The following is a 72,089-nucleotide window of genomic DNA, read 5'->3' as shown; positions in this document are numbered from 1 at the left end:
GGGCCATGCTGAATAAAGTGTCAAAACCAGAAATGCAGGACAGGCCATGGAGAAACGGGAGCCTGGCTACGCTGATGGGCGGGATGTAAATTGCCAACAGCCACTCTGGAGAAGTGCACGGTGTGTCCTGAAACATCTAAAAAACTGAGCTTAGGGAGCATAGGGCACATCCACTCATGGGCGTATAAATTGGGAAAACTAAAAATCAGCAAGACACAGGCACCCCAAAGTTTAGGGCTGCTCTGTTGACAAGAATCTCCACTTCGTTACACCTTAAATATCCAAGGAAAGAGAAAAATGGATAAAGAAGTTGTGGTCCTTATGTACAATGGAATATCACTCAGCCATGAAATCAACGTCATAAGGCTAGTAGCAGCATGATGATTGGATTTAGGTACGACGATTCTAAGTGAAATAAGTCACACAGAAAAAGACACTTATCATAAGATATGACTTATAGAGGGAATGTAAAAACCGCTACCCTTGAACTGAATTACAAAACAGAATAGAGTCACACGTTTAGAAAACACACTATGGCTGCTTAACGGGAAAGGTGAGGTGGGGTGATGCATACAACAAGGGTTTCAAATTATCTCAGATACCGTTCCATAAACCCAATATGTAATAGACAAGCCCTACTCCTTCCTCAATGAATTGGACTCAACACCCCCAATTCACCGCCCAAGAATATATCTGACTAGTAAGAATCTTGAAACCTATGCATTGATATCTCTCTGTAAGTGAGTCAAGTGGGTGTAAAGCGGCAAAATCACAGCAGTGAAAAGCAGGTAAACCCCATTATAAAAATCAATTACTTTTAAAAACCCGTGAAACAAAGACAGTGAAACAGAGAGAAATTCTTACAAAATTCGTTCAGCGGCTGTAATGCCACCTGGATTGACCATATCTAGACCCACAGCTGATTGAGACATAAGGGTGGACACTCTTGGGGCTGAGAGGTTTGGTGAGGTTGGGTGAGCAAACGCAGACCCTATAAAGTAATACTGCGTGGTACCCATCCCATGGGTCCCAAATCTTCAGGTTCAAGGGCATCTTTCTACATCGAAAACATTCATGAGAAACCCAGAAGATGGTACACCGTGTGATCGGGAAAGGTTTCTAAAACGCACTTCATTTCTCATCTCCTTGTGCTTGGGTTCGCCATTCCAGCCGCTTTACTAGCAATCTCCCTCCTTGGAGAATCAGCACCTTTAACCTCCTGTTCCGTACAGCTTGCAATTTGTCCTGAGGATGAACGGGAAGAGGGGGAACCAATGAGGGACTAGCTCTAGGTGTTGGGACAGGCAGAGGTCACTCTATTTTCCCCTCAGGAAGAAGAATTAACCACAGGCTCAGCCTGCCGCCTGGGACCAGAATAGGGCCTGAAGCAATCCTGCGCTCTTGCGGCCAGCTCCCAAGAAAGCGAGTTGAAAAATGGAGCTCAGGGGCACTGCAATTCACAAACCTGCAGACTTATAAATGATGACTCTCGTCCACAAATATATTGATGGAAGGCAACGAAGAGGATTTGAAAGCAAGGCAGAATTGCAGGAAACAGATTTCAGGAGGGAGATTCGAATCGCCTTTAAAGCACAGGAAAAGCGGCAAAACCTCGACAATGATGCCCTTGGCCAAAAAGGGCGTATGCGTTTTTTCCTGAATATATTCAGGAAAAAACGCATACGCCCTTTTTGGCCAACCAAGCAACCTGGAAAGGCAAATCAGCGCTACAAAGAAGTCTCGCTTCCCATCGGTCAAAAGGGCCATGCTGAATAAAGTGTCAAAACCAGAAATGCAGGACAGGCCATGGAGAAACGGGAGCCTGGCTACGCTGATGGGCGGGATGTAAATTGCCAACAGCCACTCTGGAGAAGTGCACGGTGTGTCCTGAAACATCTAAAAAACTCAGCTTAGGGAGCATAGGGCACATCCACTCATGGGCGTATAAATTGGGAAAACTAAAAATCAGCAAGACACAGGCACCCCAAAGTTTAGGGCTGCTCTGTTGACAAGAATCTCCACTTCGTTACACCTTAAATATCCCAGGAAAGAGAAAAATGGATAAAGAAGTTGTGGTCCTTATGTACAATGGAATATCACTCAGCCATGAAATCAACGTCATAAGGCTAGTAGCAGCATGATGATTGGATTTAGGTACGACGATTCTAAGTGAAATAAGTCACACAGAAAAAGACACTTATCATAAGATATGACTTATAGAGGGAATGTAAAAACCGCTACCCTTGAACTGAATTACAAAACAGAATAGAGTCACACGTTTAGAAAACACACTATGGCTGCTTAACGGGAAAGGTGAGGTGGGGTGATGCATACAACAAGGGTTTCAAATTATCTCAGATACCGTTCCATAAACCCAATATGTAATAGACAAGCCCTACTCCTTCCTCAATGAATTGGACTCAACACCCCCAATTCACCGCCCAAGAATATATCTGACTAGTAAGAATCTTGAAACCTATGCATTGATATCTCTCTGTAAGTGAGTCAAGTGGGTGTAAAGCGGCAAAATCACAGCAGTGCAAAGCAGGTAAACCCCATTATAAAAATCAATTACTTTTAAAAACCCGTGAAACAAAGACAGTGAAAGAGAAAGAAATTCTTACAAAATTCGTTCAGCGGCTGTAATGCCACCTGGATTGACCATATCTAGACCCACAGCTGATTGAGACATAAGGGTGGACACTCTTGGGGCTGAGAGGTTTGGTGAGGTTGGGTGAGCAAACGCAGACCCTTTAAAGTAATACTGCGTGGTACCCATTCCATGGGTCCCAAATCTCCAGGTTCAAGGGCATCTTCCTACATCGAAAACATGCATGAGAAACCCAGAAGATGGTACACCGTGTGATCAGGAAAGGTTTCTAAAACGCACCTCATTTCTCATCTCCTTGTGCTCGGGTTCGCCATTCCAGCCGCTTTACTAGCAATCTCCCTCCTTGGAGAATCAGCACCTTTAACTTCCTGTTCCGTACAGGTTGCAATTTGTCCTGAGGATGAACGGGAAGAGGGGGAACCAATGAGAGACTAGCTCTAGGTGTTGGGACAGGCACAGGTCACTCTATTTTCCCCTCAGGAAGAAGAATTAACCACAGGCTCAGCCTGCCGCCTGGGACCAGAATAGGGCCTGAAGCAATCCTGCGCTCTTGCGGCCAGCTCCCAAGAAAGCGAGTTGAAAAATGGAGCTCAGGGGCACTGCAATTCACAAACCTGCAGATTTATAAATGATGACTCTCGTCCACAAATATATTGATGGAAGGCAACGAAGAGGATTTGAAAGCAAGGCAGAATTGCAGGAAACAGATTTCAGGAGGGAGATTCGAATCGCCTTTAAAGCACAGGAAAAGCGGCAAAACCTCGACAATGATGCCCTTGGCCAAAAAGGGCGTATGCGTTTTTTCCTGAATATATTCAGGAAAAAACGCATACGCCCTTTTTGGCCAACCAAGCAACCTGGAAAGGCAAATCAGCGCTACAAAGAAGTCTCACTTCCCATCGGTCAAAAGGGCCATGCTGAATAAAGTGTCAAAACCAGAAATGCAGGACAGGCCATGGAGAAACGGGAGCCTGGCTACGCTGATGGGCGGGATGTAAATTGCCAACAGCCACTCTGGAGAAGTGCACGGTGTGTCCTGAAACATCTAAAAAACTCAGCTTAGGGAGCATAGGGCACATCCACTCATGGGCGTATAAATTGGGAAAACTAAAAATCAGCAAGACACAGGCACCCCAAAGTTTAGGGCTGCTCTGTTGACAAGAATCTCCACTTCGTTACACCTTAAATATCCCAGGAAAGAGAAAAATGGATAAAGAAGTTGTGGTCCTTATGTACAATGGAATATCACTCAGCCATGAAATCAACGTCATAAGGCTAGTAGCAGCATGATGATTGGATTTAGGTACGACGATTCTAAGTGAAATAAGTCACACAGAAAAAGACACTTATCATAAGATATGACTTATAGAGGGAATGTAAAAACCGCTACCCTTGAACTGAATTACAAAACAGAATAGAGTCACACGTTTAGAAAAAACACTATGGCTGCTTAACGGGAAAGGTGAGGTGGGGTGATGCATACAACAAGGGTTTCAAATTATCTCAGATACCGTTCCATAAACCCAATATGTAATAGACAAGCCCTACTCCTTCCTCAATGAATTGGACTCAACACCCCCAATTCACCGCCCAAGAATATATCTGACTAGTAAGAATCTTGAAACCTATGCATTGATATCTCTCTGTAAGTGAGTCAAGTGGGTGTAAAGCGGCAAAATCACAGCAGTGAAAAGCAGGTAAACCCCATTATAAAAATCAATTACTTTTAAAAACCCGTGAAACAAAGACAGTGAAAGAGAGAGAAATTCTTACAAAATTCGTTCAGCGGCTGTAATGCCACCTGGATTGACCATATCTAGACCCACAGCTGATTGAGACATAAGGGTGGACACTCTTGGGGCTGAGAGGTTTGGTGAGGTTGGGTGAGCAAACGCAGACCCTTTAAAGTAATACTGCGTGGTACCCATCCCATGGGTCCCAAATCTCCAGGTTCAAGGGCATCTTCCTACATCGAAAACATGCATGAGAAACCCAGAAGATGGTACACCGTGTGATCGGGAAAGGTTTCTAAAACGCACCTCATTTCTCATCTCCTTGTGCTCGGGTTCGCCATTCCAACCGCTTTACTAGCAATCTCCCTCCTTGGAGAATCAGCAGCTTTAACCTCCTGTTCCGTACAGCTTGCAATTTGTCCTGAGGATGAAAGGGAAGAGGGGGAACCAATGAGAGACAAGCTCTAGGTGTTGGGACAGGCAGAGGTCACTCTATTTTCCCATCAGGAAGAAGAATTAACCACAGGCTCAGCCTGCCGCCTGGGACCAGAATAGGGCCTGAAGCAATCCTGCGCTTTTGCTGCCAGCGCCCAAGAAAGCGAGTTGAAAAATGGAGCTCAGGGGCACTGCAATTCACAAACCTGCAGACTTATAAATGATGACTCTCATCCACAAATATATTGAGGGAAGGCAACGAAGAGGATTTGAAAGCAAGGCAGAATTGCAGGAAACAGATTTCAGGAGGGAGATTTGAATCGCCTTTAAAGCACAGGAAAAGCGGCAAAACCTCGACAATGATGCCCTTGGCCAAAAAGGGCGTATGCGTTTTTTGCTGAATATATTCAGGAAAAAACGCATACGCCCTTTTTGGCCAACCAAGCAACCTGGAAAGGCAAATCAGCGCTACAAAGAAGTCTCGCTTCCCATCGGTCAAAAGGGCCATGCTGAATAAAGTGTCAAAACCAGAAATGCAGGACAGGCCATGGAGAAACGGGAGCCTGGCTACGCTGATGGGCGGGATGTAAATTGCCAACAGCCACTCTGGAGAAGTGCACGGTGTGTCCTGAAACATCTAAAAAACTCAGCTTAGGGAGCATAGGGCACATCCACTCATGGGCGTATAAATTGGGAAAACTAAAAATCAGCAAGACACAGGCACCCCAAAGTTTAGGGCTGCTCTGTTGACAAGAAACTCCACTTCATTACACCTTAAATATCCCAGGAAAGAGAAAAATGGATAAAGAAGTTGTGGACCTTATGTACAATGGAATATCACTCAGCCATGAAATCAACGTCATAAGGCTAGTAGCAGCATGATGATTGGATTTAGGTACGACGATTCTAAGTGAAATAAGTCACACAGAAAAAGACACTTATCATAAGATATGACTTATAGAGGGAATGTAAAAACCGCTACCCTTGAACTGAATTACAAAACAGAATAGAGTCACACGTTTAGAAAACACACTATGGCTGCTTAACGGGAAAGGTGAGGTGGGGTGATGCATACAACAAGGGTTTCAAATTATCTCAGATACCGTTCCATAAACCCAATATGTAATAGACAAGCCCTACTCCTTCCTCAATGAATTGGACTCAACACCCCCAATTCACCGCCCAAGAATATATCTGACTAGTAAGAATCTTGAAACCTATGCATTGATATCTCTCTGTAAGTGAGTCAAGTGGGTGTAAAGCGGCAAAATCACAGCAGTGAAAAGCAGGTAAACCCCATTATAAAAATCAATTACTTTTAAAAACCCGTGAAACAAAGACAGTGAAACAGAGAGAAATTCTTACAAAATTCGTTCAGCGGCTGTAATGCCACCTGGATTGGCCATATCTAGACCCACAGCTGATTGAGACATAAGGGTGGACACTCTTGGGGCTGAGAGGTTTGGTGAGGTTGGGTGAGCAAACGCAGACCCTATAAAGTAATACTGCGTGGTACCCATCCCATGGGTCCCAAATCTTCAGGTTCAAGGGCATCTTTCTACATCGAAAACATTCATGAGAAACCCAGAAGATGGTACACCGTGTGATCGGGAAAGGTTTCTAAAACGCACTTCATTTCTCATCTCCTTGTGCTTGGGTTCGCCATTCCAGCCGCTTTACTAGCAATCTCCCTCCTTGGAGAATCAGCACCTTTAACCTCCTGTTCCGTACAGCTTGCAATTTGTCCTGAGGATGAACGGGAAGAGGGGGAACCAATGAGGGACTAGCTCTAGGTGTTGGGACAGGCAGAGGTCACTCTATTTTCCCCTCAGGAAGAAGAATTAACCACAGGCTCAGCCTGCCGCCTGGGACCAGAATAGGGCCTGAAGCAATCCTGCGCTCTTGCGGCCAGCTCCCAAGAAAGCGAGTTGAAAAATGGAGCTCAGGGGCACTGCAATTCACAAACCTGCAGACTTATAAATGATGACTCTCGTCCACAAATATATTGATGGAAGGCAACGAAGAGGATTTGAAAGCAAGGCAGAATTGCAGGAAACAGATTTCAGGAGGGAGATTCGAATCGCCTTTAAAGCACAGGAAAAGCGGCAAAACCTCGACAATGATGCCCTTGGCCAAAAAGGGCGTATGCGTTTTTTCCTGAATATATTCAGGAAAAAACGCATACGCCCTTTTTGGCCAACCAAGCAACCTGGAAAGGCAAATCAGCGCTACAAAGAAGTCTCGCTTCCCATCGGTCAAAAGGGCCATGCTGAATAAAGTGTCAAAACCAGAAATGCAGGACAGGCCATGGAGAAACGGGAGCCTGGCTATGCTGATGGGCGGGATGTAAATTGCCAACAGCCACTCTGGAGAAGTGCACGGTGTGTCCTGAAACATCTAAAAAACTCAGCTTAGGGAGCATAGGGCACATCCACTCATGGGCGTATAAATTGGGAAAACTAAAAATCAGCAAGACACAGGCACCCCAAAGTTTAGGGCTGCTCTGTTGACAAGAATCTCCACTTCGTTACACCTTAAATATCCCAGGAAAGAGAAAAATGGATAAAGAAGTTGTGGTCCTTATGTACAATGGAATATCACTCAGCCATGAAATCAACGTCATAAGGCTAGTAGCAGCATGATGATTGGATTTAGGTACGACGATTCTAAGGGAAATAAGTCACACAGAAAAAGACACTTATCATAAGATATGACTTATAGAGGGAATGTAAAAACCGCTACCCTTGAACTGAATTACAAAACAGAATAGAGTCACACGTTTAGAAAACACACTATGGCTGCTTAACGGGAAAGGTGAGGTGGGGTGATGCATACAACAAGGGTTTCAAATTATCTCAGATACCGTTCCATAAACCCAATATGTAATAGACAAGCCCTACTCCTTCCTCAATGAATTGGACTCAACACCCCCAATTCACCGCCGAAGAATATATCTGACTAGTAAGAATCTTGAAACCTATGCATTGATATCTCTCTGTAAGTGAGTCAAGTGGGTGTAAAGCGGCAAAATCACAGCAGTGCAAAGCAGGTAAACCCCATTATAAAAATCAATTACTTTTAAAAACCCGTGAAACAAAGACAGTGAAAGAGAAAGAAATTCTTACAAAATTCGTTCAGCGGCTGTAATGCCACCTGGATTGACCATATCTAGACCCACAGCTGATTGAGACATAAGGGTGGACACTCTTGGGGCTGAGAGGTTTGGTGAGGTTGGGTGAGCAAACGCAGACCCTTTAAAGTAATACTGCGTGGTACCCATTCCATGGGTCCCAAATCTCCAGGTTCAAGGGCATCTTCCTACATCGAAAACATGCATGAGAAACCCAGAAGATGGTACACCGTGTGATCAGGAAAGGTTTCTAAAACGCACCTCATTTCTCATCTCCTTGTGCTCGGGTTCGCCATTCCAGCCGCTTTACTAGCAATCTCCCTCCTTGGAGAATCAGCACCTTTAACTTCCTGTTCCGTACAGGTTGCAATTTGTCCTGAGGATGAACGGGAAGAGGGGGAACCAATGAGAGACTAGCTCTAGGTGTTGGGACAGGCACAGGTCACTCTATTTTCCCCTCAGGAAGAAGAATTAACCACAGGCTCAGCCTGCCGCCTGGGACCAGAATAGGGCCTGAAGCAATCCTGCGCTCTTGCGGCCAGCTCCCAAGAAAGCGAGTTGAAAAATGGAGCTCAGGGGCACTGCAATTCACAAACCTGCAGACTTATAAATGATGACTCTCGTCCACAAATATATTGATGGAAGGCAACGAAGAGGATTTGAAAGCAAGGCAGAATTGCAGGAAACAGATTTCAGGAGGGAGATTCGAATCGCCTTTAAAGCACAGGAAAAGCGGCAAAACCTCGACAATGATGCCCTTGGCCAAAAAGGGCGTATGCGTTTTTTCCTGAATATATTCAGGAAAAAACGCATACGCCCTTTTTGGCCAACCAAGCAACCTGGAAAGGCAAATCAGCGCTACAAAGAAGTCTCGCTTCCCATCGGTCAAAAGGGCCATGCTGAATAAAGTGTCAAAACCAGAAATGCAGGACAGGCCATGGAGAAACGGGAGCCTGGCTACGCTGATGGGCGGGATGTAAATTGCCAACAGCCACTCTGGAGAAGTGCACGGTGTGTCCTGAAACATCTAAAAAACTCAGCTTAGGGAGCATAGGGCACATCCACTCATGGGCGTATAAATTGGGAAAACTAAAAATCAGCAAGACACAGGCACCCCAAAGTTTAGGGCTGCTCTGTTGACAAGAATCTCCACTTCGTTACACCTTAAATATCCCAGGAAAGAGAAAAATGGATAAAGAAGTTGTGGTCCTTATGTACAATGGAATATCACTCAGCCATGAAATCAACGTCATAAGGCTAGTAGCAGCATGATGATTGGATTTAGGTACGACGATTCTAAGTGAAATAAGTCACACAGAAAAAGACACTTATCATAAGATATGACTTATAGAGGGAATGTAAAAACCGCTACCCTTGAACTGAATTACAAAACAGAATAGAGTCACACGTTTAGAAAAAACACTATGGCTGCTTAACGGGAAAGGTGAGGTGGGGTGATGCATACAACAAGGGTTTCAAATTATCTCAGATACCGTTCCATAAACCCAATATGTAATAGACAAGCCCTACTCCTTCCTCAATGAATTGGACTCAACACCCCCAATTCACCGCCCAAGAATATATCTGACTAGTAAGAATCTTGAAACCTATGCATTGATATCTCTCTGTAAGTGAGTCAAGTGGGTGTAAAGCGGCAAAATCACAGCAGTGAAAAGCAGGTAAACCCCATTATAAAAATCAATTACTTTTAAAAACCCGTGAAACAAAGACAGTGAAAGAGAGAGAAATTCTTACAAAATTCGTTCAGCGGCTGTAATGCCACCTGGATTGACCATATCTAGACCCACAGCTGATTGAGACATAAGGGTGGACACTCTTGGGGCTGAGAGGTTTGGTGAGGTTGGGTGAGCAAACGCAGACCCTTTAAAGTAATACTGCGTGGTACCCATCCCATGGGTCCCAAATCTCCAGGTTCAAGGGCATCTTCCTACATCGAAAACATGCATGAGAAACCCAGAAGATGGTACACCGTGTGATCGGGAAAGGTTTCTAAAACGCACCTCATTTCTCATCTCCTTGTGCTCGGGTTCGCCATTCCAACCGCTTTACTAGCAATCTCCCTCCTTGGAGAATCAGCAGCTTTAACCTCCTGTTCCGTACAGCTTGCAATTTGTCCTGAGGATGAAAGGGAAGAGGGGGAACCAATGAGAGACAAGCTCTAGGTGTTGGGACAGGCAGAGGTCACTCTATTTTCCCATCAGGAAGAAGAATTAACCACAGGCTCAGCCTGCCGCCTGGGACCAGAATAGGGCCTGAAGCAATCCTGCGCTTTTGCTGCCAGCGCCCAAGAAAGCGAGTTGAAAAATGGAGCTCAGGGGCACTGCAATTCACAAACCTGCAGACTTATAAATGATGACTCTCATCCACAAATATATTGAGGGAAGGCAACGAAGAGGATTTGAAAGCAAGGCAGAATTGCAGGAAACAGATTTCAGGAGGGAGATTTGAATCGCCTTTAAAGCACAGGAAAAGCGGCAAAACCTCGACAATGATGCCCTTGGCCAAAAAGGGCGTATGCGTTTTTTGCTGAATATATTCAGGAAAAAACGCATACGCCCTTTTTGGCCAACCAAGCAACCTGGAAAGGCAAATCAGCGCTACAAAGAAGTCTCGCTTCCCATCGGTCAAAAGGGCCATGCTGAATAAAGTGTCAAAACCAGAAATGCAGGACAGGCCATGGAGAAACGGGAGCCTGGCTACGCTGATGGGCGGGATGTAAATTGCCAACAGCCACTCTGGAGAAGTGCACGGTGTGTCCTGAAACATCTAAAAAACTCAGCTTAGGGAGCATAGGGCACATCCACTCATGGGCGTATAAATTGGGAAAACTAAAAATCAGCAAGACACAGGCACCCCAAAGTTTAGGGCTGCTCTGTTGACAAGAAACTCCACTTCATTACACCTTAAATATCCCAGGAAAGAGAAAAATGGATAAAGAAGTTGTGGACCTTATGTACAATGGAATATCACTCAGCCATGAAATCAACGTCATAAGGCTAGTAGCAGCATGATGATTGGATTTAGGTACGACGATTCTAAGTGAAATAAGTCACACAGAAAAAGACACTTATCATAAGATATGACTTATAGAGGGAATGTAAAAACCGCTACCCTTGAAATGAATTACAAAACAGAATAGAGTCACACGTTTAGAAAACAAACTATGGCTGCTTAACGGGAAAGGTGAGGTGGGGTGATGCATACAACAAGGATTTCAAATTATCTCAGATACCGTTCCATAAACCCAATATGTAATAGACAAGCCCTACTCCTTCCTCAATGAATTGGACTCAACACCCCCAATTCACCGCCCAAGAATATATCTGACTAGTAAGAATCTTGAAACCTATGCATTGATATCTCTCTGTAAGTGAGTCAAGTGGGTGTAAAGCGGCAAAATCACAGCAGTGAAAAGCAGGTAAACCCCATTATAAAAATCAATTACTTTTAAAAACCCGTGAAACAAAGACAGTGAAAGAGAGAGAAATTCTTACAAAATTCGTTCAGCGGCTGTAATGCCACCTGGATTGACCATATCTAGACCCACAGCTGATTGAGACATAAGGGTGGACACTCTTGGGGCTGAGAGGTTTGGTGAGGGTGGGTGAGCAAACGCAGACCCTTTAAAGTAATACTGCGTGGTACCCATTCCATGGGTCCCAAATCTCCAGGTTCAAGGGCATCTTCCTACATCGAAAACATGCATGAGAAACCCAGAAGATGGTACACCGTGTGATCGGGAAAGGTTTCTAAAACGCACCTCATTTCTCATCTCCTTGTGCTCGGGTTCGCCATTCCAACCGCTTTACTAGCAATCTCCCTCCTTGGAGAATCAGCACCTTTAACCTCCTGTTCCGTACAGCTTGCAATTTGTCCTGAGGATGAAAGGGAAGAGGGGGAACCAATGAGAGACAAGCTCTAGGTGTTGGGACAGGCAGAGGTCACTCTATTTTCCCATCAGGAAGAAGAATTAACCACAGGCTCAGCCTGCCGCCTGGGACCAGAATAGGGCCTGAAGCAATCCTGCGCTTTTGCGGCCAGCGCCCAAGAAAGCGAGTTGAAAAATGGAGCTCAGGGGCACTGCAATTCACAAACCTGCAGACTTATAAATGATGACTCTCGTCCACAAATATATTGAGGGAAGGCAACGAAGAGGATTTGAAAGCAAGGCAGAATTGCAGGAAACAGATTTCAGGAGGGAGATTTGAATCGCCTTTAAAGCACAGGAAAAGCGGCAAAACCTCGACAATGATGCCCTTGGCCAAAAAGGGCGTATGCGTTTTTTGCTGAATATATTCAGGAAAAAATGCATACGCCCTTTTTGGCCAACCAAGCAACCTGGAAAGGCAAATCAGCGCTACAAAGAAGTCTCGCTTCCCATCGGTCAAAAGGGCCATGCTGAATAAAGTGTCAAAACCAGAAATGCAGGACAGGCCATGGAGAAACGGGAGCCTGGCTACGCTGATGGGCGGGATGTAAATTGCCAACAGCCACTGTGGAGAAGTGCACGGTGTGTCCTGAAACATCTAAAAAACTGAGCTTAGGGAGCATAGGGCACATCCACTCATGGGCGTATAAATTGGGAAAACTAAAAATCAGCAAGACACAGGCACCCCAAAGTTTAGGGCTGCTCTGTTGACAAGAATCTCCACTTCGTTACACCTTAAATATCCCAGGAAAGAGAAAAATGGATAAAGAAGTTGTGGTCCTTATGTACAATGGAATATCACTCAGCCATGAAATCAACGTCATAAGGCTAGTAGCAGCATGATGAGTGGATTTAGGTACGAAGATTCTAAGTGAAATAAGTCACACAGAAAAAGACACTTATCATAAGATATGACTTATAGAGGGAATGTAAAAACCGCTACCCTTGAACTGAATTACAAAACAGAATAGAGTCACACGTTTAGAAAACACACTATGGCTGCTTAATGGGAAAGGTGAGGTGGGGTGATGCATACAACAAGGGTTTTATAATTAGCTCAGATACCGTTCCATAAACCCAATATGTAATAGACAAGCCCTACTACTTCCTCAATGAATTGGACTCAACACCCCCTATTCACCGCCCAAGAATATATCTGACTAGTAAGAATCTTGAAACCTATGCATTGATATCTCTCTGTAAGTGAGTCAAGTGGGTGTAAAGCGGCAAAATCACAGCAGTGAAAAGCAGGTAAACCCCATTATAAAAATCAATTACTTTTAAAAACCCGTGAAAGAAAGACAGTGAAAGAGAGAGAAATTCTTACAAAATTCGTTCAGGGGCTGTGATGCCACCTGGATTGACCATATCTAGACCCACAGCTGATTGAGACATAAGGGTGGACACTCTTGGGGCTGAGAGGTTTGGTGAGGTTGGGTGAGCAAACGCAGACCCTATAAAGTAATACTGCGTGGTACCCATCCCATGGGTCCCAAATCTCCAGGTTCAAGGGCATCTTTCTACATCGAAAACATTCATGAGAAACCCAGAAGATGGTACACCGTGTGATCGGGAAAGGTTTCTAAAACGCACTTCATTTCTCATCTCCTTGTGCTTGGGTTCGCCATTCCAGCCGCTTTACTAGCAATCTCCCTCCTTGGAGAATCAGCACCTTTAACCTCCTGTTCCGTACAGCTTGCAATTTGTCCTGAGGATGAACGGGAAGAGGGGGAACCAATGAGGGACTAGCTATAGGTGTTGGGACAGGCAGAGGTCACTCTATTTTCCCATCAGGAAGAAGAATTAACCACAGGCTCAGCCTGCCGCCTGGGACCAGAATAGGGCCTGAAGCAATCCTGCGCTTTTGCGGCCAGCGCCCAAGAAAGCGAGTTGAAAAATGGAGCTCAGGGGCACTGCAATTCACAAACCTGCAGACTTATAAATGATGACTCTCGTCCACAAATATATTGATGGAAGGCAACGAAGAGGATTTGAAAGCAAGGCAGAATTGCAGGAAACAGATTTCAGGAGGGAGATTCGAATCGCCTTTAAAGCACAGGAAAAGCGGCAAAACCTCGACAATGATGCCCTTGGCCAAAAAGGGCGTATGCGTTTTTTCCTGAATATATTCAGGAAAAAACGCTTACGCCCTTTTTGGCCAACCAAGCAACCTGGAAAGGCAAATCAGCGCTACAAAGAAGTCTCGCTTCCCATCGGTCAAAAGGGCCATGCTGAATAAAGTGTCAAAACCAGAAATGCAGGACAGGCCATGGAGAAACGGGAGCCTGGCTACGCTGATGGGCGGGATGTAAATTGCCAACAGCCACTCTGGAGAAGTGCACGGTGTGTCCTGAAACATCTAAAAAACTGAGCTTAGGGAGCATAGGGCACATCCACTCATGGGCGTATAAATTGGGAAAACTAAAAATCAGCAAGACACAGGCACCCCAAAGTTTAGGGCTGCTCTGTTGACAAGAATCTCCACTTCGTTACACCTTAAATATCCAAGGAAAGAGAAAAATGGATAAAGAAGTTGTGGTCCTTATGTACAATGGAATATCACTCAGCCATGAAATCAACGTCATAAGGCTAGTAGCAGCATGATGATTGGATTTAGGTACGACGATTCTAAGTGAAATAAGTCACACAGAAAAAGACACTTATCATAAGATATGACTTATAGAGGGAATGTAAAAACCGCTACCCTTGAACTGAATTACAAAACAGAATAGAGTCACACGTTTAGAAAACACACTATGGCTGCTTAACGGGAAAGGTGAGGTGGGGTGATGCATACAACAAGGGTTTCAAATTATCTCAGATACCGTTCCATAAACCCAATATGTAATAGACAAGCCCTACTCCTTCCTCAATGAATTGGACTCAACACCCCCAATTCACCGCCCAAGAATATATCTGACTAGTAAGAATCTTGAAACCTATGCATTGATATCTCTCTGTAAGTGAGTCAAGTGGGTGTAAAGCGGCAAAATCACAGCAGTGAAAAGCAGGTAAACCCCATTATAAAAATCAATTACTTTTAAAAACCCCTGAAACAAAGACAGTGAAAGAGAGAGAAATTCTTACAAAATTCGTTCAGCGGCTGTAATGCCACCTGGATTGACCATATCTAGACCCACAGCTGATTGAGACATAAGGGTGGACACTCTTGGGGCTGAGAGGTTTGGTGAGGTTGGGTGAGCAAACGCAGACCCTTTAAAGTAATACTGCGTGGTACCCATCCCATGGGTCCCAAATCTCCAGGTTCAAGGGCATCTTCCTACATCGAAAACATGCATGAGAAACCCAGAAGATGGTACACCGTGTGATCGGGAAAGGTTTCTAAAACGCACCTCATTTCTCATCTCCTTGTGCTCGGGTTCGCCATTCCAGCCGCTTTACTAGCAATCTCCCTCCTTGGAGAATCAGCACCTTTAACCTCCTGTTCCGTACAGGTTGCAATTTGTCCTGAGGATGAACGGGAAGAGGGGGAACCAATGAGAGACTAGCTCTAGGTGTTGGGACAGGCACAGGTCACTCTATTTTCCCCTCAGGAAGAAGAATTAACCACAGGCTCAGCCTGCCGCCTGGGACCAGAATAGGGCCTGAAGCAATCCTGCGCTCTTGCGGCCAGCTCCCAAGAAAGCGAGTTGAAAAATGGAGCTCAGGGGCACTGCAATTCACAAACCTGCAGACTTATAAATGATGACTCTCGTCCACAAATATATTGATGGAAGGCAACGAAGAGGATTTGAAAGCAAGGCAGAATTGCAGGAAACAGATTTCAGGAGGGAGATTCGAATCGCCTTTAAAGCACAGGAAAAGCGGCAAAACCTCGACAATGATGCCCTTGGCCAAAAAGGGCGTATGCGTTTTTTCCTGAATATATTCAGGAAAAAACGCATACGCCCTTTTTGGCCAACCAAGCAACCTGGAAAGGCAAATCAGCGCTACAAAGAAGTCTCGCTTCCCATCGGTCAAAAGGGCCATGCTGAATAAAGTGTCAAAACCAGAAATGCAGGACAGGCCATGGAGAAACGGGAGCCTGGCTACGCTGATGGGCGGGATGTAAATTGCCAACAGCCACTCTGGAGAAGTGCACGGTGTGTCCTGAAACATCTAAAAAACTCAGCTTAGGGAGCATAGGGCACATCCACTCATGGGCGTATAAATTGGGAAAACTAAAAATCAGCAAGACACAGGCACCCCAAAGTTTAGGGCTGCTCTGTTGACAAGAATCTCCACTTCGTTACACCTTAAATATCCCAGGAAAGAGAAAAATGGATAAAGAAGTTGTGGTCCTTATGTACAATGGAATATCACTCAGCCATGAAATCAACGTCATAAGGCTAGTAGCAGCATGATGATTGGATTTAGGTACGACGATTCTAAGTGAAATAAGTCACACAGAAAAAGACACTTATCATAAGATATGACTTATAGAGGGAATGTAAAAACCGCTACCCTTGAACTGAATTACAAAACAGAATAGAGTCACACGTTTAGAAAACACACTATGGCTGCTTAACGGGAAAGGTGAGGTGGGGTGATGCATACAACAAGGGTTTCAAATTATCTCAGATACCGTTCCATAAACCCAATATGTAATAGACAAGCCCTACTCCTTCCTCAATGAATTCGACTCAACACCCCCAATTCACCGCCCAAGAATATATCTGACTAGTAAGAATCTTGAAACCTATGCATTGATATCTCTCTGTAAGTGAGTCAAGTGGGTGTAAAGCGGCAAAATCACAGCAGTGAAAAGCACGTAAACCCCATTATAAAAATCAATTACTTTTAAAAACCCGTGAAACAAAGACAGTGAAAGAGAGAGAAATTCTTACAAAATTCGTTCAGCGGCTGTAATGCCACCTGGATTGACCATATCTAGACCCACAGCTGATTGAGACATAAGGGTGGACACTCTTGGGGCTGAGAGGTTTGGTGAGGTTGGGTGAGCAAACGCAGACCCTTTAAAGTAATACTGCGTGGTACCCATTCCATGGGTCCCAAATCTCCAGGTTCAAGGGCATCTTCCTACATCGAAAACATGCATGAGAAACCCAGAAGATGGTACACCGTGTGATCAGGAAAGGTTTCTAAAACGCACCTCATTTCTCATCTCCTTGTGCTCGGGTTCGCCATTCCAGCCGCTTTACTAGCAATCTCCCTCCTTGGAGAATCAGCACCTTTAACCTCCTGTTCCGTACAGGTTGCAATTTGTCCTGAGGATGAACGGGAAGAGGGGGAACCAATGAGAGACTAGCTCTAGGTGTTGGGACAGGCACAGGTCACTCTATTTTCCCCTCAGGAAGAAGAATTAACCACAGGCTCAGCCTGCCGCCTGGGACCAGAATAGGGCCTGAAGCAATCCTGCGCTCTTGCGGCCAGCTCCCAAGAAAGCGAGTTGAAAAATGGAGCTCAGGGGCACTGCAATTCACAAACCTGCAGACTTATAAATGATGACTCTCGTCCACAAATATATTGATGGAAGGCAACGAAGAGGATTTGAAAGCAAGGCAGAATTGCAGGAAACAGATTTCAGGAGGGAGATTCGAATTGCCTTTAAAGCACAGGAAAAGCAGCAAAACCTCGACAATGATGCCCTTGGCCAAAAAGGGCGTATGCGTTTTTTCCTGAATATATTCAGGAAAAAACGCTTACGCCCTTTTTGGCCAACCAAGCAACCTGGAAAGGCAAATCAGCGCTACAAAGAAGTCTCGCTTCCCATCGGTCAAAAGGGCCATGCTGAATAAAGTGTCAAAACCAGAAATGCAGGACAGGCCATGGAGAAACGGGAGCCTGGCTACGCTGATGGGCGGGATGTAAATTGCCAACAGCCACTCTGGAGAAGTGCACGGTGTGTCCTGAAACATCTAAAAAACTGAGCTTAGGGAGCATAGGGCACATCCACTCATGGGCGTATAAATTGAGAAAACTAAAAATCAGCAAGACACAGGCACCCCAAAGTTTAGGGCTGCTCTGTTGACAAGAATCTCCACTTCGTTACACCTTAAATATCCCAGGAAAGAGAAAAATGGATAAAGAAGTTGTGGTCCTTATGTACAATGGAATATCACTCAGCCATGAAATCAACGTCATAAGGCTAGTAGCAGCATGATGATTGGATTTAGGTACGACGATTCTAAGTGAAATAAGTCACACAGAAAAAGACACTTATCATAAGATATGACTTATAGAGGGAATGTAAAAACCGCTACCCTTGAAATGAATTACAAAACAGAATAGAGTCACACGTTTAGAAAACACACTATGGCTGCTTAACGGGAAAGGTGAGGTGGGGTGATGCATACAACAAGGGTTTCAAATTATCTCAGATACCGTTCCATAAACCCAATATGTAATAGACAAGCCCTACTCCTTCCTCAATGAATTGGACTCAACACCCCCCATTCACCGCCCAAGAATATATCTGACTAGTAAGAATCTTAAAACCTATGCATTGATATCTCTCTGTAAGTGAGTCAAGTGGGTGTAAAGTGGCAAAATCACAGCAGTGAAAAGCAGGTAAACCCCATTATAAAAATCAATTACTTTTAAAAACCCGTGAAACAAAGACAGTGAAAGAGAGAGAAATTCTTACAAAATTCGTTCAGCGGCTGTAATGCCACCTGGATTGACCATATCTAGACCCACAGCTGATTGAGACATAAGGGTGGACACTCTTGGGGCTGAGAGGTTTGGTGAGGTTGGGTGAGCAAACGCAGACCCTTTAAAGTAATACTGCGTGGTACCCATTCCATGGGTCCCAAATCTCCAGGTTCAAGGGCATCTTCCTACATCGAAAACATGCATGAGAAACCCAGAAGATGGTACACCGTGTGATCAGGAAAGGTTTCTAAAACGCACCTCATTTCTCATCTCCTTGTGCTCGGGTTCGCCATTCCAGCCGCTTTACTAGCAATCTCCCTCCTTGGAGAATCAGCACCTTTAACCTCCTGTTCCGTACAGGTTGCAATTTGTCCTGAGGATGAACGGGAAGAGGGGGAACCAATGAGAGACTAGCTCTAGGTGTTGGGACAGGCACAGGTCACTCTATTTTCCCCTCCGGAAGAAGAATTAACTACAGGCTCAGCCTGCCGCCTGGGACCAGAATAGGGCCTGAAGCAATCCTGCGCTCTTGCGGCCAGCTCCCAAGAAAGCGAGTTGAAAAATGGAGCTCAGGGGCACTGCAATTCACAAACCTGCAGACTTATAAATGATGACTCTCGTCCACAAATATATTGATGGAAGGCAACGAAGAGGATTTGAAAGCAAGGCAGAATTGCAGGAAACAGATTTCAGGAGGGAGATTCGAATCCCCTTTAAAGCACAGGAAAAGCGGCAAAACCTCGACAATGATGCCCTTGGCCAAAAAGGGCGTATGCGTTTTTTCCTGAATATATTCAGGAAAAAACGCTTACGCCCTTTTTGGCCAACCAAGCAACCTGTAAAGGCAAATCAGCGCTACAAAGAAGTCTCGCTTCCCATCGGTCAAAAGGGCCATGCTGAATAAAGTGTCAAAACCAGAAATGCAGGACAGGCCATGGAGAAACGGGAGCCTGGCTACGCTGATGGGCGGGATGTAAATTGCCAACAGCCACTCTGGAGAAGTGCACGGTGTGTCCTGAAACATCTAAAAAACTCAGCTTAGGGAGCATAGGGCACATCCACTCATGGGCGTATAAATTGGGAAAACTAAAAATCAGCAAGACACAGGCACCCCAAAGTTTAGGGCTGCTCTGTTGACAAGAATCTCCACTTCGTTACACCTTAAATATCCCAGGAAAGAGAAAAATGGATAAAGAAGTTGTGGTCCTTATGTACAATGGAATATCACTCAGCCATGAAATCAACGTCATAAGGCTAGTAGCAGCATGATGATTGGATTTAGGTACGACGATTCTAAGTGAAATAAGTCACACAGAAAAAGACACTTATCATAAGATATGACTTATAGAGGGAATGTAAAAACCGCTACCCTTGAACTGAATTACAAAACAGAATAGAGTCACACGTTTAGAAAACACACTATGGCTGCTTAACGGGAAAGGTGAGGTGGGGTGATGCATAAAACAAGGGTTTCAAATTATCTCAGATACCGTTCCATAAACCCAATATGTAATAGACAAGCCCTACTCCTTCCTCAATGAATTGGACTCAACACCCCCAATTCACCGCCCAAGAATATATCTGACTAGTAAGAATCTTAAAACCTATGCATTGATATCTCTCTGTAAGTGAGTCAAGTGGGTGTAAAGCGGCAAAATCACAGCAGTGAAAAGCAGGTAAACCCCATTATAAAAATCAATTACTTTTAAAAACCCGTGAAACAAAGACAGTGAAAGAGAGAGAAATTCTTACAAAATTCGTTCAGCGGCTGTAATGCCACCTGGATTGACCATATCTAGACCCACAGCTGATTGAGACATAAGGGTGGACACTCTTGGGGCTGAGAGGTTTGGTGAGGTTGGGTGAGCAAACGCAGACCCTTTAAAGTAATACTGCGTGGTACCCAATCCATGGGTCCCAAATCTCCAGGTTCAAGGGCATCTTCCTACATCGAAAACATGCATGAGAAACCCAGAAGATGGTACACCGTGTGATCAGGAAAGGTTTCTAAAACGCACCTCATTTCTCATCTCCTTGTGCTCGGGTTCGCCATTCCAGCCGCTTTACTAGCAATCTCCCTCCTTGGAGAATCAGCACCTTTAACCTCCTGTTCCGTACAGGTTGCAATTTGTCCTGAGGATGAACGGGAAGAGGGGGAACCAATGAGAGACTAGCTCTAGGTGTTGGGACAGGCACAGGTCACTCTATTTTCCCGTCAGGAAGAAGAATTAACCACAGGCTCAGCCTGCCGCCTGGGACCAGAATAGGGCCTGAAGCAATCCTGCGCTCTTGCGGCCAGCTCCCAAGAAAGCGAGTTGAAAAATGGAGCTCAGGGGCACTGCAATTCACAAACCTGCAGACTTATAAATGATGACTCTCGTCCACAAATATATTGAGGGAAGGCAACGAAGAGGATTTGAAAGCAAGGCAGAATTGCAGGAAACAGATTTCAGGAGGGAGATTCGAATCGCCTTTAAAGCACAGGAAAAGCGGCAAAACCTCGACAATGATGCCCTTGGCCAAAAAGGGCGTATGCGTTTTTTCCTGAATATATTCAGGAAAAAACGCATACGCCCTTTTTGGCCAACCAAGCAACCTGGAAAGGCAAATCAGCGCTACAAAGAAGTCTCGCTTCCCATCGGTCAAAAGGGCCATGCTGAATAAAGTGTCAAAACCAGAAATGCAGGACAGGCCATGGAGAAACGGGAGCCTGGCTACGCTGATGGGCGGGATGTAAATTGCCAACAGCCACTCTGGAGAAGTGCACGGTGTGTCCTGAAACATCTAAAAAACTCAGCTTAGGGAGCATAGGGCACATCCACTCATGGGCGTATAAATTGGGAAAACTAAAAATCAGCAAGACACAGGCACCCCAAAGTTTAGGGCTGCTCTGTTGACAAGAATCTCCACTTCGTTACACCTTAAATATCCCAGGAAAGAGAAAAATGGATAAAGAAGTTGTGGTCCTTATGTACAATGGAATATCACTCAGCCATGAAATCAACGTCATAAGGCTAGTAGCAGCATGATGATTGGATTTAGGTACGACGATTCTAAGTGAAATAAGTCACACAGAAAAAGACACTTATCATAAGATATGACTTATAGAGGGAATGTAAAAACCGCTACCCTTGAACTGAATTACAAAACAGAATAGAGTCACACGTTTAGAAAACACACTATGGCTGCTTAACGGGAAAGGTGAGGTGGGGTGATGCATAAAACAAGGGTTTCAAATTATCTCAGATACCGTTCCATAAACCCAATATGTAATAGACAAGCCCTACTCCTTCCTCAATGAATTGGACTCAACACCCCCAATTCACCGCCCAATAATATATCTGACTAGTAAGAATCTTAAAACCTATGCATTGATATCTCTCTGTAAGTGAGTCAAGTGGGTGTAAAGCGGCAAAATCACAGCAGTGAAAAGCAGGTAAACCCCATTATAAAAATCAATTACTTTTAAAAACCCGTGAAACAAAGACAGTGAAAGAGAGAGAAATTCTTACAAAATTCGTTCAGCGACTGTAATGCCACCTGGATTGACCATATCTAGACCCACAGCTGATTGAGACATAAGGGTGGACACTCTTGGGGCTGAGAGGTTTGGTGAGGTTGGGTGAGCAAACGCAGACCCTTTAAAGTAATACTGCGTGGTACCCATTCCATGGGTCCCAAATCTCCAGGTTCAAGGGCATCTTCCTACATCGAAAACATGCATGAGAAACCCAGAAGATGGTACACCGTGTGATCAGGAAAGGTTTCTAAAACGCACCTCATTTCTCATCTCCTTGTGCTCGGGTTCGCCATTCCAGCCGCTTTACTAGCAATCTCCCTCCTTGGAGAATCAGCACCTTTAACCTCCTGTTCCGTACAGGTTGCAATTTGTCCTGAGGATGAACGGGAAGAGGGGGAACCAATGAGAGACTAGCTCTAGGTGTTGGGACAGGCACAGGTCACTCTATTTTCCCGTCAGGAAGAAGAATTAACCACAGGCTCAGCCTGCCGCCTGGGACCAGAATAGGGCCTGAAGCAATCCTGCGCTCTTGCGGCCAGCTCCCAAGAAAGCGAGTTGAAAAATGGAGCTCAGGGGCACTGCAATTCACAAACCTGCAGACTTATAAATGATGACTCTCGTCCACAAATATATTGAGGGAAGGCAACGAAGAGGATTTGAAAGCAAGGCAGAATTGCAGGAAACAGATTTCAGGAGGGAGATTCGAATCGCCTTTAAAGCACAGGAAAAGCGGCAAAACCTCGACAATGATGCCCTTGGCCAAAAAGGGCGTATGCGTTTTTTCCTGAATATATTCAGGAAAAAACGCATACGCCCTTTTTGGCCAACCAAGCAACCTGGAAAGGCAAATCAGCGCTACAAAGAAGTCTCGCTTCCCATCGGTCAAAAGGGCCATGCTGAATAAAGTGTCAAAACCAGAAATGCAGGACAGGCCATGGAGAAACGGGAGCCTGGCTACGCTGATGGGCGGGATGTAAATTGCCAACAGCCACTCTGGAGAAGTGCACGGTGTGTCCTGAAACATCTAAAAAACACAGCTTTGAGAGCATAGGGCACATCCACTCATGGGCGTATAAATTGGGAAAACTAAAAATCAGCAAGACACAGGCACCCCAAAGTTTAGGGCTGCTCTGTTGACAAGAATCTCCACTTCGTTACACCTTAAATATCCCAGGAAAGAGAAAAATGGATAAAGAAGTTGTGGTCCTTATGTACAATGGAATATCACTCAGCCATGAAATCAACGTCATAAGGCTAGTAGCAGCATGATGAGTGGATTTAGGTACGAAGATTCTAAGTGAAATAAGTCACACAGAAAAAGACACTTATCATAAGATATGACTTATAGAGGGAATGTAAAAACCGCTACCCTTGAACTGAATTACAAAACAGAATAGAGTCACACGTTTAGAAAACACACTATGGCTGCTTAACGGGAAAGGTGAGGTGGGGTGATGCATACAACAAGGGTTTCAAATTATCTCAGATACCGTTCCATAAACCCAATATGTAATAGACAAGCCCTACTCCTTCCTCAATGAATTGGACTCAACACCCCCAATTCACCGCCCAAGAATATATCTGACTAGTAAGAATCTTGAAACCTATGCATTGATATCTCTCTGTAAGTGAGTCAAGTGGGTGTAAAGCGGCAAAATCACAGCAGTGAAAAGCAGGTAAACCCCATTATACAAATCAATTACTTTTAAAAACCCGTGAAACAAAGACAGTGAAAGAGAGAGAAATTCTTACAAAATTCGTTCAGCGGCTGTAATGCCACCTGGATTGACCATATCTAGACCCACAGCTGATTGAAACATAAGGGTGGACACTCTTGGGGCTGAGAGGTTTGGTGAGGTTGGGTGAGCAAACGCAGACCCTTTAAAGTAATACTGCGTGGTACCCAATCCATGGGTCCCAAATCTCCAGGTTCAAGGGCATCTTCCTACATCGAAAACATGCATGAGAAACCCAGAAGATGGTACACCGTGTGATCAGGAAAGGTTTCTAAAACGCACCTCATTTCTCATCTCCTTGTGCTCGGGTTCGCCATTCCAGCCGCTTTACTAGCAATCTCCCTCCTTGGAGAATCAGCACCTTTAACCTCCTGTTCCGTACAGGTTGCAATTTGTCCTGAGGATGAACGGGAAGAGGGGGAACCAATGAGAGACTAGCTCTAGGTGTTGGGACAGGCACAGGTCACTCTATTTTCCCCTCAAGAAGAAGAATTAACCACAGGCTCAGCCTGCCGCCTGGGACCAGAATAGGGCCTGAAGCAATCCTGCGCTCTTGCGGCCAGCTCCCAAGAAAGCGAGTTGAAAAATGGAGCTCAGGGGCACTGCAATTCACAAACCTGCAGACTTATAAATGATGACTCTCGTCCACAAATATATTGAGGGAAGGCAACGAAGAGGATTTGAAAGCAAGGCAGAATTGCAGGAAACAGATTTCAGGAGGGAGATTCGAATCGCCTTTAAAGCACAGGAAAAGCGGCAAAACCTCGACAATGATGCCCTTGGCCAAAAAGGGCGTATGCGTTTTTTCCTGAATATATTCAGGAAAAAACGCATACGCCCTTTTTGGCCAACCAAGCAACCTGGAAAGGCAAATCAGCGCTACAAAGAAGTCTCGCTTCCCATCGGTCAAAAGGGCCATGCTGAATAAAGTGTCAAAACCAGAAATGCAGGACAGGCCATGGAGAAACGGGAGCCTGGCTACGCTGATGGGCGGGATGTAAATTGCCAACAGCCACTCTGGAGAAGTGCACGGTGTGTCCTGAAACATCTAAAAAACTGAGCTTAGGGAGCATAGGGCACATCCACTCATGGGCGTATAAATTGGGAAAACTAAAAATCAGCAAGACACAGGCACCCCAAAGTTTAGGGCTGCTCTGTTGACAAGAATCTCCACTTCGTTACACCTTAAATATCCCAGGAAAGAGAAAAATGGATAAAGAAGTTGTGGTCCTTATGTACAATGGAATATCACTCAGCCATGAAATCAACGTCATAAGGCTAGTAGCAGCATGATGAGTGGATTTAGGTACGAAGATTCTAAGTGAAATAAGTCACACAGAAAAAGACACTTATCATAAGATATGACTTATAGAGGGAATGTAAAAACCGCTACCCTTGAACTGAATTACAAAACAGAATAGAGTCACACGTTTAGAAAACACACTATGGCTGCTTAATGGGAAAGGTGAGGTGGGGTGATGCATACAACAAGGGTTTCAAATTAGCTCAGATACCGTTCCATAAACCCAATATGTAATAGACAAGCCCTACTCCTTCCTCAATGAATTGGACTCAACACCCCCTATTCAGCGCCCAAGAATATATCTGACTAGTAAGAATCTTGAAACCTATGCATTGATATCTCTCTGTAAGTGAGTCAAGTGGGTGTAAAGCGGCAAAATCACAGCAGTGAAAAGCAGGTAAACCCCATTATAAAAATCAATTACTTTTAAAAACCCGTGAAACAAAGACAGTGAAAGAGAGAGAAATTCTTACAAAATTCGTTCAGGGGCTGTGATGCCACCTGGATTGACAATATCTAGACCCACAGCTGATTGAGACATAAGGGTGGACACTCTTGGGGCTGAGAGGTTTGGTGAGGTTGGGTGAGCAAACGCAGACCCTTTAAAGTAATACTGCGTGGTACCCATCCCATGGGTCCCAAATCTCCAGGTTCAAGGGCATCTTCCTACATCGAAAACATTCATGAGAAACCCAGAAGATGGTACACCGTGTGATCGGGAAAGGTTTCTAAAACGCACCTCATTTCTCATCACCTTGTGCTTGGGTTCGCCATTCCAGCCGCTTTACTAGCAATCTCCCTCCTTGGAGAATCAGCACCTTTAACCTCCTGTTCCGTACAGGTTGCAATTTGTCCTGAGGATGAACGGGAAGAGGGGGAACCAATGAGAGACTAGCTCTAGGTGTTGGGACAGGCACAGGTCACTCTATTTTCCCCTCAAGAAGAAGAATTAACCACAGGCTCAGCCTGCCGCCTGGGACCAGAATAGGGCCTGAAGCAATCCTGCGCTTTTGCGGCCAGCTCCCAAGAAAGCGAGTTGAAAAATGGAGCTCAGGGACACTGCAATTCACAAACCTGCAGACTTATAAATGATGACTCTCGTCCACAAATATATTGAGGGAAGGCAACGAAGAGGATTTGAAAGCAAGGCAGAATTGCAGGAAACAGATTTCAGGAGGGAGATTCGAATCGCCTTTAAAGCACAGGAAAAGCGGCAAAACCTCGACAATGATGCCCTTGGCCAAAAAGGGCGTATGCGTTTTTTCCTGAATATATTCAGGAAAAAACGCTTACGCCCTTTTTGGCCAACCAAGCAACCTGGAAAGGCAAATCAGCGCTACAAAGAAGTCTCGCTTCCCATCGGTCAAAAGGGCCATGCTGAATAAAGTGTCAAAACCAGAAATGCAGGACAGGCCATGGAGAAACGGGAGCCTGGCTACGCTGATGGGCGGGATGTAAATTGCCAACAGCCACTCTGAAGAAGTGCACGGTGTGTCCTGAAACATCTAAAAAACTCAGCTTAGGGAGCATAGGGCACATCCACTCATGGGCGTATAAATTGGGAAAACTAAAAATCAGCAAGACACAGGCACCCCAAAGTTTAGGGCTGCTCTGTTGACAAGAATCTCCACTTCGTTACACCTTAAATATCCAAGGAAAGAGAAAAATGGATAAAGAAGTTGTGGTCCTTATGTACAATGGAATATCACTCAGCCATGAAATCAACGTCATAAGGCTAGTAGCAGCATGATGATTGGATTTAGGTACGACGATTCTAAGTGAAATAAGTCACACAGAAAAAGACACTTATCATAAGATATGACTTATAGAGGGAATGTAAAAACCGCTACCCTTGAACTGAATTACACAACAGAATAGAGTCACACATTTAGAAAACACACTATGGCTGCTTAACGGGAAAGGTGAGGTGGGGTGATGCATACAACAAGGGTTTCAAATTATCTCAGATACCGTTCCATAAACCCAATATGTAATAGACAAGCCCTACTCCTTCCTCAATGAATTGGACTCAACACCCCCTATTCACCGCCCAAGAATATATCTGACTAGTAAGAATCTTGAAACCTATGCATTGATATCTCTCTGTAAGTGAGTCAAGTGGGTGTAAAGCGGCAAAATCACAGAAGTGAAAAGCAGGTAAACCCCATTATAAAAATCAATTACTTTTAAAAACCCGTGAAACAAAGACAGTGAAAGAGAGAGAAATTCTTACAAAATTCGTTCAACGGCTGTAATGCCACCTGGATTGACCATATCTAGACCCACAGCTGATTGAGACATAAGGGTGGACACTCTTGGGGCTGAGAGGTTTGGTGAGGTTGGGTGAGCAAACGCAGACCCTTTAAAGTAATACTGCGTGGTACCCATCCCATGGGTCCCAAATCTCCAGGTTCAAGGGCATCTTCCTACATCGAAAACATGCATGAGAAACCCAGAAGATGGTACACCGTGTGATCGGGAAAGGTTTCTAAAACGCACCTCATTTCTCATCTCCTTGTGCTCGGGTTCGCCATTCCAGCCGCTTTACTAGCAATCTCCCTCCTTGGAGAATCAGCACCTTTAACCTCCTGTTCCGTACAGCTTGCAATTTGTCCTGAGGATGAAAGGGAAGAGGGGGAACCAATGAGAGACTAGCTGCAGGTGTTGGGACAGGCAGAGGTCACTCTATTTTCCCATCAGGAAGAAGAATTAACCACAGGCTCAGCCTGCCGCCTGGGACCAGAATAGGGCCTGAAGCAATCCTGCGCTTTTGCGGCCAGCGCCCAAGAAAGCGAGTTGAAAAATGGAGCTCAGGGGCACTGCAATTCACAAACCTGCAGACTTATAAATGATGACTCTCGTCCTCAAATATATTGAGGGAAGGCAACGAAGAGGATTTGAAAGCAAGGCAGAATTGCAGGAAACAGATTTCAGGAGGGAGATTCGAATCGCCTTTAAAGCACAGGAAAAGAGGCAAAACCTCGACAATGATGCCCTTGGCCAAAAAGGGCGTATGCGTTTTTTCCTGAATATATTCAGGAAAAAACGCATACGCCCTTTTTGTCCAACCAAGCAACCTGGAAAGGCAAATCAGCGCTACAAAGAAGTCTCGCTTCCCATCGGTCAAAAGGGCCATGCTGAATAAAGTGTCAAAACCAGAAATTCAGGACAGGCCATGGAGAAACGGGAGCCTGGCTACGCTGATGGGCGGGATGTAAATTGCCAACAGCCACTCTGGAGAAGTGCACGGTGTGTCCTGAAACATCTAAAAAACTGAGCTTAGGGAGCATAGGGCACATCCACTCATGGGCGTATAAATTGGGAAAACTAAAAATCAGCAAGACACAGGCACCCCAAAGTTTAGGGCTGCTCTGTTGACAAGAATCTCCACTTCGTTACACCTTAAATATCCCAGGAAAGAGAAAAATGGATAAAGAAGTTGTGGTCCTTATGTACAATGGAATATCACTCAGCCATGAAATCAACGTCATAAGGCTAGTAGCAGCATGATGAGTGGATTTAGGTACGAAGATCCTAAGTGAAATAAGTCACACAGAAAAAGACACTTATCATAAGATATGACTTATAGAGGGAATGTAAAAACCGCTACCCTTGAACTGAATTACAAAACAGAATAGAGTCACACGTTTAGAAAACACACTATGGCTGCTTAATGGGAAAGGTGAGGTGGGGTGATGCATACAACAAGGGTTTCAAATTAGCTCAGATACCGTTCCATAAACCCAATATGTAATAGACAAGCCCTACTCCTTCCTCAATGAATTGGACTCAACACCCCCTATTCAGCGCCCAAGAATATATCTGACTAGTAAGAATCTTGAAACCTATGCATTGATATCTCTCTGTAAGTGAGTCAAGTGGGTGTAAAGCGGCAAAATCACAGCAGTGAAAAGCAGGTAAACCCCATTATAAAAATCAATTACTTTTAAAAACCCGTGAAACAAAGACAGTGAAAGAGAGAGAAATTCTTACAAAATTCGTTCAGGGGCTGTGATGCCACCTGGATTGACCATATCTAGACCCACAGCTGATTGAGACATAAGGGTGGACACTCTTGGGGCTGAGAGGTTTGGTGAGGTTGGGTGAGCAAACGCAGACCCTATAAAGTAATACTGCGTGGTACCCATCCCATGGGTCCCAAATCTCCAGGTTCAAGGGCATCTTCCTACATCGAAAACATTCATGAGAAACCCAGAAGATGGTACACCGTGTGATCGGGAAAGGTTTCTAAAACGCACCTCATTTCTCATCTCCTTGTGCTTGGGTTCGCCATTCCAGCCGCTTTACTAGCAATCTCCCTCCTTGGAGAATCAGCACCTTTAACCTCCTGTTCCGTACAGCTTGCAATTAGTCCTGAGGATGAACGGGAAGAGGGGGAACCAATGAGAGACTAGCTCTAGGTGTTGGGACAGGCACAGGTCACTCTATTTTCCCCTCAAGAAGAAGAATTAACCACAGGCTCAGCCTGCCGCCTGGGACCAGAATAGGGCCTGAAGCAATCCTGCGCTTTTGCGGCCAGCTCCCAAGAAAGCGAGTTGAAAAATGGAGCTCAGGGACACTGCAATTCACAAACCTGCAGACTTATAAATGATGACTCTCGTCCACAAATATATTGAGGGAAGACAACGAAGAGGATTTGAAAGCAAGGCAGAATTGCAGGAAACAGATTTCAGGAGGGAGATTCGAATCGCCTTTAAAGCACAGGAAAAGCGGCAAAACCTCGACAATGATGCCCTTGGCCAAAAAGGGCGTATGCGTTTTTTCCTGAATATATTCAGGAAAAAACGCATACGCCCTTTTTGGCCAACCAAGCAACCTGGAAAGGCAAATCAGCGCTACAAAGAAGTCTCGCTTCCCATCGGTCAAAAGGGCCATGCTGAATAAAGTGTCAAAACCAGAAATGCAGGACAGGCCATGGAGAAACGGGAGCCTGGCTACGCTGATGGGCGGGATGTAAATTGCCAACAGCCACTCTGGAGAAGTGCACGGTGTGTCCTGAAACATCTAAAAAACACAGCTTTGAGAGCATAGGGCACATCCACTCATGGGCGTATAAATTGGGAAAACTAAAAATCAGCAAGACACAGGCACCCCAAAGTTTAGGGCTGCTCTGTTGACAAGAATCTCCACTTCGTTACACCTTAAATATCCCAGGAAAGAGAAAAATGGATAAAGAAGTTGTGGTCCTTATGTACAATGGAATATCACTCAGCCATGAAATCAACGTCATAAGGCTAGTAGCAGCATGATGAGTGGATTTAGGTACGAAGATTCTAAGTGAAATAAGTCACACAGAAAAAGACACTTATCATAAGATATGACTTATAGAGGGAATGTAAAAACCGCTACCCTTGAACTGAATTACAAAACAGAATAGAGTCACACGTTTAGAAAACACACTATGGCTGCTTAACGGGAAAGGTGAGGTGGGGTGATGCATACAACAAGGGTTTCAAATTATCTCAGATACCGTTCCATAAACCCAATATGTAATAGACAAGCCCTACTCCTTCCTCAATGAATTGGACTCAACACCCCCAATTCACCGCCCAAGAATATATCTGACTAGTAAGAATCTTGAAACCTATGCATTGATATCTCTCTGTAAGTGAGTCAAGTGGGTGTAAAGCGGCAAAATCACAGCAGTGAAAAGCAGGTAAACCCCATTATACAAATCAATTACTTTTAAAAACCCGTGAAACAAAGACAGTGAAAGAGAGAGAAATTCTTACAAAATTCGTTCAGCGGCTGTAATGCCACCTGGATTGACCATATCTAGACCCACAGCTGATTGAAACATAAGGGTGGACACTCTTGGGGCTGAGAGGTTTGGTGAGGTTGGGTGAGCAAACGCAGACCCTTTAAAGTAATACTGCGTGGTACCCAATCCATGGGTCCCAAATCTCCAGGTTCAAGGGCATCTTCCTACATCGAAAACATGCATGAGAAACCCAGAAGATGGTACACCGTGTGATCAGGAAAGGTTTCTAAAACGCACCTCATTTCTCATCTCCTTGTGCTCGGGTTCGCCATTCCAGCCGCTTTACTAGCAATCTCCCTCCTTGGAGAATCAGCACCTTTAACCTCCTGTTCCGTACAGGTTGCAATTTGTCCTGAGGATGAACGGGAAGAGGGGGAACCAATGAGAGACTAGCTCTAGGTGTTGGGACAGGCACAGGTCACTCTATTTTCCCCTCAAGAAGAAGAATTAACCACAGGCTCAGCCTGCCGCCTGGGACCAGAATAGGGCCTGAAGCAATCCTGCGCTCTTGCGGCCAGCTCCCAAGAAAGCGAGTTGAAAAATGGAGCTCAGGGGCACTGCAATTCACAAACCTGCAGACTTATAAATGATGACTCTCGTCCACAAATATATTGAGGGAAGGCAACGAAGAGGATTTGAAAGCAAGGCAGAATTGCAGGAAACAGATTTCAGGAGGGAGATTCGAATCGCCTTTAAAGCACAGGAAAAGCGGCAAAACCTCGACAATGATGCCCTTGGCCAAAAAGGGCGTATGCGTTTTTTCCTGAATATATTCAGGAAAAAACGCATACGCCCTTTTTGGCCAACCAAGCAACCTGGAAAGGCAAATCAGCGCTACAAAGAAGTCTCGCTTCCCATCGGTCAAAAGGGCCATGCTGAATAAAGTGTCAAAACCAGAAATGCAGGACAGGCCATGGAGAAACGGGAGCCTGGCTACGCTGATGGGCGGGATGTAAATTGCCAACAGCCACTCTGGAGAAGTGCACGGTGTGTCCTGAAACATCTAAAAAACTGAGCTTAGGGAGCATAGGGCACATCCACTCATGGGCGTATAAATTGGGAAAACTAAAAATCAGCAAGACACAGGCACCCCAAAGTTTAGGGCTGCTCTGTTGACAAGAATCTCCACTTCGTTACACCTTAAATATCCCAGGAAAGAGAAAAATGGATAAAGAAGTTGTGGTCCTTATGTACAATGGAATATCACTCAGCCATGAAATCAACGTCATAAGGCTAGTAGCAGCATGATGAGTGGATTTAGGTACGAAGATTCTAAGTGAAATAAGTCACACAGAAAAAGACACTTATCATAAGATATGACTTATAGAGGGAATGTAAAAACCGCTACCCTTGAACTGAATTACAAAACAGAATAGAGTCACACGTTTAGAAAACACACTATGGCTGCTTAATGGGAAAGGTGAGGTGGGGTGATGCATACAACAAGGGTTTCAAATTAGCTCAGATACCGTTCCATAAACCCAATATGTAATAGACAAGCCCTACTCCTTCCTCAATGAATTGGACTCAACACCCCCTATTCAGCGCCCAAGAATATATCTGACTAGTAAGAATCTTGAAACCTATGCATTGATATCTCTCTGTAAGTGAGTCAAGTGGGTGTAAAGCGGCAAAATCACAGCAGTGAAAAGCAGGTAAACCCCATTATAAAAATCAATTACTTTTAAAAACCCGTGAAACAAAGACAGTGAAAGAGAGAGAAATTCTTACAAAATTCGTTCAGGGGCTGTGATGCCACCTGGATTGACAATATCTAGACCCACAGCTGATTGAGACATAAGGGTGGACACTCTTGGGGCTGAGAGGTTTGGTGAGGTTGGGTGAGCAAACGCAGACCCTTTAAAGTAATACTGCGTGGTACCCATCCCATGGGTCCCAAATCTCCAGGTTCAAGGGCATCTTCCTACATCGAAAACATTCATGAGAAACCCAGAAGATGGTACACCGTGTGATCGGGAAAGGTTTCTAAAACGCACCTCATTTCTCATCACCTTGTGCTTGGGTTCGCCATTCCAGCCGCTTTACTAGCAATCTCCCTCCTTGGAGAATCAGCACCTTTAACCTCCTGTTCCGTACAGGTTGCAATTTGTCCTGAGGATGAACGGGAAGAGGGGGAACCAATGAGAGACTAGCTCTAGGTGTTGGGACAGGCACAGGTCACTCTATTTTCCCCTCAAGAAGAAGAATTAACCACAGGCTCAGCCTGCCGCCTGGGACCAGAATAGGGCCTGAAGCAATCCTGCGCTTTTGCGGCCAGCTCCCAAGAAAGCGAGTTGAAAAATGGAGCTCAGGGACACTGCAATTCACAAACCTGCAGACTTATAAATGATGACTCTCGTCCACAAATATATTGAGGGAAGGCAACGAAGAGGATTTGAAAGCAAGGCAGAATTGCAGGAAACAGATTTCAGGAGGGAGATTCGAATCGCCTTTAAAGCACAGGAAAAGCGGCAAAACCTCGACAATGATGCCCTTGGCCAAAAAGGGCGTATGCGTTTTTTCCTGAATATATTCAGGAAAAAACGCTTACGCCCTTTTTGGCCAACCAAGCAACCTGGAAAGGCAAATCAGCGCTACAAAGAAGTCTCGCTTCCCATCGGTCAAAAGGGCCATGCTGAATAAAGTGTCAAAACCAGAAATGCAGGACAGGCCATGGAGAAACGGGAGCCTGGCTACGCTGATGGGCGGGATGTAAATTGCCAACAGCCACTCTGAAGAAGTGCACGGTGTGTCCTGAAACATCTAAAAAACTCAGCTTAGGGAGCATAGGGCACATCCACTCATGGGCGTATAAATTGGGAAAACTAAAAATCAGCAAGACACAGGCACCCCAAAGTTTAGGGCTGCTCTGTTGACAAGAATCTCCACTTCGTTACACCTTAAATATCCAAGGAAAGAGAAAAATGGATAAAGAAGTTGTGGTCCTTATGTACAATGGAATATCACTCAGCCATGAAATCAACGTCATAAGGCTAGTAGCAGCATGATGATTGGATTTAGGTACGACGATTCTAAGTGAAATAAGTCACACAGAAAAAGACACTTATCATAAGATATGACTTATAGAGGGAATGTAAAAACCGCTACCCTTGAACTGAATTACACAACAGAATAGAGTCACACATTTAGAAAACACACTATGGCTGCTTAACGGGAAAGGTGAGGTGGGGTGATGCATACAACAAGGGTTTCAAATTATCTCAGATACCGTTCCATAAACCCAATATGTAATAGACAAGCCCTACTCCTTCCTCAATGAATTGGACTCAACACCCCCTATTCACCGCCCAAGAATATATCTGACTAGTAAGAATCTTGAAACCTATGCATTGATATCTCTCTGTAAGTGAGTCAAGTGGGTGTAAAGCGGCAAAATCACAGAAGTGAAAAACAGGTAAACCCCATTATAAAAATCAATTACTTTTAAAAACCCGTGAAACAAAGACAGTGAAAGAGAGAGAAATTCTTACAAAATTCGTTCAACGGCTGTAATGCCACCTGGATTGACCATATCTAGACCCACAGCTGATTGAGACATAAGGGTGGACACTCTTGGGGCTGAGAGGTTTGGTGAGGTTGGGTGAGCAAACGCAGACCCTTTAAAGTAATACTGCGTGGTACCCATCCCATGGGTCCCAAATCTCCAGGTTCAAGGGCATCTTCCTACATCGAAAACATGCATGAGAAACCCAGAAGATGGTACACCGTGTGATCGGGAAAGGTTTCTAAAACGCACCTCATTTCTCATCTCCTTGTGCTCGGGTTCGCCATTCCAGCCGCTTTACTAGCAATCTCCCTCCTTGGAGAATCAGCACCTTTAACCTCCTGTTCCGTACAGCTTGCAATTTGTCCTGAGGATGAAAGGGAAGAGGGGGAACCAATGAGAGACTAGCTGCAGGTGTTGGGACAGGCAGAGGTCACTCTATTTTCCCATCAGGAAGAAGAATTAACCACAGGCTCAGCCTGCCGCCTGGGACCAGAATAGGGCCTGAAGCAATCCTGCGCTTTTGCGGCCAGCGCCCAAGAAAGCGAGTTGAAAAATGGAGCTCAGGGGCACTGCAATTCACAAACCTGCAGACTTATAAATGATGACTCTCGTCCTCAAATATATTGAGGGAAGGCAACGAAGAGGATTTGAAAGCAAGGCAGAATTGCAGGAAACAGATTTCAGGAGGGAGATTCGAATCGCCTTTAAAGCACAGGAAAAGAGGCAAAACCTCGACAATGATGCCCTTGGCCAAAAAGGGCGTATGCGTTTTTTCCTGAATATATTCAGGAAAAAACGCATACGCCCTTTTTGTCCAACCAAGCAACCTGGAAAGGCAAATCAGCGCTACAAAGAAGTCTCGCTTCCCATCGGTCAAAAGGGCCATGCTGAATAAAGTGTCAAAACCAGAAATTCAGGACAGGCCATGGAGAAACGGGAGCCTGGCTACGCTGATGGGCGGGATGTAAATTGCCAACAGCCACTCTGGAGAAGTGCACGGTGTGTCCTGAAACATCTAAAAAACTGAGCTTAGGGAGCATAGGGCACATCCACTCATGGGCGTATAAATTGGGAAAACTAAAAATCAGCAAGACACAGGCACCCCAAAGTTTAGGGCTGCTCTGTTGACAAGAATCTCCACTTCGTTACACCTTAAATATCCCAGGAAAGAGAAAAATGGATAAAGAAGTTGTGGTCCTTATGTACAATGGAATATCACTCAGCCATGAAATCAACGTCATAAGGCTAGTAGCAGCATGATGAGTGGATTTAGGTACGAAGATCCTAAGTGAAATAAGTCACACAGAAAAAGACACTTATCATAAGATATGACTTATAGAGGGAATGTAAAAACCGCTACCCTTGAACTGAATTACAAAACAGAATAGAGTCACACGTTTAGAAAACACACTATGGCTGCTTAATGGGAAAGGTGAGGTGGGGTGATGCATACAACAAGGGTTTCAAATTAGCTCAGATACCGTTCCATAAACCCAATATGTAATAGACAAGCCCTACTCCTTCCTCAATGAATTGGACTCAACACCCCCTATTCAGCGCCCAAGAATATATCTGACTAGTAAGAATCTTGAAACCTATGCATTGATATCTCTCTGTAAGTGAGTCAAGTGGGTGTAAAGCGGCAAAATCACAGCAGTGAAAAGCAGGTAAACCCCATTATAAAAATCAATTACTTTTAAAAACCCGTGAAACAAAGACAGTGAAAGAGAGAGAAATTCTTACAAAATTCGTTCAGGGGCTGTGATGCCACCTGGATTGACCATATCTAGACCCACAGCTGATTGAGACATAAGGGTGGACACTCTTGGGGCTGAGAGGTTTGGTGAGGTTGGGTGAGCAAACGCAGACCCTATAAAGTAATACTGCGTGGTACCCATCCCATGGGTCCCAAATCTCCAGGTTCAAGGGCATCTTCCTACATCGAAAACATTCATGAGAAACCCAGAAGATGGTACACCGTGTGATCGGGAAAGGTTTCTAAAACGCACCTCATTTCTCATCTCCTTGTGCTTGGGTTCGCCATTCCAGCCGCTTTACTAGCAATCTCCCTCCTTGGAGAATCAGCACCTTTAACCTCCTGTTCCGTACAGCTTGCAATTAGTCCTGAGGATGAACGGGAAGAGGGGGAACCAATGAGAGACTAGCTCTAGGTGTTGGGACAGGCACAGGTCACTCTATTTTCCCCTCAAGAAGAAGAATTAACCACAGGCTCAGCCTGCCGCCTGGGACCAGAATAGGGCCTGAAGCAATCCTGCGCTTTTGCGGCCAGCTCCCAAGAAAGCGAGTTGAAAAATGGAGCTCAGGGACACTGCAATTCACAAACCTGCAGACTTATAAATGATGACTCTCGTCCACAAATATATTGAGGGAAGACAACGAAGAGGATTTGAAAGCAAGGCAGAATTGCAGGAAACAGATTTCAGGAGGGAGATTCGAATCGCCTTTAAAGCACAGGAAAAGCGGCAAAACCTCGACAATGATGCCCTTGGCCAAAAAGGGCGTATGCGTTTTTTCCTGAATATATTCAGGAAAAAACGCATACGCCCTTTTTGGCCAACCAAGCAACCTGGAAAGGCAAATCAGCGCTACAAAGAAGTCTCGCTTCCCATCGGTCAAAAGGGCTATGCTGAATAAAGTGTCAAAACCAGAAATGCAGGACAGGCCATGGAGAAACGGGAGCCTGGCTACGCTGATGGGCGGGATGTAAATTGCCAACAGCCACTCTGGAGAAGTGCACGGTGTGTCCTGAAACATCTAAAAAACTGAGCTTAGGGAGCATAGGGCACATCCACTCATGGGCGTATAAATTGGGAAAACTAAAAATGAGCAAGACACAGGCACCCCAAAGTTTAGGGCTGCTCTGTTGACAAGAATCTCCACTTCGTTACACCTTAAATATCCCAGGAAAGAGAAAAATGGATAAAGAAGTTGTGGTCCTTATGTACAAAGGAATATCACTCAGCCATGAAATCAACGTCATAAGGCTAGTAGCAGCATGATGAGTGGATTTATTTACGACGATTCTAAGTGAAATAAGTCACACAGAATAAGACACTTGTCATAAGATATCACTTATAGAAGGGACGTAGCCCCCTCACGCATAGTAGACGTGCCCATGGAGTCAAGGCCAAGGCCAGTCCCTCTCCTTGCCAGGAGGGAACCTGAGCTGATAACCCACGGAGGGGACACTGGACAGGCCTTGGGCTCAGCACTCAGTAATTTAGAAGTACTGCCTCACTTAATCCTCACAAATCCCCATGAGCTGGTGCTTTCGTGATGTCCTTCTTACAGAGGCGAGTGGAGAGAAGGATCCACCACAGGCCAAAGCCCGCACGCTCAGTGTGTGAGGCTCTGACCTGATCCACCTGGGCCCTCCTCCTCCTAATAAGCACACACTGTCCGGCAAGGTTTAGGATTTGGCTAAAAGGGCACTGCATGTAAATAAGTGGAAAGGCTTGTTTTTAACCTCCAGAGGTCTCTGATAACACCCTGGGGATATCTCAGGATTAGGAGGCCCCTGAGTGAGCTATCCACTAGGTCATCTCCCAGCCCACCCTGCCTGCAGGTCTCGGGAGGTTCCAGGGTGCACTCAGTAGCTAAGGTGGGCCTCCATCGCCAGATGGAAACTTCTCTGCCTCGAATCCTGGGCTGGAAAGCTGACAGCTCTTGGCTACACAACGAGCAGGTACCTCCCTATTCCCTTCTGTCTTCCCTAACCCGGGCTTTCTACACCATCTCTAAACCAAAACTACTCAGAACTGCTCACTTGCGTAGGTCTTGATTTTTACTACCAAAGGCATAGCAAAAGGGTGGTTTTGCCCTGATAAAGGAAGCGATGGATTAGCTCATACCACGGGGCAATTATGGTCAATCTGTTTACTTTTGCTGCAGTCACTCAGATTAAGAAATGCCACTGAGGTGTATATATATGTCAACATTTATCAAATAATATATTTAAAGTATCCACAAGTTTATTGTATGCCAATTATATCTCAATAAAGTTGTTAAATCGAAAAAAAAAAAAAAGATATCACTTATAGAGGGAATGTAAAAACCGCTACCCTTGAACTAAATTACAAAACACAACAGAGTCACACGTTTAGAAAACACACTATGGCTGCTTAACGGGAAAGGTGAGGTGGGGTGATGCATAAAACAAGGGTTTCAAATTAGCTCAGATACCGTTCCATAAACCCAATAGGTAATAGACAAGACCTACTCCTTGCTCAGTGAATTGGACTCAACACCCCTTATTCACCGCCCAAGAATATATCTGATTAGTAAGAATCATAAAACCTATGCATTGATATCTCTCTGTAAGTGAGTCAAGTGGGTGTAAAGCGGCAAAAACACAGCAGTGAAAAGCAGGTAAACCCCATTATAAAAATCAATTACTTTTAAAAACCCGTGAAACAAAGACAGTGAAAGAGAGATAAATTCTTACAAAATTCGTTCAGGGGCTGTGATGCCACCTGGATTGACCATATCTAGACCCACAGCTGATTGAGGCATAAGGGTGGACACTCTTGGGGCTGAGATGTTTGGTGAGGTTGGGTGAGCAAACGCAGACCCTTTAAAGTAATACTGCGTGGTACCCATCCCATGGGTCCCAAATCTCCAGGTTCAAGGGCATCTTCCTACATCGAAAACATGCATGAGAAACCCAGAAGATGGTACACCGTGTGATCAGGAAAGGTTTCCAAAACGCACCTCATTTCTAATCTCCTTGTGCTCGGGTTCGCCATTCCAGCCGCTTTACTAGCAATCTCCCTCCTTGGAGAATCAGCACCTTTAACCTCCTGTTCCGTACAGGTTGCAATTTGTCCTGAGGATGAACGGGAAGAGGGGGAACCCATGAGAGACTAGCTCTAGGGGTTGGGACAGGCAGAGGTCACTCTATTTTCCCATCAGGAAGAAGAATTAACCACAGGCTCAGCCTGCCGCCTGGGACCAGAATAGGGCCTGAAGCAATCCTGCGCTTTTGCGGCCAGCGCCCAAGAAAGCGAGTTGAAAAATGGAGCTCAGGGGCACTGCAATTCACATACCTGCAGACTTATAAATGATGACTCTCGTCCACAAATATATTGAGGGAAGGCAACGAAGAGGATTTGAAAGCAAGGCAGAATTGCAGGAAACAGATTTCAGGAGGGAGATTCGAATCGCCTTTAAAGCACAGGAAAAGCGGCAAAACCTCGACAATGATGCCCTTGGCCAAAAAGGGCGTATGCGTTTTTTCCTGAATATATTCAGGAAAAAACGCATACGCCCTTTTTGGCCAACCAAGCAACCTGGAAAGGCAAATCAGCGCTACAAAGAAGTCTCGCTTCCCATCGGTCAAAAGGGCCATGCTGAATAAAGTGTCAAAACCAGAAATGCAGGACAGGCCATGGAGAAACGGGAGCCTGGCTACGCTGATGGGCGGGATGTAAATTGCCAACAGCCACTCTGGAGAAGTGCACGGTGTGTCCTGAAACATCTAAAAAACTGAGCTTAGGGAGCCTAGGGCACATCCACTCATGGGCGTATAAATTGGGAAAACTAAAAATGAGCAAGACACAGGCACCCCAAAGTTTAGGGCTGCTCTGTTGACAAGAATCTCCACTTCGTTACACCTTAAATATCCCAGGAAAGAGAAAAATGGATAAAGAAGTTGTGGTCCTTATGTACAATGGAATATCACTCAGCCATGAAATCAACGTCATAAGGCTAGTAGCAGCATGATGAGTGGATTTAGGTACGACGATTCTAAGTGAAATAAGTCACACAGAAAAAGACACTTATCATAAGATATGACTTATAGAGGGAATGTAAAAACCGCTACCCTTGAACTGAATTACAAAACAGAATAGAGTCACACGTTTAGAAAACACACTATGGCTGCTTAACGGGAAAGGTGAGGTGGGGTGATGCATACAACAATGGTTTCAAATTATCTCAGATACCGTTCCATAAACCCAATATGTAATAGACAAGCCCTACTCCTTCCTCAATGAATTGGACTCAACACCCCCAATTCACTGCCCAAGAATATATCTGACTAGTAAGAATCTTGAAACCTATGCATTGATATCTCTCTGTAAGTGAGTCAAGTGGGTGTAAAGCGGCAAAATCACAGCAGTGAAAAGCAGGTAAACTCCATTATAAAAATCAATTACTTTTAAAAACCCGTGAAACAAAGACAGTGAAAGAGAGAGAAATTCTTACAAAATTCGTTCAGCGGCTGTAATGCCACCTGGATTGACCATATCTAGACCCACAGCTGATTGAGACATAAGGGTGGACACTCTTGGGGCTGAGAAGTTTGGTGAGGTTGGGTGAGCAAACGCAGACCCTTTAAAGTAATACTGCGTGGTACCCATCCCATGGGTCCCAAATCTCCAGGTTCAAGGGCATCTTCCTACATCGAAAACATGCATGAGAAACCCAGAAGATGGTACACCGTGTGATCAGGAAATGTTTCTAAAACGCACCTCATTTCTCATCTCCTTGTGCTTGGGTTCGCCATTCCAGCCGCTTTACTAGCAATCTCCCTCCTTGGAGAATCAGCACCTTTAACCTCCTGTTCCGTACAGCTTGCAATTTGTCCTGAGGATGAAAGGGAAGAGGGGGAACCAATGAGGCACTAGCTCTAGGGGTTGGGACAGGCAGAGGTCACTCTATTTTCCCATCAGGAAGAAGAATTAACCACAGGCTCAGCCTGCCGCCTGGGACCAGAATAGGGCCTGAAGCAATCCTGCGCTTTTGCGGCCAGCGCCCAAGAAAGCGAGTTGAAAAATGGAGCTCAGGGGCACTGCAATTCACATACCTGCAGACTTATAAATGATGACTCTCGTCCACAAATATATTGAGGGAAGGCAACGAAGAGGATTTGAAAGCAAGGCAGAATTGCAGGAAACAGATTTCAGGAGGGAGATTCGAATCGCCTTTAAAGCACAGGAAAAGCGGCAAAACCTCGACAATGATGCCCTTGGCCAAAAAGGGCGTATGCGTTTTTTCCTGAATATATTCAGGAAAAAACGCATACGCCCTTTTTGGCCAACCAAGCAACCTGGAAAGGCAAATCAGCGCTACAAAGAAGTCTCGCTTCCCATCGGTCAAAAGGGCCATGCTGAATAAAGTGTCAAAACCAGAAATGCAGGACAGGCCATGGAGAAACGGGAGCCTGGCTACGCTGATGGGCGGGATGTAAATTGCCAACAGCCACTCTGGAGAAGTGCACGGTGTGTCCTGAAACATCTAAAAAACTGAGCTTAGGGAGCCTAGGGCACATCCACTCATGGGGGTATAAATTGGGAAAACTAAAAATGAGCAAGACACAGGCACCCCAAAGTTTAGGGCTGCTCTGTTGACAAGAATCTCCACTTCGTTACACCTTAAATATCCCAGGAAAGAGAAAAATGGATAAAGAAGTTGTGGTCCTTATGTACAATGGAATATCACTCAGCCATGAAATCAACGTCATAAGGCTAGTAGCAGCATGATGATTGGATTTAGGTACGACGATTCTAAGTGAAATAAGTCACACAGAAAAAGACACTTATCATAAGATATGACTTATAGAGGTAATGTAAAAACCGCTACCCTTGAACTGAATTACAAAACAGAATAGAGTCACACGTTTAGAAAACACACTATGGCTGCTTAACGGGAAAGGTGAGGTGGGGTGATGCATACAACAATGGTTTCAAATTATCTCAGATACCGTTCCATAAACCCAATATGTAATAGACAAGCCCTACTCCTTCCTCAATGAATTGGACTCAACACCCCCAATTCACTGCCCAAGAATATATCTGACTAGTAAGAATCTTGAAACCTATGCATTGATATCTCTCTGTAAGTGAGTCAAGTGGGTGTAAAGCGGCAAAATCACAGCAGTGAAAAGCAGGTAAACCCCATTATAAAAATCAATTACTTTTAAAAACCCGTGAAACAAAGACAGTGAAAGAGAGAGAAATTCTTACAAAATTCGTTCAGCGGCTGTAATGCCACCTGGATTGACCATATCTAGACCCACAGCTGATTGAGACATAAGGGTGGACACTCTTGGGGCTGAGAGGTTTGGTGAGGTTGGGTGAGCAAACGCAGACCCTTTAAAGTAATACTGCGTGGTACCCATCCCATGGGTCCCAAATCTCCAGGTTCAAGGGCATCTTCCTACATCGAAAACATGCATGAGAAACCCAGAAGATGGTACACCGTGTGATCAGGAAAGGTTTCTAAAACGCACCTCATTTCTCATCTCCTTGTGCTTGGGTTCGCCATTCCAGCCGCTTTACTAGCAATCTCCCTCCTTGGAGAATCAGCACCTTTAACCTCCTGTTCCGTACAGCTTGCAATTTGTCCTGAGGATGAAAGGGAAGAGGGGGAACCAATGAGGCACTAGCTCTAGTGGTTGGGACAGGCAGAGGTCACTCTATTTTCCCATCAGGAAGAAGAATTAACCACAGGCTCAGCCTGCCGCATGGGACCAGAATAGGGCCTGAAGCAATCCTGCGCTTTTGCGGCCAGCGCCCAAGAAAGCGAGTTGAAAAATGGAGCTCAGGGGCACTGCAATTCACATACCTGCAGACTTATAAATGATGACTCTCGTCCACAAATATATTGAGGGAAGGCAACGAAGAGGATTTGAAAGCAAGGCAGAATTGCAGGAAACAGATTTCAGGAGGTAGATTCGAATCGCCTTTAAAGCACAGGAAAAGCGGCAAAACCTCGACAATGATGCCCTTGGCCAAAAAGGGCGTATGCGTTTTTTCCTGAATATATTCAGGAAAAAACGCATACGCCCTTTTTGGCCAACCAAGCAACCTGGAAAGGCAAATCAGCGCTACAAAGAAGTCTCGCTTCCCATCGGTCAAAAGGGCCATGCTGAATAAAGTGTCAAAACCAGAAATGCAGGACAGGCCATGGAGAAACGGGAGCCTGGCTACGCTGATGGGCGGGATGTAAATTGCCAACAGCCACTCTGGAGAAGTGCACGGTGTGTCCTGAAACATCTAAAAAACTGAGCTTAGGGAGCCTAGGGCACATCCACTCATGGGCGTATAAATTGGGAAAACTAAAAATCAGCAAGACACAGGCACCCCAAAGTTTAGGGCTGCTCTGTTGACAAGAATCTCCACTTGGTTACACCTTAAATATCACAGGAAAGAGAAAAATGGATAAAGAAGTTGTGGTCCTTATGTACAATGGAATATCACTCAGCCATGAAATCAACGTGATAAGGCTAGTAGCAGCATGATGAGTGGATTTAGGTACGAAGATTCTAAGTGAAATAAGTCACACAGAAAAAGACACTTATCATAAGATATGACTTATAGAGGGAATGTAAAAACTGCTACCCTTGAACTGAATTACAAAACAGAATAGAGTCACACGTTTAGAAAACACACTATGGCTGCTTAATGGGAAAGGTGATGTGGGGTGATGCATACAACAAGGGTTTCAAATTAGCTCAGATACCGTTCCATAAACCCAATATGTAATAGACAAGCCCTACTCCTTCCTCAATGAATTGGACTCCACACCCCCTATTCACCGCCCAAGAATATATCTGACTAGTAAGAATCTTGAAACCTATGCATTGATATCTCTCTGTAAGTGAGTCAAGTGGGTGTAAAGCGGCAAAATCACAGCAGTGAAAAGCAGGTAAACCCCATTATAAAAATCAATTACTTTTAAAAACCCGTGAAACAAAGACAGTGAAAGAGAGAAAAATTCTTACAAAATTCGTTCAGGGGCTTTGATGCCACCTGGATTGACCATATCTAGACCCACAGCTGATTGAGACATAAGGGTGGACACTCTTGGGGCTGAGAGGTTTGGTGAGGTTGGGTGAGCAAACGCAGACCCTATAAAGTAATACTGCGTGGTACCCATCCCATGGGTCCCAAATCTCCAGGTTCAAGGGCATCTTCCTACATCGAAAACATTCATGAGAAACCCAGAAGATGGTACACCGTGTGATCGGAAAGGTTTCCAAAACGCACCTCATTTCTCATCTCCTTGTGCTCGGGTTCGCCATTCCAGCCGCTTTACTAGCTAGCAATCTCCCTCTTGGAGAATCAGCACCTTTAAGCTCCTTTTCCGTACAGGTTGCAGTTTGTCCTGAGGATGATCGGGAAGAGGGGGAAACAATGAGAAACTAGCGCTAGGTGTTGGGACAGGCACAGGCCACTCTAATTTCCCATCAGGAAGAAGAATTAACCACAGGCTCAGCCTGCCCCACGGAACCAGAATAGGGCCTTAAGCAATCCTGCGGTTTTGCGGCCAGCGCCCAAGAAAGCGAGTTGAAAAATGGAGCTCAGGGGCACTGCAATTCACAAACCTGCGGACTTATAAATGATGACTCTCGTCCACAAATATATTGAAGGAAGGCAACGAAGAGGATTTGAAAGCAAGGCAGAATTGCAAGAAATTTATATAGTTTATATGTTAAGTGTTTATATACATTTAACATACATTAGCCTATTTAGGTTAGCCCCATAATCCTAATTTTTCCATCCTTCCACCTTTCATTTTGGTTAACCATTAGTTTGTTTTATAAGTCTGTGAGTGTCTTTTTCTGTGGAGGTATGTTCATTGGTAGCAATCTTAGGATAACTTGTATAAATGATATCATAGGATATTTGTCATTCCCTTTTGACTTACTTTACCTAATATGATTATTTCTAGGCTCATTTGTAGTCTTGAAAATGGCAGTCTTCATTTTTTTCCCGAGGCTACTATTCCATTCTGTACATATACCCCTTCTTCTTTGTCAATTCATCTGTTTATGGACCTTTTTTTTGCTTCCATGTCTTGGCTATTCCAATATTGCTGCAGTGCACATTTGCCTGCCTCTGTCTTTCCGATTCTGGTGGTCTTAGATTATAGGACCAAAAGGTGCCCTGCTACATCATCTGGTAGCTCAATTTTTACCTTTTAAAGCAGCTCCATTCAGTTTTCGATAGTGCTGTTACCACTTTACATCCCACCAGCTGCTAGAAGGTACAAAGTTCTCTAAAACCCCTTCAGCATTTATAGTTTGTAGACGTTTTGCTGATGGTCATTTGACTGGTGTGAGCTGAAACCTTTTTGGAGGTTGGATTTGCATGTGGCTAATAATTCCTTATACTGAGCTTTAGGCTTGTCCTTTTTTTCTTTTCCTCTTTTTTTTTTAAAGAGTGAGTACAACTCCTCTCTTCATACTGACTTCTTGAAAAATTTGTCATGTGTTGAATTTTCTTGCCTATTCCCTACTCCAGGGCATTTTTTGAGGGGAGGTGTCATTTACAGCCCTGCAGTCCTTGTGACTATTAAGCAACCATTAGCACTGGGTTTAAAGCTGCTGTTGTGAGAAACAGCCACAAGGCGGCAGCATTATTACGTTCTCAACCCTTGTTACTAGGGCAACAGAGTCTTCCTGGAGATAGTGTTCCGAGGTTGTATATTAGAGAAGAATGTGCGGGGACAAGCCCGCAGATTTCAGAAGGTAGATAGGAATCGACGTTAGAGCACATGAAAAGCGGCAAAACGTCAACAATGATGCACTTGGCCAAAAAGGGCCTATGCGTTTTTTCCTGAATATATTCAGGAAAAAACACATAGGCCCTTTTTGGCCAACCAAGCAAGCCAGAAAGGCAAATCAGCACTACAAATAAGTCTCGCTTCCCATCCGTCCAAAAGCCATCCAAAAAAGTGTAAAAACCAGAAGTCCAGGACAGGCCAGGTAGAAAAGGGAGCCTTGTTAAGCTGATGGGCGGGATGTAAATTGCCAACGGCCACTCTGGAGAAGTGCATGGTGTTTCCTAAAACATCTAAAAAACACAGCTAGAGAGCCTAGGGCCCTTCCACTCGTGGGCGTATAAAATGGGAAAACGAAAAATCAACAAGACACAGGCACCCCAAAGCTTAGGACTGCTCTGTTTACAAGGACCTCCACTTCAGTACACGTGAAATATGCCAGGATAGCGAAAAATGGATAAAGAAGTGAGGTACTTATGTACAATGGCATATCACTCAGCCATGAAATCAGTGTCATACGGCTACTAGCAGCATGATGAGTGGATTTAGGTACGATGTTTCTAAGTGAAATAAGTCACACAGAAAAAGAAACTTATCATAAGATATCAATTATAGAGGGAAAGTAAAAATCGCTACCCATGACCTGATTACAAAACAGAACAGAGTCACACATTTAGAAAACACTGGATGGCTGCTTAACTGGAAAGGTGAGGTGCGGTGAGGCATAAAACAAGGGTTTGAAATTAGCACACATACCGTTCCATAAACCAAATATGTAACAGACAACACCTACACCTTGCTCAGTGAACTGGACTCAACGCCCCGTATTCACCGCACAAGAGTATATCTGACAAGTAAGAATCTTAAAACCTATGTATTGATATCTCTCTGTAAGTGAGTCAAGTGGGTGTAAAGCGGCATAAACACAGCAGTGAAAATCAGCTAAACCCCATTATAAAAATAGATTACAAAAAAAAACCCAAAAAATACAGTGAAAGAGAGAGAAATTCGTAAAAATTTCGTTCAGGGGCAGTGAAGCAACCTGGATCGACCATATCTAGACCCACAGCTGGATTATATATAAGGCTGGACACTCTTGGGGCTGAGAGGATTGGTGAGGTTGGGTGAGCAAACGCCTACCCTTTAAAGTAATAGTGCATGGTACCCATTCTATGGGTCCCAAATCTCCAGGTTCAAGGGAATCTTCTTAGAGCAAAAAAATGAATGGGAAACCCAGTGGATGATATACAGTGTGACCGGGAAAGGTTTCTGAAACGCACCTCATTCCTCATCTCCTGCTGCTCGGGTTTGCCATTCCAGCCGCGTTACTATCAATCTCCCCACTTGGAGAATCAGCACCTTTAACCTCCTGTTTCGTACAGGTTGCAATTTGTCCTGAGGATGAATGGGAAGAGGGGGAACCCATGAGAGGGTAATTCTAGGTGTTGGGACAGGCACAGGTCACTCTAATTTCTATCAGGAAGAAGAATTAACCACAGGCTCAGCCTGTCCCACGGAACCAGATTGGGCCTGAAGCCATCCTGGGGTTTTTCGGCCAACTCCCAAAAGAGCGAGTTGAAAAATGGAGATCAGGGGCACTGCAATTCACAAACCTGCAGAGTTATAAATGATAACTCTCGTCCACAAATATATTGAGGGAAGGCAACGAAGAGGATTTGAAAGCAAAGCAGAATTGCAGGAAACAGATTTCAGGAGGAAGATTCGAATCGCCTTTCAAGCTCATGGAAAGCGGCAAAACCTCGACAATGATGCCCTTGGCCAAAAAGGGCGTATGCGTTTTTTCCTGAATATATTCAGGAAAAAACGCATACGCCCTTTTTGGTCAACCAAGAAACCTGGAAAGGCAAATCAGCGCTACAAAGAAGTCTCGCTTCCCATCGCTCAAAAGGGCCATGCTGAATAAAGGGTCAATACCAGAAATGCAGGAAAGGCCATGGAGAAATGGGAGCCTTTCTACGCTGATGGGCAGGATGTAAATTGCGAAGAGCCACTCTGGCGAAGTGCACGGTGTGTCCTGAAACATCTACAAAACACAGCTTAGAGAGCATAGGGCACTTCTACTCATGGGCGTATATATTGGGAAAACTAAAAATCAGCAAGACACATGCACTCCAAAGTTTAGGGCTGCTCTGTTGACAAGAACCTCCACTTCCTTACACATTAAATATCCCCGGAAAGAGAAAAATGGATAAAGAAGCTGTGGTCCTTATGTACAATGGAATATCACTCAGCCATGAAATCAACGTCATAAGGCTAGTAGCAGCATGATGAGTGGATTTAGGTACGACGATTCTAAGTGAAATAAGTCACACAGAAAAAGACACTTATCATAAGATATCACTTATACAGGGAATGGAAAAACCGCTACACTTGAACTGAATTACAAAACAGAACAGAGTCACACGTTGAGAAAACGCACTATGGCTGCTTAACTGGAAAGGTGAGGTGGCGTGATGCATAAAACAAGGGTTTAAAATTACCTCAGATACCGTTCCGTATACCCAATATGTAATAGACAAGAAGTACGCCTTGCTCAGTGAACTGGACTCAACACCCCCAATTCACCGCCCAAGAATATATCTGACTAGTAAGAATCTTAAAACCTATGTATTGATATCTCTCTGTAAGTGAGTCAAGTGGGTGTAAAGCGGCAGAAACACAGCAGTGAAAAGCAGCTAAACCCCATTATAAAAATCAATTACTTTTAAAAACCCGTGAAACAAAGACAGTGAAAGAGAGAGAAATTCTTACAAAATTCGTTCAGGGGCTGTGATGCCACCTGGATTGACCATATGTAGACCCACAGCTGATAGAGACATAAGGGTGGACACTCTTGGGGCTGAGAGTTTTGGTGAGGTTGGGTGAGCAAACGCAGATCCTTTAAAGTAATACTGCGTGGTACCCATTCTATGGATCCCAAATCTCCAGGTTCAGTGGAATCTTCCAATAGAGAAAAAATGCTTGGGAAACCCGGTGGATGGTATACAGTGTGATCGAGAAAGGTTTCTGAAACGCACCTCATTCCTCATCTCCTGGTGCTCGGGTTCGCCATTCCAGCCGCTTTACTAACAATCTCCCCACTTGGAGAATCAGCACCTTTAACCTCCTGTTCCGTACAGGTTGTAATTTTTCCTGAGGATGAATGGGAAGAGGGGGAACCCATGAGAGGCTAGCTCTAACTGTTGGGACAGGCAGAGGTAACCCTTATTTCCATTCAGGAAGAAGAATTAACCACAGGCTCAGCCTGCGCCCCGGAACCAGAATAGGGCCTGATGCAATCCTGCGGGTTTGCGGCCAGCTCCCAAAAAAGCGATTTGGAAAATGGAGCTCAGGAGCACGGCAATTCACAAATCTGCAGAGTTATAAATGATAACTCTCGTCTAAAAATGTATTGAGGTAAGGCAACGAAGAGGATTTCAAAGCAAGACAGAATTGCAGGAAACAGTTTTTCACAGGTAGATTGGACTCGCCTTTAAAGCACATGAAATTCCGCAGAACTTCGACAATGATGCAGTTGGCCAAAAAGGGCGTCTGCGTTCTTTCCTGAATAAATTTTGGAAAAAACGCAGATGCTCTTTTGGCCAACTAAACAAGCGGGCAATGCAAATCAGCATTACAAAAATGTCTCACTTCGCATTGGTCAAAAGGCCCATGCTGAAAAAGTGTAAAACCCAGAAATGCAGGACAGGCCATGGAGAAAACGGAGCCTTGTTATGCTGATCGGCGGGATGTAAATTGCCACCGGCCACTCTTGAGAAGTGTATGCTGTATCTTAAAACTTCTAAAAAACAGAGCTACAGAACATACAGCACTTCCCCTCATGGGCGTATATCTTGGGAAAACCAAAAAATCGACAAGACACAGGCACCCAAAAGTTTAGGGCTGCTCTGTTTAGAAATACCTCGATTTGGGTACAACTTACATGTCCTTGGAAGGAAAAAATGGAGAAAGAAGATGTGGTACTTATGTACAATGGAATATTACTCAGCAATTAAATCAATGAAATAAGGCCAGTGGCAGCAACTCGTGCAGACTGAGGTACGATCATTCTAAGTGACATAAGTCAGACATAAAAAGAGACTTATCATAAGGTATCACTTATAGATAGTATCTAAAAATGCCTTCACATGAACGCAATTACAAAACAGAAACGGAGTCACACATTTAGAAAACACACTTATGGCTGCTAAAGGAGAAAGGTGGGGCGGGGTGATGCATAAACCAGGAGGTTGAAATTAACACAGATACGGTTCCATAAACAAAATAGGTATTCGACAGGACCTACTCTATAGCTCAAAGAGCTGGACTCAGCACACTGTTGTCACCAGGAAAGGATATATAAGACTGGTAAGAATCTGTAAAAGAACTTATTGATGTCTCTCTTTAAGTGAATCAAGTGGATAGATGTAGAGCAGGAAGAAACACAGTATTGAAAATCAGCTATACCCCATTATAAAATTAAATAACAAGAACAAAATAAAGACAGTGAGAGAGAGAGAAATTCTTACAAAATTTGTTCAAGGGCTGTGATGCAACCTCGACTGACCATATCTAGACACAGAGCTGGATGGGACCTAAGGCTCTACACTCGTTGGTCTGAGAGGCTTCGTGAGGATGGGACAGCAAATGCAGCACTTTTACAGTAATACTGCCTGGCCCCCATTCCATGGGTTCCATATCTCCAGGTGCAGGGGACCCTTCCTACAGCTAAAACATGCATGGCACATCCAGAGGATGGTACACCGTCTGATCGGGAAGAGTTTGGAAAAGTCACCTCATCTCCACGTCTCCTGGTATTCGGGTTCCCCAGCTCCTTTCCTTAGAGTCTCCCCACTTTGGGAAGGCAGCACACTCAACAGCCGGTTTTGCACGGCTTGGAATTTTCCGGTGAAGAAGGGGAATGGCGGGATGGAATGAGACACAAGCCTTAGATGTTTGGACAGGCATATGCCACTCTAGTTTCCTACCTGGAAGAAGAATTTCCCTATCCTTCAGGTGCCCCAGTAACTGGAATGGGTCTGTAGAAATCCTGCCCCTTTGTGTCTGCTTCCCTAAACAAGTTGAAAACCGGTGCTCAGGGGCACTGCAATTCACAAACATGCAGGGTTGTAGTTGACACCTCTAATGGAGTCATTTCTTGAGCCAAGTATTCGTAAAGGCCTTGTAAGCAAGGCAGAATTGCAGGAAAGGGATTTCAAGGGGTAGTTTGCACTCGTCATCAAAGCACATGCAAAGCTGCTGAACATCGCCAATGATGCAGTTTGCCAAAAAGGCCGTATGCGTTATTCCTTAATATATTCAGGAAAAACCCTTACTCCATTTTTGGCCAACAAAACAGGCGGGCAATGTAAATTAGTACTACAAAGAGATATCACTTCGCACCAGTCAGAATGGCCAACCTCACAAACTGTAAAACCTGAAATGCAGGACAGGGCGTGGAGAAAAGGGAACCCTGACAAGCTGATGGTGGGAATGTAAATTGCTAACAGCCACTCTGGAGAAGTGGGTGGTGATTCCTTAAAAATCTAAAAACCAGAGCTTCAGAGCATATGGCGCTTCCACTCCTGGGCCTGTATCTTGGAAAAAACGTAAATTGACAGGACCCAGGCACTCTAAAATTTATGCAGCCCTGTTTACAAGAGCCTCTACTTGGAAGCTACCTAAAAGTCCTTGGAGGGAAGAATGGATAAAGAAATTATGGTAGATATGTACAATGGAATATTACTCAGCCATGAAGTGAATGAAATAAGGCCATTTAGGGCCACTCAGAAGGACCTACATACATTCATATTAAGTGTCATAAATCAGGCAATGAAAAATATCATATGATATTACTTATCGGTGGAATCTAAAAATTGATAGAAAGGTACTATCTTACAACACAGAAACAGAGTCCCAGACTTAGAACACAAACTTATGGTTACCAAACTGGAAAGGTGTGTTGGAGGCATAAATCATGAGGTTGGAGTTAGTATATACATATTTACAGAGAGAAAACTTGTAATCAACATGGACCTGCTGTAGAGCACTTGGAACTCTACTCAACACCCTTTGGTAACCTCAATGGGAAAATAATTCTAAAAAGAATATATAGTTATCTCTGTATAAATGAATCATGTTGGTGTATGTCAAAAATGAACACAACATGATAAATCAACTATATACTCCATTATAAATTTAAAATTAAGTTAAAGAAAAGAAAAATGATCACTAAATTTGTTTAGTCGCAGTGAACGTACTAGTGTCACATCCCTGGACACAGACACAATTTGGTCCCAAGGCTGGACTGTTGTACGCCTGAGGACCTCGGGAGGATATGCCAGCTAATTCGCCCCCCTTGAACATGTGCAACCTGGTCCCCTCTGCATGGGATCACTATCTCCAGATCTAAGTGTGCCCTCACACTACTAAACCAGCCCTCTGACACCCAAAGGATGGTGGACTCTCTGGGCTGGATGACATTTGGAAAATCACCTGCTCTCAACATATCCTGGTGTTTGGGTTCCGACCTCCCGACTCCTTCGTAAGGGTCATCCCACTCTACAAGACAGCACCCTCAACAGGTGATTTTGCAGGGGTTTATACTTGTTCGGGGGATGAAGGGTAAGGGGGAAGAAGGAATGGGACAGAAGCCCTTACATGTTTGGACAGGCACATTCCACTCTAATTTAATACCCAAGAACAGGACTTGCCCTACACCTAAGGTTGTGTCAGTAACCCGAGAGGGACAGTAGAAACCCTGCCGCCTTCTGTTTCCCACAACAACAATTCTAAAACTGGACCTTATACGCACTTCATATTCACAATGCCTGGGGAGCTGTAAATGACAACAGCCCTCAAAAAATGTCTTGGGGTAGGTAATCGAAGTAGACTTCAAAACAAGGCAACCTTTCAATAACCCTTTTTCAAGGGGTAAATCTTACTGACACTGTTCAAAAAAAAAAACACATAAGAAGATACTCACCATTGCTTTATGTTAGACAAATGCAAATCAGATGTACAAAGAAGTATCACATGGAACCACTCAGAATAGCCACCATCACAATGTCTACAAACAAGAAATGCTTCAGAGGGTGTGGAAAAAAGAGAAACCTACTACTTATTTTTTTTTTTAATCTGCATTGGGTCTTCGTTGCTGCGCGCGGCTTTTCTATAGTTGCAGCAAGCCGGGGCTACTCATCATTGTGGTACGAAGCCTTCTCTTTGTGGTGGCTTCTCTTGTTGTGGAGCACAAGCTGTAGGCACACAGGCTTCAGTAGTTGTGGCTCGTGGGCTCTAGAGCGCAGACTGAGTAGTTGTGGTGCACGGGCTTACTTGTTCTGTGGCATGTGAGATCTTCCCGGGCCAGGGCTCCAACCTGTGTCCCCTGAACTGGCAGGCAGATTCTTAACCACTGCACCACCAATTCTATGCTATCGGTGGCAATGCCAATTGGTAACAGCCACTATGGAGCACAGAATGGAGGTTACCAGAGTAAGGGGAGGTGGGAGGGATAAATTGGAAGTTGGGATTGACATATACACACCACTCTATATAAAAGAGATAACAAATAAGGGCTTACTGTATAGCACAGGGAACTCTACTCAATACTCTGTAATGACCTGTATGGGAAAGGAATCCAAAAAGGATTGGATATATGTATAACTGCTTCACTGTGCTGTGCAGCAGAAAGTAACACAACATTGTAAATCAACTCTATTCCAAAAAAATTGAAATTGAAATGAAATGAAGTAAAATAAAATAAAATAGAGCTACCAGATGATCCAGCAAGTTCACTCCTGTGTGCATATCTGGAGGAAAGCATAAATCGAAAAGACACATCTTCCCCAATGTTCACTGCAACACTCTTTACAATAGCGAAGACATGGAAGCAACCAAAATGTCCATCAACATATGAATATAGGTAAAGAATATGTGATACATATATATAATGGAATATGACTCAGCCATAAAATAGAAGAAAATAATGCCAGTTGCAGTAACATGGATGGACCTAGAGATGATTGTACTAAGTGAAGTAAGTCAGACAGAGTAAGACAAATATTGGATGATATCACTTCTAGGTGGAAGCTAAAAATTGATACAAATGAACTAACTTACAAAACAGAGGCAGACTCACAGACTTGGAAAACAAACTTATGGTTACCAAAGGGGAGAGGTGGGGGGTAGGGATAAATCAGGAGCTTGGGGTAAACATACGAATACTACTATACATAACAGATAAGCAACAAGGACCTACTGTATAGCACAGGGAGCTCTACTCAGTATTCTGGGAATACCGTTATCAGAAAAGAATCTGATAAAGAATGAATATATGCATATGTGTAACTGAATCTCTTGCTGTGCAGCTGAAATGAACACAACATTGTAAATCAACTATACTCCAATAACATTTAAATTTCAAAATAAAGAAAATCACCTATATTTCAAAAGAAAAAAAAAAAGAATTCCCATCTCTTTATATGGCTTGATAGCTTACTTTTTTAGTGCTCAATATTATCCCATTCCCAGAATATATTAATACTATATCATTTCATTCACCTATTGGAGGACACCTTAGTTTCATTCACATTTTGGCAATATTGAATTAGGTGCCATAAATATCCATATGCAGGTTTTCCTCTGGAAGTATGTTTTAAACTACTTTCAGTAAATATCCATGAGAACACTTGACGGATTGTACAGTAAGGGAATGCTCAATATTCTAGCAAGTGTCAATCAGACTACCAAAGTAGCTGTATTATTTTTCATTTCCACCAATGACAAATGACATTTCCTATTGTTCCACATCTCCTACAGAATTTGTTCTTGTCATTGTTCACATTTTAGCCATTCTAAGTGTTACATAGTGGTATGGAATTGTATTTTTAATTTGCTTTTTCATGGCAGCATGTAATCTGGATTATTCTTCTGTATACTTATATGCATAGTGTCTATTTTCTTTGGTGAGGTGTCCATAAAGTATATTGGTCCACATTTTATTTAGGTTGCTTTCATTTTTTTCTACCCAATCTGTATTTGTTTTATTTATTTTCGTGCCTTATTGCATTAGCAAGGACTTGGAGTAAAATATGGAAAAGGAGTCATGAAAGGGGACATCCTTGCTTTTACCTGAACTTAGTGGAAAAGCTTCATGGTTTTGACCATTAATCATGATGTAAGATAAAAGTTTCCTGTAAATCTTTGTTATCAACTTGAGAAAGCTCCAGTCTATTTCTTTAACTGAGAGTTTTTATGAAGAACGGGTGTTAGATTTTTTCAAAGTTCTTCTGAATCTATTGATATGCTAATGATTGTCTTTAAGGTGTTGATATGATGGATATAATTATTTGATTCTAGAATGTGGAACCAGCCTTTCATACCTGGGATTATTTCCTCTCATTCATGATATAAAATTCTCTCAAAATATTGTTGGATTCGATTTGGTAATATTTTGTTGAGGATTTTTGCATTGATGTTCCTGAGAGATATTGGTCAGTTTTCTTTACTATTCATATGTTCTTCTAAGTTTGGATGTTGTGGATTTAGTGTCAGACATTCATTTGGGGAGATTCTCAGTCATTTTTAAAAAAATATTTTCTGTTCTTTATTATCTTTATTCTCCTCCTGCTATACCCATTATGTATAGGTCACAGCATTTTTCTTTGTTCCACAATTATTGATTACTCTGTTCTGTTGATTCCTTTCCTGCCCATTTTCTCTTTTCTTTTGAGATTTAAAGGTTTCTCCTGATATGTCTTCAAGCTCACAGATATTTCTCCTCAGCCAGCTCTTTGACTGCTAAAACAAAATACGAGAGACTTGGTATTTTATAAACAACAGAATATTTTTGTTTTCTCATAATTGCTGAGGCTGAAAAGTTCAAGAACAAGTAACCAGGGGCTTCCCTGGAGGTGCAGTGGTTAAGAATCTGCCTACCAATAAAGGGGACAAGGGTTCGAGCCCTGGTCCAGGAAGATCCCACTTACCATGGAACAACTAAGCCCGTGCACCACAAATACTGAGCCTGTGCTCTAGAGTCCACAGGCCACAGCTACTGAGCCCGTGAGCCACAACCACTGAAACCCACACGCCTAGAGCCGGTGCTCCGCAACAAGAGAAGCCACTCAATGAGAAGCCCGCACACCGCACCAAAGACCCAACACAGCCAAAAAATTAATTAATTAATTATCTAATTATTTTTTTTAAAAAAAGAACAAGTTGCCAGCTGACTTAGTGTCTGGCGAGGGACCAATTTCTGGTTCATAATGTGGGTCTTCTCGCTCGGCAATGAAATCATGGAATGGGCATAAGATCTTCTGTGTGCTACATTTATTAGGTCACTAATCCCATGTTTGAGGTCTGTGGCCTCATAACTTAATCACCTCCCAAAAGCCCCACCTCCTAATACCATCAAGATGGGAGCTGGGTTTCAAAATTTTAAAATTAGAGGTACAAAATATTTACACCATAACAGGGACCACAGAGTTAACTGATTTTTCCTTTCATGTTAAAGGTATGCACATTTATATTTATTATATAATCCCAAAACCCTTGTTTTTTTTTTATAAGATTCTTTTTCCGTATACGCCAGTACAGACCACTGAGTAGAGTTCCCTGTGCTATAAAGCAGGTCTTTATCTATTTTATATATAGTAGTGCGTATAAGTCAGTCCCAATCTCCCAATTTATCCCTTCCCCACTTATTCCCTGGTAACCATAAGTTTGTTTTCTATATCCATGATTCTATTTCTGTTGTGTAAATAAATTCATTTGTACCTTTTTTTTTCTTTTATAGATTCCTCATATAAGCAATATCATATGATATCTGTCTTTCTGTGTCTGACTTGCTTCACTCAGTATAACAATCTCTAGGTCCATCCATGTTGCTACAAAACCCTTAATTGTTAAGGAAAACTCTCAATTTTTCCCAGTATCATCAGCAATTCTTTCTGGCAGACACGTGATAACACTTTTTAAACAGGGATATTGAGACCAAGGCTCCTGACCTGCAAACAAACAAAACATCATTCATATAGTGAAAACTTTGCAAATCAAAGGATGAAAGCACTTGGTCTAAATCCCTTTGCACCCACTGCTGACAGAGGGCAGAGGTGTTTGACTCACTAATCTTCCTTACGTGCACTTCTTCCTAATGGGGTATTCCATCTAAAACTTATAAGAAGCGGGGATGTATCATGGAACACACCAATCGCTACTACAGATTCTGAAGCAGCAAAAAAAAAAAAAAAAAAAAAAAAAACATGATAAATCCATCCAAAGGGTTCTGTCCACATTGTTACAATAGTTTCCTTCACACTGTGAACCCTTTTCAAACCCTATCACTTGAACCTATTTTTATTTTTTTCAACAAAAATAATGTTAATCTGCAGTCAGACACTCCAGTAATATTACACTATCCCTTGTGCAAGTATGTAGGGATTTGAGGAGCTATGGGAGGCCACCATGAGAGGTTGCCTAGAGTAATTAGGACATTTCATTTAATGTTGGTTCTTCTCCCTAAGATGTCTGCTATCCTCTTCTTTTTGTAGCTACTAGCATTGAGAAAGTGACCAAGATAAGGCCCTTCTCTTTTACTGCCCATGAATGGAACTGTGATTAACCCCACAGAACTTGGTGCTTCCAGAATCCCCTGAACCTACTGACCCTCCATGCATGGCACGACATAGATAAGGATGGTGACGTGTATCCTTGTATACAGCATGTTATAAAATGTTTGACTCTTCCCTTCCTCGTAATTCCAAAGAATAGGTTTCTTTGGATTTCTGCTTAATGCTGCTGGAGTTGGTACATAAGTTGAGGGAGGTATCAGGGCACACCAAAAGAGAGGGTAACTGCACAGAAAATACAAGCAGGTACATTTCTGTGTAGTTTCAAGCAGCTTATTTGCTATATCAACCATGGTGACATGTTGACCCTTCCTCTTTCTACTAGTAGTACAACAAACATAAAGGATATTTAAGCTGCTTGTTTTATCCCCACCTCTCACAATTGATCTGCATTAACATATAGGACAATGAAGGGCCCTTTCTACCATCTTAACCAATATTTGAGAACTAGAAAATGTCCAGATTTTTCTGGGGTTTATTTTCATATTCCCCAATCAGGCCTATGAAGGAATCTTACCTATTGTGTTTATTAATGAAGTCATATCTCTGACGGCATCCCATCATCAACAAAACTGGAAAGAAATTTGAAGGGTCTTCGATGTTACCATATTTGAAATAACAATATTTTAACCTGACACGTTTTTGGATTTTAGAAAAAAATATTTTAAATGAGACAAAAAATCATTTTTATGACACAAAAAGACGGCAATAGTTTTATATTTTTATCTGTTCCACTTGCACACAAGTGTCTCATGGGGTTATGTAAAGCTCTCCTGTTGGGTGCTGTGCATGGTGCAAGTATGGATTAAAGCTTAGGAATCTTAAGCTTCAGTCACCTGAAACATTTAAATTAGGATGCAAGCAATCCTGTCCAACATTTGAAAAGAGCAAGACACTCTCTTTATTTTATTTGTTAGGTAATTAATCTGTCTTTTCCCCAAGGAGAGAAACAAGTGGCATCTTCCATCAATGTGTTGCACAAATATCTTTGAACAGAGAGTGCAAGCAGAGGCTGATACAGGATGTGAAAAAAAAATGAGAGACCCTTGTGGCATTTTCTCCTAACTTATTGCAATCTCCCATTTAAAATGTGGCAATAATCAATCTTCTGAGGAAAAAGGCCCAAGGAAGGTTTTTGCTTCTGTGGAATAAGGGGATTGCTAAAGATTTCAGGAGGCAAGACGAATTAGTGAGAATGACCATGAGAAATCAGAGAAAAGTCAGATCCATGGATGAAGTGATGTTTACCACTGTGAATCAATGAGAAGTAGGAGCAAATGAAAAGAAAGCTGATACAACATTTTCTGAATAAATGTAACCTTTCAGCTGTCATAATACTCACTATGATACAACATATTTAGTTTAGAAAGTTAACTTAAATTTAAAGCTTAATAATTACATTTATTGAAGAAATGAAAACATATTTGTGGTTTAGAATAAATAATGTGTTCTGCTACAGGTAAGAAGACTACATAAATAAATAGAAATAAGACTAAATAAATAAAGAGGAAAATAACAAATTAGATGTTATTAACATTAAAAACTGACACTCATCTAAAGAAAGAGAAGGAGAGACAGAAAGAGAGAAGAACTCATCTCAAGCATGTATTAAAAACTCCTAAATAAGAAGTCTTCAGATGTTAACAAAAAAAAAGGAAGTCTTCAATAAGAAGATAATGGAATAGCAAAATGGGGGAAATATACCAAAAGATATTTCAAAAAAGAGAGTACAGAATGTTAAGTAAACATATCAAAAGATGCTTGGCTTCTTAGTAGTCAATTAAATGCAAAAGCGTGATACCTGGAATTATCACTCACCAACCAGAAAGTTCAAATGAAAATGACAGGTATTATCAAGTTTGACAAGAATGTGTATAATCCTTGAATCTCATTCACTGCTGCTGAAGATGAAAAATCATACAAATGTTTTGAAAATATTTAGAAATATCTAAAAAGATAAACACAAGAAAGCTATGACTCGAAAATTTTACTACTACGTGTATACTGAACAATAATTTATACACACACCACCAAAGCTCAAGTTCTAGAATTTATATACCAGTGCTGTTCTCAATAGACACAAACTGAAAATCACTCATATTGTAATACACATTGGAATAAATTAATTAATAGTTAAATATTTACATTATGGAATCCTATGCAACAGTGGCAATGCATGATCACAACAACAGGCAACCATATAGGCATATTCACAAACAACATAAAATAAAAAAGCCCAATCCAAAAGTGATTTTACTGTGCCATAACATTTATATAAAATACAAAATACAGGTAAAGTTATCTTTTTGTTAGATACCAGAACAATATTAAACCTTAAGGGGAGTCACTAGAATGGGACCAGGGGGCCTCTGAGTATCTGGCAATTTTCTGTGTCTTTATCTAGAAGCTATGTTTAGAGTGTATTCAGATGCTGAATTTTCTGAAATTTGTCATTTCCTTACAAACCATGCATGTTTTTCGTTGTTTTTTATACATAACAAAAACTAAAAAAGATAGACCAGGGAAGGTAATTGTATTAGCACTTTAATATCCATGCTTTTCAAGGTGGAAGTGAAAAGTATTAAATACTTGACATTGTGATTACTTCTTAAAAGTAAGGTGAAAATTTGAGGTTAATACATAAGACATACTTCTTCATATATAATCCTCAAAGAGGAGGGGTAGAAAGGAGTATTATTTTTTTTTCTTTAATACAGAATCGTTAAGATACAAAATAATGAAAACAGACTAGGTTTAAAAAAGAGCACACTGGACTTCCCTGGTGGCACAGTGGGTAAGAATTTGCCTGCCAATGCAGGGAACAGGGGTTCCATCCCTGGTCTGGGAAGATCCCACATGCCGCAGAGCAACTAAGCCCGTGTGCCACAAGTACTGAGCCTGTGCTCTAGCGTCTGCAAGCAACAACTATTGAGCCTGCATGACACAACTACTGAAGCCCATGCACCTAGAGCCCATACTCCACAACAAGAGAAACCACCGCAAGGAGAAGCCCGTGCACCACAACGATGAGTGACCCCTGCTTCTCTAGTAACAACTGGAGAAACCCTGTGCAGCAACGAAGACCCAACACAACCAAAAATTTAAACAATTAAATCTTTTGACTTCTGAGATGACTCACTCACGTGGCTGTAGGTAAGAGGCCTCAGTTCCTTGCCACATGGATCTCTCCTTAGGGCTGCTTGAGTGTCCTCATGACATGGCAGCTGGCTTACCCCAGGATGAGTGATCTAGCAGAAACCAAAGCAGAAGCTGCAATGTCTTTTATAACTTTGGAAGCTGCACTTTGTCATTTCTGCAATTTCTTATTAGTTAAACAGTCAACCCTTTTCAAGTGCGAGGAGCCACACTGGTACATGGAGACTGGGAGATAATTAGGGGATAATTAGGTCCATCTTGGAGGCTGGCTACCAAAGTGGCTGACTCGCCAAAGTCTGAATTTTGTTTTCTTCACTTCTGGAGAGAAAATGGTCAGTGAACCCCATTGGTGGTCTTTGAGATGTACCAAAGCTACCTCTTGCTCTCACCCCCAGCTGTGTGGCTGACAGGGTCTTGGTGCTCCAGCCGGGTGTCAAGCCTGTGTCTCTGAGGTGGGAGAGCCGAGTTCAGGACATTGGTCTACCAGAGACCTCTGGCACCTTGTAATATCAAATGGCGAAAGCTCTCCCAGAGATATCCGTCTCAACGCTAAGACCCAGCTCCACTCAGAGACCAGCAAGATCCAGTGCTGGACATCCCATGCCAAACAACTAGCAAGACAGGAATGCAGGCCCACCCATTAGCAGAGAGGCTGCCGAAAATCACAATAAGGTCACAGACACCCCAAAACACACCACCAGATGCGGATCTGTCCACCAGAAAGACAAGATCCAGACACACCCACCAGAACACAGGCACCAGTCCCCTCCATCAGAAAGCCTACACAACCCACTGAACCAACCTTAGCCACTGGGGGCAGACACCAAATACAACGGGAACTACGAATCTGCAGCCTCTGAAAAGGAGACCCCAAACACAGTCCCCAAAGCCAAATGAGAAGACAAAGAAACACACAGCAGATGAAGGAGCAAGGTAAAAACCCACCAGACCAAACAAATGTGGAGGAAATAGGCAGTCTACCTGAAAATGAATTCAGAGTAATGATAGTAAAGATGACCCCAAATCTTGGTACTGGAATGGAGAATAGACAAGAAACGTTTAACAAGGACCTAGAAGAACTAAAGAGCAAACAAACAATGATGAACAACACAATAAATGGAATTAAAAATTCTCTAGAAGGAAACAATAGCAGAATAACTGAGGCAGAAGAACGGATAAATGACCTGGAAGATAAAATAGTGGAAATAACTACTGCAAAGCAAAATAAAGAAAAAAGAATGAAAAGAATTGAGGACAATCTGAGACATCTCTGGGAAAACATTAAACGCACCAACATTCGAATATAGGGTTCCCAGAAGTAGAAGAGAAAAAGAAAGACACTGAGAAAATATTTAAAGAGATTATAGTTGAAAACTTCCCTAATATGGGAAAGGAAATCGTTAATCAAGTCCAGGAAGCGCAGGGAGTCCCATACAAGATAAACCCAAGGAGAAACATGCCAAAACATATATTAATCAAACTATCAAAAATTAAATACAAAGAAAAAATATTAAAAGCAGCAAGGGAAAAACAACAAATAACATACAAGGGAATCCTCGTAAGGTTAACAGCTGAACTTTCAGCAGAAACTCTGCAAGCCAGAAGGGACTGGCAGGACATATTTAAAGTAATGAAAGGGGAAAAGCTACAACCAAGATTACTCGACCCACCAAGGATCTCGTTCAGATTCGACAGAGAAATTAAAACCTTTACAGACAAGCAAAACTAAGAGAATTCAGCACCACCAAACCCGCTTTACAACAAATGCTAAAGGAACTTCTCTAGGCAGGAAACACAAGAGAAGGAAAAGACCTACAATAAGAAACCCAAAACAATTAAGAAAATGGTAATAAGAACATACATATCAATAATTACCTTAACTGTAAATGGATTAAATGCTCCAACCAAAAGACATAGACTGGCTGAATGGATCCGAAAACACGACCGGTATGTATGTGGTCTACAAGAGACCCACTTCAGACATAGGGACACATACAGATGGAAAGTGAGGGGATGGAATAAGATATTCCATGCAAATGGAAATCAAAAGAAAGCTAGAGTAGCAATTCTCATATCAGACAAAAAAGACTTTAAAATAAAGACTATTACAGGAGACAAAGAAGGACACTACATAATGATCAAGGGATCAATCCAAGAAGAAGATATAACAATTGTATAATTTTATGCACCCAACATAGGAGCACCTCAAAACATAAGGCAAATGCTAACAGCCATAAAAGGGGAAATCGACAGAAACACAATCATAGTAGGGGACTTTAGCACCCCTCTTTCACCAATGAACAGATCATCCACAATGAAAATAAATAAGGAAACACAAGCTTTAAATGATACATTAAACAAGATGGACTTAATTGATATTTATAGGACATTCCATCCAAAAACAACAGAATACACTTTTTCTCAAGTGCTCCTGGAACATTCTCCAGGATATAGATCATATCTTGGGTCACAAATCAAGCCTTGGTAAATATAAGAAAACTGAAATCGTATCAAGTATCTTTTCCGACCACAATGCTATCAGACTAGATATCAATTACAGGAAAAAAATCTGTAAAACATAAAAACACATGGACGCTCAACAATACACTACTTAATAACCAAGACATCACTGAAGAAATCAAAGAGGAAATTAAAAAATACCTAGAAACAAATGACAATGAAAACATGAAGACCCAAAACCTATGGGATGCAGCAAGAGCAGTTCTAAGAGAGAAGTTTATAGCAATACAATCCTACCTCAAGAAACAAGAAATATCTCAAATAAACAAGTTAACCTTACACCTAAAGCAATTAGAGAAAGAAAGAAAAAAAAAAAACAAAGTCAGCAGAGGAAAGACATCATAAAGATCAGACCAGACATAAATGAAAAAGAAATGAAGGAAACAACAGCAAAGATCAAAAAAAGTAAAAGCTGGTTCCTTGAGAGGATAAACAAAATTGATAAACCATTAGCCAGACTCATCAAGAAAAAAAGGGAGACGACTCAAATTAATAGAATTACAAATGAAAAAGGAGAAGTAACAACTGACACTGCAGACATACAAAGGATCATGAGAGATTACTGCAAGCAACTATATGCCAATAAAATGGACAACCTGGAAGAAATGGACAAATTCTTAGAAAAGCACAACCTTCCAAGACTGAACCAGGAAGAAATAGAAACTACAAACAAACCAATCCCAAGCACTGAACTTGAGACTGTGATTAAAAATCTTCCAACAAACAAAAGCCCAGGACCAGATGGCTTCACAGGCAAATTCTATCAAACATTTAGAGAAGAGTTAACACCTATCCTTCTCAAACTCTTCCAAAATATAGCAGAGGGAGGAACTCTCCCAAACTTATTCTATGAGACCACCATCTCCCTGACACCAAAACCAGACAAAGATGTCACAAAGAAAGAAAACTACAGGTCAATATCACTGATGAACATAGCTGCAAAAATCCACTGCACAATACTAGCAAACAGAATCCAACAGCGCCTTAAAAGGATCATACACCATGATCAAGTGGGGTTTATCCCAGGGATGCAAGGATTCTTCAATACATGCAAATCAATGTGATACACCATATTAAAAAACTGAAGGATAAAAACAATATGGTCATCTCAATAGATGCAGAAAATGCTTTCGACAATATTAAACACCCATTTATCATAAAAACCCTCCAGAAAGTAGGCATAGAGGGAACTTTCCTCAACATAATAAAGGCCATATATGACAAACCCACAGCCAGCATCATTCTCAATGGTGAAAAAGTGAAACCATTTCCACCAAGATCAGGAACAAGACAAGGTTGCCCACTCTCACCACTATTATTCCACACACTTTTGGAATTTTTAGCTGCAGCAATCAGAGAAGAAAAAGAAATAAAAGGAATCCAAATCGGAAAAGAGGAAGTTAAGCTCTCACTGTTTGCAGATGACATGATACTATACACAGAGAATCCTAAAGATGCTACCAGAAACCTACTAGAGTTAATCAATGAACTGGTAAGGTTGCAGGATACAAAATTAATGTACAGATATCTCTTTCATTCCTATACACTAAAGATGAAAATTCTGAAAGACAAATTAGGGAAACACTCCCATTTACCACTGCAACACAAAGAATAAAATACCTAGGAATAAACCTACCTAAGGAGACAAAAGACGTTTACTCAACAAACTATAAGACACTGATGAAAGAAATCAAAGACGACACAAACAGATACAGAGATATACCATGTTCTTGGATTGGAAGAATCAACATTGTGAAAATGACTCTACTACCCAAAGCAATCTACAGATTCAATGCAATCCCTATCAAACTACCAATGCAATTTTTCAGAGAACTAGAACAAAAAATTTTCACAATTTGTATGGAAACACAAAAGACCCCGAACAGCCAAAGCAATCTTGAGAAGAAAAACAGAGCTGGAGGAATCAGGCTCCCTGACTTCAGACAATACTACAAAGCTACAGTAGTCAAGACAGTATGGTACTGGCACAAAAAAAGAAATATAGAGCAATGGAACAGAAGAGAAAGCCCAGACATAAACCCATACACATATGGTCACCTTAATTTTGAGAAAGGAGGCAAGAATATACAATGGAGAAATCACAGCCTCTTCAATAAGTGGTGCTGGGAAAACTGGACAGCTACTAGTAAAAGAATGATATTAGAAGACTCCCTAACACCATACACAAAAATAAACTCAAAATGGATTAAAGACCTAAATGTAAGGCCAGACACTATCAAACTCTTAGAGGAAAACATAGGCAGAACACTCTATGACATCAATCACAGCAAGATCCTTTTTGACCCACCTCCTAGAAAACGGAAATTAAAAAGAAACATAAACAAATGAGACCTAAGGAGACTTAAAAGCTTTTGCACAGCAAAGGAAAACGTAAACAAGACGAAAAGGCCACCCTCAGAATGGGAGAAAATATTTGCCAACGAAGCAGCTGACAAAGGATTAATCTCCAAACTTTACAAGCAGCCCATGCAGCTCAATATCAAAAAAAAAAAAAAAACACAAACAACCCAATCCATAAATGGGCAGAAGACCTAAATAGACATTTCTCCAAAGAAGATATACAGATTGCCAACAAACACATGAAAGAATGCTCAACATCACTGATCATTAGAGAAATGCAAGTCGAAATTACAATGAGGTATCACCACACACAGGTAAGAATGGCCATCATCAAAAAAATCTACAAACAATAAATGCTGCAGAGGTGTGGAAAAAAGGGAACCCTCTTGCACCGTTGGTGGGAGTGTAAATTGATACAGCCACTATCGAGAACGGTATCAAGGTTCCTTAAAAAACTAAAAATAGAACTACCATATGACACAGCAATCCCACTACTGGGGCATATACCTGGAGAAAACCATAATTCAAAAAGAGTCATGTTCCACAATGTTCATTGCAGCTCTGTTTGAAATAGCCAGGACATGGAAGCAACCTAAGTGTCCATCAACTGATGAATGGGTAAAAAAGATGTTGCACATCTTCAATATAAAATGGAATATTACTCAGCCATAAAAAGAAATGAAATTGAGTTATTTGTAGTGAGATGGATGGACCTAGAGTCTGTCATACAGAGTGAAGTAAGTCAGAAAGAGAAAAACAAATACTGTATGCTAACACATATATGTGGACTCTAAAAAGAAAAGGAAAAGAAACGGTTGGGAAGAACCTAGGGACAGGACAGGAATAAAGACGCAGACATAGAGAATGGACTTGAGGACATGGGGAGGGGGAAGGGTAAGCTGGGACGAAGTGAGAGAGTGGCATGGACTTATATATACTACCAAATGTAAAATAGCTAGCTAGTAGGAAACAGCTGCATAGAAGAGGGAGATCAGCTCAGTGCTTTATGACCACTTAGAGGGGTGGGATAGGGAGGGCGGGAGGGAGATGCAACAGGGAGGAGATATGGGGATATATGGATACGTATAGCTGATTCACTTTGTTCTAAAGCAGAGACTAACACACCATTGTAAAGCAATTATAGTCCAATAAAGATGTTAAAATTAAATAAATAAATAAATGAATAATTTATGGCCCCCCCTCCAAATTAAATCTTTTTTAAAAATGAATAAATAAAAAAGAGCACTCCATGACATGGAACGCTAAACCTAAGTATTTTCAGTACTATAGTAAATGTAAATGGATTAATATCTCCTATTAAAGTGTAATTTTTTATATTATGTGGAACTAAAATTTTCACAATATACAGGTAAAATAAAAAAATTACATTAGAAAGGAGAAAACATTCCATGTATTTAAAAACAATAAAACAATAAGCATATAATATGCATCTTAGATATAAGTAGTCTTTAAGTTCAGAACAATTTGTCATTATTGTAATTAGTATTATTATACCAATTTCTTTAAAACATTTCAATACTTGTTGTATTTGAAAAAATATTTTAATATTTTTTCTTCTCTCTTTTGTGGTCTAATACATGGTAAGTATTTAGCTGCTAACATAACTTAAAAATATATTTTGTTTTTTTACAGCCGAACAAAACTGAATCAAGAAGAAATAGATAACTTGAACATACTGATCACTAAAAGCAAAATAGAGGGCTTCCCTGGTGGCGCGGTGGTTGAGAATCTGCCTGCCAATGCAGGGGACACGGGTTCGAGCCCTGGTCTAGGAAGATCACACATGCCGCGGAGCTACTGGGCCCGTGAGCCACAACTACGGAGCCTGAGCGTCTGGAGCCCGTGCTCCACAACAAGAGAGCTCACGATAGTGAGAGGCCCACGCACCGTGATGAAGAGTGGCCCCCGCTCGCTGCAACTAGAGAAAGCCCTCGCACAGAAACGAAGACCCAACACAGCCAAAATAAATAAATAAATAAATAGAATTTTTTTAAAAAATAGAATCTGTAATTTAAAAAAACTCCCTAGCAACAGAAGTCCAGGGTCAGATGGTTTCACAGGCAAATTCTACCAAATATAAAAAGCAGAACTTACACTGATTCTTCTCAAACTCTTCGAAAAGATTGAAGAGTAAGGAATACTTCCAAAGACATTCTATGGAGCCACTATCATGCTGATATCAAAAACAGATGGGGAGGGGGGACTTCCCTGGTGGCACAGTGGTTAAGAATCTGTCTGCCACTGCAGGGGACATAGGTTCGAGACCTGGTCTGGAAAGATCCCACATGCCATGGAGCAACTAAGCCTGTGTGCCACAACTACTGAGCCTGCGCTCTACAGCCCACGAGCCAAAACTACTGAGCCTGATAGCCACAACTGCTGAAGCCCACGCACCTAGAGCCCATGATCTGCAACAAAAGAAGCCACCACAATGAACAGCCTGCACACCACAACGAAGAGTAGCCCCCGCTCACCGCAACTAGAGAGAGCCCGAGCACAGCAACGAATGTCCAATGCATCCAAAAATAAATAAAGAAAGAAATTTACTAAAAAAAAAAAACCAAATAAAACAGATGGGGACTTTTCTCGTGGTCCAGCAGTTAAGATTTCGCCTTCCAGTGCAGGGGGTGCGGGTTCGATCCCTGGTTTTGGAGCTAAGATCCCACATGCCTCACAAACAAGAAACCAAAACATAAAACAGAAGCAGTATTGGAACAAATTCAATAAAGACTTTTAAAAAAAACACAGAGAAAGACACTACCGAAAAAGAAAACTGCAGGCCAATATCGTTGATAAATATAGATGCAAAAATTCTCAACTGAATATTAGAAAACCGAATCCAACAACACATAAGAGGATCATACACCATGACCAAATTTGATTCACCCAGTTTCACAAAGCTGTTTCAACATATGCAAATCAATCAACATGATACACCCCATCGACAAAGGAAAAACAAGAAACAAACGATCATCAAAATAGATGGCAAAAAAGCATTTGAAAAGCTTCAACATCCATTCATGGTAAAAACACTTACCAACGTGGGTACAGAGGAAACATATCTCAACATAATAAAAGCTATTTATGACAAACCCACAGCCAATATAATACTCAACGTTCATAAGCTGAAAGCCTTCCCGCTAAAATCTGGAACAAGACAAGGATGCCCACTCTCACGTCTTCTCTTCAACATAGTATTGGAAGTCCTAGCCACAACAATCAGACAAGAAAAAGAAATAAAATCTAACCAAATTGGAAGGGAAGAGGTAAAGTTGCCATTATATGCAGATGACATGATAATATATATAAAGGAAACCCTAAAAATTCCACACAAACACTACTAGAACTGATAAACAAATTCAGCAAAGTAGCAGGATACAAGATTAACATATATAAATTGGTTGCATTTCCTGGTTTTTCTTTCTTTTTTTTTTAAATTTATTTTGGCTGCATTGGGTCTTCATTGCTGTGCACGGGCTTTCTCTAGTTGTGGCCAGTGGGGACTAGACTTTCTTGTGGTGCGCAGGCTTCTCATTGCAGTGGCTTCTCTTGTTGTGGAGCACGGGCTCTAGGCATGCAGGCTTAAGTAGTTGTGGCACATGGGCTCAGTATTTGTGGCTCACTGGCTCTAGAGTGCAGGCTAAGTAGTTGTGGCACACAGGTTTAGTTGCTCCACGGCATGTGAGATCTTCCTGCATCAGGGCTCAAACCCGTGTCCCCTGTATTGGCAGGCGGATTCTCAACCACCGAGCCACCAGGGAAGTCCCTGGTTGCATTTCTTTACACTAACACTGAAATATCAGAAAGGAAATGTAAACAAGCAATCCTTTTTTAAATGGCATCAAAAAAATAAAATGCTTAGGATTAAACCTCACCAAGGAGGTGAAATACTTATATACTGAGAACTACAAAACATTAGTAAAGGAAGCTGAAGATGATTCAAAGAAATGGAAAGACATCCCACGCTCTTGGATGGGAGGAATTAATACTGTTAAAATGGCTATACTACCCAAAGCAATCTACAGATTTAATGTGATCCCTATCAAATTACCCATGACATTTTCCCCAGAACTAGAACAAATAATCCTAAAATGTATCTGGAACCATAAAAAAATCAGAAATGTGAACACAATCCCCAGGAAAAAGAACAAAGCAGGAGGCATAACCCTCCTAAACTTCAGAAAATACTACAAAGTTACAGTAATCAAAGCCGCATTGTATTGGCACAGAAAGAGATACATGGATCAATGGATTAGAATAGAGAGCTAAGAAATAAACCCACACACCTATGGTCAATTAACCTTTGACAAAGGAGGCAAGAATATACAATGGGGAAAAGACAGTCTCTTCAGCAAGTGGTGTTTTGAAAGTTGGAGAGCCGTATGCAAATCAGTGAAGTCAGAACATACCCTCACACCATTCACAAAAATAAACTCAAAACGGCTTATATGCTTAAATATAAGATAGGACACCTTATAACTCCTAGAAGAGAACATAAGCAAAACATTCTCTGACATAAGTCATACCAAAATTTTCCTAGGTAGTTCTCCCTAGGCAGTACAAATACAGTAAGTCACCTACATATGAACCTTCAAGTTGCAAACTTTCAAAGATGCAAACGTCCATTCGCGTGTCCAATCATGTAAGTTAGTTCACGTGTCTGACATACATTGTCACGTGCGTGCTTCCTCTATATGTGCTTGTGCTTTTGTGTACTTTACAGTACTGTATAGAGTACAGTAGTACAGTACCTTTATTTCAAACCCAAGATGTCTGGAAGCAAGCGTAAAAGCAGATGTGATGTAGCTGGTACTGTTAAGAAGCGCCAAGCGATAATGACGGAAACAAAAGTGAAAGTAATGGAGAGAGTGGAGCGAGGCAAAAAGATGTTAGACATCGCTCATTCTTATAATATGAATCATTCAATCATTGGCACGAATCTAAAGAACAAGGACAAGATCATGGAACATGTGAAGTCTGCTGTGCCGACGATGTTGACACAATATCCAAGAAGCATGGAAAAGTGATGGAGGAGATGGAGAAACTTCTCAGTGTGCGGATGCAGGATCAACATCAGCGCTGAGTCCTGCTCAACTTAACGCTGATTCAAGAGAAAGCTAAAAGCCTTTATGAAGACTTGAAGAAGAAACACGGCAAAGAATCAGAGGGCACATCTTTTAATGCCAGCCATGGCTGCTTTCATCGGTTCAAGGCTAGAGCCAGCCTTCACAATGTAAAAGTAAGTGGAGAGACAGCAAGTGCAGATAGGGTAGCTGTCCAGGAACTTCCAGAAACACTTTGAGAAATTATTGATGATGGTGTGTATTTACCCAACCAGGTTTTTAATGTGGATGAGACACAACTGAACTGGAAGAGGATGCCAGACCGAAGTTACGTCAGTAAGGAGGAAAAGTTGATGCCGGGCTGTAAAGCAGCAAAGGATAGGCTAACTGTTGTTTGGTGGCAATGCTTCCGGTGAATTGAAGCTGAAACCTCTCTTAGTTTATCATTCACACAACCCAAGAACCCTTAAAAACATAGCCAAGGGCTCTCTTCCTGTTGTGTGGAAGCGTAACCCCAAATCCCGGATTACACAGGCCACGTTCCAGGACTGGTTTTGCCACCACTTTATCCCAGATGTAGAGAAATATTGCTTGGAGAAGGACGTTCCAGCAAAACATTCTTTTGCTGCTCGACTATGCTCTGGGCCACCCCCCATTCATGGATGACTTTCATCCCAACGTCAAAGTACTGCATCTGTCACCAAATACTACGTTGCTCATCCAACCTATGGACCAGGGCGTTATAGCGACTTTCAAGAAATATTATTTATGTCACACTTTTTGTCAGGCAGTAAAGGTAAGTGACAAATCAGGAACAACCTAGGGACAACTTTGGGAGGACCATAACATCTACAAGACCATAAAAAACATTGACTTTGCATGGTGTGAGGGGATGGCGGTCACGATGAATGGGGTTTGGAAGAACCTTTGCCCACAGTTTGTTCATGATTTTTGTGGATTTGAGAAGGTAGATCAGAAGTCCGAAGAGGTCTTCAGCAACGTAGTGACCCTCAGCGAGAAGCTGGAGCTAGATCTGCAAGAGGACGATTTCGCTGACCTCCTTGCTGTGCAACATGAGGAGCTTACTGATGGAATTGGAGGCCCAGAGAATGGATGAAGAGGGACAGGAGGAAGAAAAAGTAACTGAAGAACTGAAGAGATTCACGACACAGAAAATGGCAAGGGAACCTTCGTTATTTGAGGAAGCACTGTTAGTTTTTGAGGCACAGGACCCGAACCTAGAATGGGACCCAAAGGTGGCAGCAGCCATTCAGATTGCAATCCAGTGTTACCTTGTCATCTATGATGAGAAAAAAAGAGCTACTACCCAGACATCAATGGATCATTCTTTCAAGAGGGTAGATAGAATTAAATCCAGCAAGGAACCAGAACCTTTGCCATCAACGTCAGGTATGAGTGAAATTACAGCTTGCTCTCTGTCTCCTACTGCGGATAATCCTTCACCCCTACCATCTCCCACCTCCCCTCCC

Source organism: Balaenoptera physalus (genome assembly GCF_965194825.1).
Source record: "Balaenoptera physalus genome assembly, chromosome: 6".
In the NCBI taxonomy this organism is placed as follows: Eukaryota; Metazoa; Chordata; class Mammalia; order Artiodactyla; family Balaenopteridae; genus Balaenoptera; species Balaenoptera physalus.
Note: the sequence above shows the minus strand (reverse complement) of the source record.